Source organism: Amblyraja radiata, chromosome 30 (genome assembly GCF_010909765.2).
Source record: "Amblyraja radiata isolate CabotCenter1 chromosome 30, sAmbRad1.1.pri, whole genome shotgun sequence".
Lineage (NCBI taxonomy): Eukaryota > Metazoa > Chordata > Chondrichthyes > Rajiformes > Rajidae > Amblyraja > Amblyraja radiata.
In genome coordinates this window covers 13,357,564-13,418,511 of record NC_045985.1, presented here as the reverse complement: position 1 = coordinate 13,418,511, position 60,948 = coordinate 13,357,564, and the positions used below count along the sequence as shown (strand labels likewise).

The window sequence follows — 60,948 nt, the reverse complement described above, 5'->3', positions numbered from 1 at the left end:
TATCATTAAAAAAAATCTCCAGACTTACATCGATCTGTATTCCTCAGTCAATATAATTGTGTTGTGACCAAGTATTAATGACGCCGCGTTCCTTTGAATAAAATTCACGGGAGAATTTCTTAAAACTTACTGTCATTAAGGGCTCCGTATCGCGAGCCTAGGCTTCTTCCTGCTGTGCAGGTATAGGCATTCACCCATGTTATTTTAAGAAGGAACTGCAAATGCTGGAACAAACGAAGGTAGAAACAAAAATGTGGAGAAATCCAGCGGGCGAGGCAGCATCTCACCCGCTGAGTTTCTCCAGCATTTTTGTACACCCACATTATTTAGTAATTTGTATGCGTGTTGTTTTCTCTCTCTCCTTCAAGGTTAGTTCTTCTGTTTGCCTTTATTTGCTTCTGTTTTATTTAGTGTTATTTATCACGTTGTGGTTGTAGCTTTTGAACGATTTAAACGTATCGGATTTTTAAAATTCATATAAATTCATAGCGTTGCCCGAGCGCCAAATCCCTTCAGCTGTACCTGCAACTGAAGCTTCGGGTGGATTAGTAGAACTTGAAGAGGCATTGACACTTTGCTTTTATGTAGAAGGGTAATAGAGAAGGGGTCCGGACCGCGAGCTCGCTGACTAAATGATTCAGATATCCTGACTGAAAATCACACCCTTCCGATCAATTATTTTAGGATAAGCCTTTCTAGAGAACATGCTACTCTTTGCTTTGCACATTTTCAACATATAGAATTTTGAATTTGGTACAAGGAGTCTACAATGTTCCAGATATCTATTTTTTTTACACACTGTAACTTTCTACATTTCTACTTTTGGGTATGTATGTGGCTTCTTCTTTCGTGTGGCGTGCGCAGCCTAAAGTTGTTGGACAACTTGTTCTGTCACAACACAATTATATTGACAGGAATACAGATCGATGTAAGTCTGGAGATTTTTTTAATGATAAATTTAGTTTCAGAAGCGTTGGAATGATTCAGGGCTATTTTCCCAGCGTGGCAACAAAATTTCATTCAGACCGCAAGGTCTGAATGACAATAAAGGCTACTTGATACTTGATACTTCTATTTGATCTTCCGTTTGTGCACGTCGAGTTGATTGCATTAGTCGAAACAGGGTGAAGGTTGCAATCTTCCACCCCGGTATGTATGTGGCAATTGTAGCTCATGGAATTTTACCCCACACTACTAGTTATATTTGTAACATAATGTTTAAATACGTAAAATTTTCGATCTTTCCCAACCCCTTAAAAATGCCTGAAGGAGGGACCCGACCCTCAACGTCGCCTAGCCATTCCCTCCATAGATAGACACAAGATGCTGGAGTAACTCAGCGGGTGAGGCAGCATCTCTGGAGAGAAGGAATAGGTGACGTTTTGTGTCGAGAACCTTCTTCGGACCCTCCATACATCCAACTGGACCTGCTGAGTTCTCCAGCACATTATGTTTTGCTCTTAAAATAAATCGGTGGTCCACTGAAGAAACAACATGATAGACCACTCTGGAAGTGCAAGTTTTGCTGTACACTTCATACTGTAGAACACATCATAATACACCTTGAGTTAATTAATGGGGTTAGATTATTTTTTAAATCTGTTGTTTAGAATTAATCGATACCCACCCTATGTACCTTATATCAGATTTAAATTGCAATTCCGATTATTTTTTTGTTTCTACCTATTTTTCAGTTTTTGTGCCCGATTATTTGGCGGCCAATCAACCGCTGTCTCGAAGGGGGTTGCGTCCAATCTCCGACCAGCTTCCCTTAAAATTCCCGTTCAATCAACAAATCGGTCTCCTCCCGTCCAATCAGCTGCTGTCTTCAAGGGCATTGTGTCCAATCACGTAATGCGCTGGTCACTCCATGGCCAATCAGACACAGCCATAGCGGGGGCGTTGTGACCAATCACCAACCAGGTTCCCTGAACATTCCCGTCCAATCAACAAATCGGTCTCCCTCCCATCCAATCAGCCGCTGTCTCCAAGGCCATTGTGTCCAATCACGTAATGCACTGGTCACTCGATGGCCAATCAGACACAGTCTCCGAGGGGCGTTGTAACCAATCACCAGCTTCCTTCACCGAAGCAGACGATGGGCAGAGCCACAGAGAGAGAGAGATGCAAGAAAGCAGCTGTGTCATATAATACACAATAAACAAGTTATGCACTCGTGTACTCTTACATGGGTATGACCGCACATTAAAAATATCCCCCTCCCCCCCCCTTCAGCCTGACGGACCTTAGCGTACCCTCTAGTTCCTAAAACCCATTTCCATCACTGGAGGAGACCCTTCTTCATTATAGTATTTGCTGTATAAGTAATATTATTGTGCAGCCTAACATAATGAACAATTCACGATAGGAGGCACGGATGTATTTAGTTTAAGGGAATGAAATTTACCCGAAGCTGATTACAAATGACATCCACTTTCTGGTCAGGGCTGTGATTGACGGGGCTGAGCTCCGCCTCCCCTCAGCCGGGCCCCGCCCCTTTCATTGATGGTTCCGCCGCCGTTTCGCGCCCCAAACACCATTGACCGCGGGTTCAGCAGCAGCCGCGGCGGGTCCACAGCTCCGGGCTCCCCCTGATCCTAAAGCCCGCTCTCACGTTGTGTTTATATCGTATTTCCAACATTTCCTCTTCACGCAATAGATTCGTTTTTCTAATGAATTGATCTGTGCAAGAATTGTCCAAACAAATTCCAGATTCCGGTGGGGAACCCGTTAGGGATCAGCTCTGCCTACCTCTCTGTAGACTATGGGGAATGTTCCTTGTTTCAGTCGTAGCCACAACCCTCCCCCGCCGCTTCCTCGGGTACTTTATGGCGGTTGTTTGAGGCATTTAAATACATCTGGACAGGTGCATGGGCGGGAAAGATTAATGGGGTGCATGGGCCAAACGCGGCAAATAGGACTAACTTAGATGGGGCATCTTGGTCGGCATGGAACAGCTGTGCTGAAAGTTCTGTTTCCGTGCTGTGTGACTCTATGTCTATCGCTGCTGCTCTCTCGTTCACCACTTTAATGGTTTAGAAACATAGAAAATGGGTGCAGGAGGAGGCCATTCGGCCCTTCGAGCCAGCACCGCCATTCATTGCGATCATGGCTGATCGTCCCCAACCAATAACCCGTGCCTGCCTTCTCCCCATATCCCTTGATTCCACTAGCCCCTAGAGCTCTATCTAGCTCTCTCTTAAATCCATCCAGTGACTTGGCCTCCACTGCCCTCGATGGCAGGGAATTCCACAAATTCACAATTCTGGGTGAAAACGTTTTTTCTCACCCCAGTCTTAAATGGCCTCCCCTTTATTCTCAGACTGTGGCCCCTGGTTCTGGACTCGCCCAACATTGGGAACATTTTTCCTGCATCTAGCTTGTCCAGTTCTTTATCTTTTTTTATCGTTTTATCTCCCTCACTTTCAAATAGTCACCACTTTCCTCTGTTTAGTTTCGCACTGCCCTCCCTCCATTTCTCGGCGGCCTCTGTCTCCAGTTCTGGCAAGGGCGAGCGACCAATTTCCATTCCAAGCCGCGGACACCTTCGGCCACTTTGTCTACTCACTTCAGTTTCAAGCATTAGAAATGGAGTGTTTCTTCCAAGCCCAAGTTCATGCCACAAAGGACCCTTCTTGCATTCATACAATATCCCCACAGGAGACTCCAAAGTACTTTACTGACAAAATAATTTGGAAATGCAGCCACTATTTTGCAATGTAGGAAATATTGCAATTACAAATTGCACGCAGGAATATTCAAAAATGGAGTTTAAAAACAAGCTGCACAGCCAAGCATTTTTAGGATGATTTCCATCTTAAAAGCACCAAGGGTACTTACTTTATTAATTTTTTTAATTTATTTATTGAACATGTTAAAAAATACACTGGTGAGGCAGCATCTCACCCGCTGAGTTTCTCCAGCATTTTGTACACCCACATTATTTAGTATGCGGCCCAAACCAAATGCATGGCTAAAAATGTCGAGGCTTTAAAATGTGGGATAAAAGAAGAAATTGCCCCAAATGCTCAGCTGTCAGACAGCATCTGCAAGGTGAAACAGACCTTCCATTTCAGATCTAATACTGATGATGAATGGTGTTGAACCTGAGTTATTAACTCTGCTTCTGTTCTCAAACAGAAGCTAACCGACCTGCTGAGCATTTCTTTATTTCAGATTTCAGCATCTGTGTATTTTTTAGTTTTTCCCAGTTGAATGAGAGATTGGAATGTGTATCTGACCATAAACTACCAGCAAAAACAGAAAATGTTGTCGACATTCAGCAAGTAGGCAGTATAGAGTATCTAGAACGGGAAGGGTTAATATTTCTGAGCTACTGTGGAGCAGTCAGTGCTGTTTTCAGACTCGTGGGTTTCCTCCGGTTTTCCTCCCACATCACAAAGACTTGCGGGTGTGTGAATTGCCCCTCTGTAAATTCCCTGCCAAAGCGGGATATCGAGGCCAAGCTTAATTGGTGCGATGATGTTGGAAGAGGGTGTAAGAGTGCTCCCTTGTGAATGCAATTGGATACAAGATGGGTATGGAAGTGGCAGCTGTGATACGGGATGACATAGGATGATCAGCAATGACTTGAATAGTGCGGATGAAATCAGGGTATAGGAATGCGGCCAGAAAGCAATGGACTGGGAGAAACATAGACCTGCATAGAATGTCTGACTAGTTTTTATAGATATGTGAAAGAAAGAGATTAGTTAATATCCCTTGCAGTCTACGGGTGAGTTGATCAGAACAAGGATATGGCGGAAATTGAACCGCTAAGGAAGACCTTAGCAGGGGACCGCCAAAGGAGTTGAGGAATTGAGTGATCCTTAGCCTGGTGTTGCATGGATTAAAGGCTGATAAATCCCCTCCAGATAGGCTGCATGCTTAACGAAGTCTCCTAGTGGATGCATTAGTAATAATCTTTCAAAACTCTTTAGATTCTGGAGTAGTTCCGATTGGTAGCAAACGTCCACACATTACAGACCAGTTAGTTTAACATGGTGCGGGTGCTGTAGGTTAATTGCCACCTCTGGAAAGTGCCAAGTGTGTGGAGATGAACGGCATAAGAGGGATTCATTAGTTCCAAGTTAGAATTGGCTGGCAAACAGGAAGCAGTAGGAGTGGTCCTTTTCACTGGCAGGCAGTGTAGTGGTGTACCGCAAGGCTCAGTGCTGGGCAGCTATTTACTCATTGCTCCGATTATGCGATCTAAAAGCTGTGAGGAGGATGCTAGGAGACTGCAAGGTGACTTGGATAGGCTGGGTGAGTGGGCAAATGTTTGGCAGATGCAGTATAATGTGGATAAATGTGAGGTTATCCATTTTGGTGGCAAAAACGGGAAAGCAGACTATTATCTAAATGGTGGCCGACTAGGAAAAGGGGAGATGCAGCGAGACCTGGGTGTCATGGTACACCAGTCATTGAAAGTGGGCATGCAGGTGCAGCAGGCAGTGAAGAAAGCGAATGGTATGTTAGCTTTCATAGCAAAAGGATTTGAGTATAGGAGCAGGGAGGTTCTACTGCAGTTGTACAGGGTCTTGGTGAGACCACACCTGGAGTATTGCGTACAGTTTTGGTCTCCAAATCTGAGGAAGGACATTATTGCCAAAGAGGGAGTGCAGAGAAGGTTCACCAGACTGATTCCTGGGATGTCAGGACTGTCTTATGAAGAAAGACTGGATAGACTTGGTTTATACTCTCTAGAATTTAGGAGATTGAGAGGCGATCTTATAGAAACTTACAAAATTCTTAGGGGTTGGACAGGCTAGATGCAGGAAGATTGCTCCCGATGTTGGGGAAGTCCAGGACAAGGGGTCACAGCTTAAGGATAAGGGGGAAATCCTTTAAAACCGAGATGAGAAGAACCTTTTTCACACAGAGAGTGGTGAATCTCTGGAACTCCCTGCCACAGAGGGTAGTCGAGGCCAGTTCATTGGCTATATTTAAGAGGGAGTTAGATGTGGCCCTTGTGGCTAAGGGGATCAGAGGGTATGGAGAGAAGGCATGTACGGGATACTGAGTTGGATGATCAGCCATGATCATATTGAATGGCGGTGCAGGCTCGAAGGGCCGAATGGCCTACTCCTGCACCTAATTTCTATGTTTCTATGTTTCTATGATACATTTTAGGTAATTTTACATTTGACCTTCGATTTTCCACCATCTGAAGTTCCTTCTTAAACACATGATACATCTTACTTGGATGACCTGAAATTAAAGCGTATAATTACTTTGTTACCTAATTGTAGATAATTACAAAATTGACCTTTGTGACGGAAATAGTAATAAACACCCAGACTGCCTTGAAAATTCAAAGATGTGATATTCTCAAGATCAGAACTTTAACATTGTGGGCCCCCTCGGTCATGACTGACCATGGGTGATGCATCCTAGTTGTTGGCTTCTTGTTACAAACCTCGGCTGGAGCAGCGTCGCTTGTGGCTGAAGAGACCAATGTGGGAGTGGCAGTCTCTGTCGCAATGGTCACATTTGCGTGTGGTCTCTGGTTGTTTGAAGTTGCTGCGCTCCTTCTGCGTGCCCCACTTGTCTGCTGCTGCGTTCAACAGTTTCTCTTCCCCCATTTTGAGATGTTGGTTCAGGGTACCTCTCCACCTCATGCGGACAGCTGCAAGGCTCTCCCAGGACACCACATCGATGTCGAACACCTTCATATCTCTCTTGCAGACATCCTTGTAACGTAGCTGGGGAAGGCCAATGGTTCTCCTCCCAGATGCAGCTTTCCATAGAGGATGTCTTTATGGAGAGCCCACATCAGACTGCAATGCCTCCACCGTATGTGCCTCGACCACCACTCCAGCAGCGCGTTCCAGGCACCCACCACCCTGTGTAATAAAACATGCCCCGCACATTTTCTTGAAAGATCCTCCTACAGTGCTAATTCAATGTCGTCTCGTCTTTGACTTTTCCACGCTGGGAAAATAGCCCTGATTCATTCCAACGCTTCTGAAACTAAATTTATCATTAAAAAAAATCTCCAGACTTACATCGATCTGTATTCCTCAGTCAATATAATTGTGTTGTGACCAAGTATTAATGACGCCGCGTTCCTTTGAATAAAATTCACGGGAGAATTTCTTAAAACTTACTGTCATTAAGGGCTCCGTATCGCGAGCATAGGCTTCTTCCTGCTGTGCAGGTATAGGCATTCACCCATGTTATTTTAAGAAGGAACTGCAAATGCTGGAACAAACGAAGGTAGAAACAAAATTGTGGAGAAACCCAGCGGGCGAGGCAGCATCTCATCCGCTGAGTTTCTCCAGCATTTTTGTACACCCACATTATTTAGTAATTTGTATGCGTGTTGTTTTCTCTCTCTCCTTCAAGGTTAGTTCTTCTGTTTGCCTTTATTTGCTTCTGTTTTATTTAGCGTTATTTATCACGTTGTGGTTGTAGCTTTGAACGATTTAAACGTATCGGATTTTAAAAATTCATATAAATTCATAGCGTTGCCCGAGCGCCAAATCCCTTCAGCTGTACCTGCAACTGAAGCTTCGGGTGGATTAATAGAACTTGAAGAGGCATTGACACTTTGCTTTATGTAGAAGGGTAATAGAGAAGGGGTCCGGACCGCGAGCTCGCTGACTGAATGATTCAAACATCCTGACTGAAAATCACACCCTTCCGATCAATTATTTTAGGATAAGCCTTTCTAGAGAACATGCTCCTCTTTGCTTTGCACATTTTCAACATATAGAATTTTGAATTTGGTACAAGGAGTCTACAATGTTCCAGATATCTATTTTTTTTACACACTGTAACTTTCTACATTTCTACTTTTGGGTATGTATGTGGCTTCTTCTTTCGTGTGGCGTGCACAGCCTAAAGTTGTTGGACAACTTGTTCTGTCACAACACAATTATATTGACTGAGGAATACAGATCGATGTAAGTCTGGAGATTTTTTTAATGATAAATTAGTTTAGTTTAGTTTCAGAAACGTTGGAATGATTCAGGGCTATTTTCCCAGCGTGGCAACAAAATTTCATTCAGACCGCAAGGTATCAAGTATCAAGTAGCCTTTATTGTCATTCAGACCGCAAGGTCTGAATGACAATAAAGGCTACTTGATACTTGATACTTCTATTTGATCTTCCGTTTGTGCACGTCGAGTTGATTGCATTAGTCGAAACAGGGTGAAGGTTGCAATCTTCCACCCCGGTATGTATGTGGCAATTGTAGCTCATGGAATTTTACCCCACACTACTAGTTATATTTGTAACATAATGTTTAAATACGTAAAATTTTCGATCTTTCCCAACCCCTTTAAAAATGCCTGAAGGAGGGACCCGACCCTCAACGTCGCCTAGCCATTCCCTCCATAGATAGACACAAGATGCTGGAGTAACTCAGCGGGTGAGGCAGCATCTCTGGAGAGAAGGAATAGGTGACGTTTGTGTCGAGAACCTTCTCGGACCTCCATAGATCCAGCTGGACCTGCTGAGTTCTCCAGCACATTATGTTTTGCTCTTAAAATAAATCGGTGGTCCACTGAAGAAACAACATGATAGACCACTCTGGAAGTGCAAGTTTTGCTGTACACTTCATACTGTAGAACACATCATAATACACCTTGAGTTAATTAATGGGGTTAGATTATTTTTTAATCTGTTGTTTAGAATTAATCGATACCCACCCTATGTACCTTATATCAGATTTAAATTGCAATTCCGATTTTTTTTTTTTTCTACCTATTTGTCAGTTTTTGTGCCCGATTATTTGGCGGCCAATCAACCGCTGTCTCGAAGGGGGTTGCGTCCAATCTCCGACCAGCTTCCCTTAAAATTCCCGTTCAATCAACAAATCGGTCTCCTCCCGTCCAATCAGCTGCTGTCTTCAAGGGCATTGTGTCCAATCACGTAATGCGCTGGTCACTCCATGGCCAATCAGACACAGTCTCAGCGGGGGCGTTGTGACCAATCACCAACCTGGTTCCCTGAACATTCCCGTCCAATCAACAAATCGGTCTCCCTCCCATCCAATCAGCTGCTGTCTCCAAGGCCATTGTGTCCAATCACGTAATGCACTGGTCACTCGATGGCCAATCAGACACAGTCTCCGAGGGGCGTTGTAACCAATCACCAGCTTCCTTCACCGAAGCAGACGATGGGCAGAGCCACAGAGAGAGAGAGAGAGAGAGATAGCAAGAAAGCAGCTGTGTCATATAATACACAATAAACAAGTTATGCACTCGTGTACTCTTACATGGGTATGACCGCACATTAAAAATATCCCCCTCCCCCCCCTTCAGCCTGACGGACCTTAGCGTACCCTCTAGTTCCTAAAACCCATTTCCATCACTGGAGGAGACCCTTCTTCATTATAGTATTTGCTGTATAAGTAATATTATTGTACAGCCTAACATAATGAACAATTCACGATAGGAAGCACTGATGTATTTAGTTTAAGGGAATGAAATTTACCCGAAGCTGATTACAAATGACATCCACTTTCTGGTCAGGGCTGTGATTGACGGGGCTGAGCTCCGCCTCCCCTCAGCCGGGCCCCGCCCCTTTCATTGATGGTTTCGCGCCCCAAACCCCATTGACCGCGGGTTCAGCAGCAGCCGCGGCGGGTCCACAGCTCCGGGCTCCCCCGGATCCTAAAGCCCGCTCTCACGTTGTGTTTATATCGTATTTCCAACATTTCCTCTTCACGCAATAGATTCGTTTTCTAATGAATTGATCTGTGCAAGAATTGGTCCAAAACAAATTCCACATTCCGGGTGGGAACCCGTTAGGGATCAGGCTCTGCCTACCTCTCTGTAGACTACGGGGAACGTTCCTTGTTTCAGTCGTAGCCACAACCCTCCCCCGCCGCTTCCTCGGGTACTATATGGCGGTTGTTTGAGGCATTTAAAATACATCTGGACAGGTGCATGGGCGGGAAAGATTAGATGGGGTGCATGGGCCATACGCGGCAAATAGGACTAACTTAGATGGGGCATCTTGGTCGGCATGGAACAGCTGTGCTGAAAGTTCTGTTTCCGTGCTGTGTGACTCTATGTCTGTATCGCTGCTGCTCTCGTTCACCACTTTAATGTTTTAGAAACATAGAAAATGGGTGCAGGAGGAGGCCATTCGGCCCTTCGAGCCAGCACCGCCATTCATTGCGATCATGGCCGATCGTCCCCAACCAATAACCAGTGTCTGCCTTCTCCCCATATCCCTTGATTCCACTAGCCCCTAGAGCTCTATCTAGCTCTCTCTTAAATCCATCCAGTGACTTGGCCTCCACTGCCCTCGATGGCAGGGAATTCCACAAATTCACAACTCTGGGTGAAAACGTTTTTTCTCACCCCAGTCTTAAATGGCCTCCCCTTTATTCTCAGACAGTGGCCCCTGGTTCTGGACTCGCCCAACATTGGGAACATTTTTCCTGCATCTAGCTTGTCCAGTTCTTTATCTTTTTTATCGTTTTATCTCCCTCACTTTCCAAATAGTCACCACTTTCCTCTGTTTAGTTTCGCACTGCCCTCCTCCATTTCTCGGCGGCTCTGTCTCCATTTCTGGGCAAGGGCGAGCGACCAATTTCCATTCCAAGGCCGCGGACACCTTCGGCCACTTGTCTACTCACTTCAGTTTCAGCATTGGAAATGGAGTGTTTCTTCCAAGCCCAAGTTCGTGCCACAAAGAACCTTCTTGCATTCATACAATATCCCCACAGGAGACTCCAAAGTGCTTTACTGACAAAATAATTTGGAAATGCAGCCACTATTTTGCAATGTAGGAAATATTGCAATTACAAATTGCACGCAGGAATATTCAAAAATAAAGTTTAAAAACAAGCTGCACAGCCAAGCATTTTTAGGATGATTTCCATCTTAAAAGCACCAAGGTACTTACTTTATTAATTTTTTTAAATTAATTTATTGAACATGTTAAAAAATACAAACACAAATAAACTTGTAAGCAATAAAAAAATAAAATAAAACACAAAGGAAAACAAACAAATAAGTAACTCAAATGATACAAATACTTAATTCAGATGAAAACGAATTTTTCCGTGAGATTCTTGTGCATGTTACATGTTGTGCACATTATCCAAATTCAGTGAAGTGACATTGAACATCGCCATTGAATTAATCTATTAAATTGAATATAGTTAATGATACCTCGTGCATTTCATTTGAAATGTCCAAAGACATTTTTACGACCCTGACCATTCTGCCCCTCTCCCACCCACCGCCCCTACAATCAGTCTGAAGCTCGGTCCAGACCCGAAACATCACTTGTCCATGTTCTTCAGAGGTGCACTTGACCCGCTGAGTTAATCCAGCGGAGGTAGACAAATAATGCTGGAGAAACTCAGCGGGTGATGCAGCATCTACAGAACGAAGGAAATATGCAACATTTCGGACCGAAACCTGCATTTTGATAATCCAGCATTTTGTGCATTTTTGTTGTGAAGCAGCATTTGCAGTTCATTGTTTCTGCATCTTCACACTGAACACTTGCAGCCGGATTACATTCATTCCCCGAGGCGGCATCGTGAGCAGTGAACACTCGCGCTACTGCAGGAGTTCAGCAGTTTCAGTCAATCTTTGGTTTCAGCGAAAGGGGACGTGTTTTCTTTTGAACCAGGAAGAGGAGGAGTTAAAATGGCTTCGAACGACCAGGTGGAGAGTTGGACCGCGGAGATAATTTGTCCCATCTGCCTGGATTTCTTCACCGATCCGGTCTCCCTGGATTGTGGGCACAACTTCTGCCGCTCCTGCATCACACAGAGTTGGGACAGGGAGGGGAGAAACTCGTGCCCGGAATGTAGAGAGGAATTTACAGACCGCACCTCAGGGTGAATCGGGCCTTGGCGAGACTGTCTGAGAAAGCTCGAACACTGGGCCCGAATCGAACAGAGAAGGCGAGTAAGCTTCAGTGCGAGGATCATCAGGAAGAACTGAAGCTGTTTTGCGAAACTGACGAGAAGCTGATCTGTGTGGTTTGTGCAGCTGGGCGGAATCACAAGTCCCACAGCTTCACGCTGATAGCAGAAGCTGCTGAATTCTACAAGGTAAAAGCAAATCGATGATTGTTTAGGGATGTCACAAAAATTTGAGATGTTAAAAATCAAGCCTGTGAATTTATCCCATCAGATAAAGCATAAAAAAAACCTTTAATTTGACACCTAATTCACTTTCATATCTCCTGTATTAAAAAAGTTATGGTCAATTTCAAGTGAGTTTATTGTCATGTGTCCATGATAGTACAATGAAATTCTTGCCTTGCTTAGCACACAGAACATGGTAGGCATTCACTACAAAACTGCTCGGAAATTAGCATCTTTTCCATTAACTTAACACAAAAGCAAAATTCTTAAGGGGTTGGAAAAATTCTTAAGGGGTTGGACAGGCTAGATGCAGGAAGATTGTTCCCGATGTTGGGGAAGTCCCGAACAAGGGGTCACAGTTTAAGGATAAGGGGGAAGTCTTTTAGGACCGAGATGAGAAAAACATTTTTCACACAGAGAGTGGTGAATCTGTGGAATTCTCTGCCACAGAAGGTAGTTGAGGCCAGTTCATTGGCTATATTTAAGAGGGAGTTAGTTGGTGGCTAAAGGGACCAGGGGGTATGGAGAGAAGGCAGGTACAGGATACTGAGTTGGATGATTAGCCATGATCATATTGAATGGCGGTGCAGGCTCGAAGGGCCGAATGGCCTACTCCTGCACCTAATTTCTATGTTTCTATGGGCAAGGGTCATTTAACACAGACATGTGTTCAAAATCCTCAAACATCCAATTAAGATAATCAAAAGCATTATTTTTTGCACAATCATGTCTTAAGAACATCTAATTATCCGAATTTTGTGCAATTGTCTATCCATTATCAATATTTTCATACTAAAAACACAGTACATACAAATCGGTGAGGCAGCCGCCATGTTCAGCATATTTAGTATGAAAATAGTGTTCATGGGTAGACAATTACACAAAATACATATAATGATCATGTGGCTCACACTCACAGCCAGCAGGCAGGACACAGCCGTTATCAGGGCCAAATTAACTTATTTTGCATCAACAGATTAAAATGAAATTACACCAAAAACTAGATAAGATGTTAAATAAACGTCCTACATTTTGTTTTGTCCTGAACCTGCGATCTGTGATTTTGAAGGCGTTGAAGTTATGCCTGACTTTCAAGCCCAGCAATTCAATAGACCAGCAACGTCGTGTTGGAAAAAAACACGAATGGAATGACAGATCGAGATTTCCTTTACGTCATAAGCGTGTCGTATGAGGAAATCCCTCCCTGACCACTAATGAAAAACATGCAGTTTACTCACATCCCCCCCCCACAACCTCTTGAGTTGCGCGCACAGCAGTCGGAAGATCTAGAGCCCCACTGATCGCGGGGATTGTAACAACGCTACATTGTTTAATTCTTTTTTTATTGTCTAACACTTTTCTGATTTTCAAACACAATCCTAGGGTCAGGTGAAAGCTTCCGTCCAGACTATCACAAAAAAAGAATCCGAGGTCCAGCAAATGGTGCAGCAACAGAAACAGAATATTTCTGGAGTTCTGGTGAGGCTTTCCAGTTTTGATTTCCTGATCTTTTGTAGATTTGATCCCTGTGATGTGTGTAATAATAGGGCAGCCTTCACGCCTTCTTCCTGTGACCGCGTCGGATTCCTTCCACGTCTCCAATACACGCTGGTTCAATGGTCAATCGCCGACTGTAAATTAACCCTGGGAAAGTGGGTGGTGGGCGGATGAATTGGAATTAAAGGGCACGTGAAAAGGAACAGGCAGCAGGGAATTGTATTGGGGGTAGAGGATTGATGGGTTATAACATTATAAGATTACCATCACAATATTTCAGAAGCATTTCGACAAAGAATTGAATTGCCAAAGCAAATAAAAAATGCCCGGGACAAATGTCAGCGTCAAAGTTGTGAGGAAACACAATCAGTGACATTATATATTGATGTGACCTTTCATTTCACAGGAACAGTCGCACAACCTTCAGTCCGAGATCTCATCCCAGTTTGCTGAACAGCACCAGATTCTCACTGAGAATGAGCAGTGCGCACTGGCAGATATCCGTGAGGAAGAGAAGAAGATACTTAATACAATGGAGAAAAATCTTGGATCAATTCAAGAGAATTTAAAATCGATTCAGGAGGATCTCAATAAGATGCAGCAACATATGGATCAAAAAGACAGTGCGGTGTTTCTGAAGGTGAGGGGTTACACTACAGTTTGGTAAAGTAAAAGTGCACAGTCACAAAATGCTGGGTGACATTTCCGAAATAAATGCTGCATTTACCAGTAATTGAGAACTGGGTAAATGTTCCCTCTGTTCCAGCTGTGTTGTTCCTAAACTAATTGGCCTCCCGTATAATCTATGGGATCTCAGGAATATCTGGCCGGAATGTAGAGAGGTGTTTGTATTCTGTAGCGTTTGGAACAACGACGGGTGATCCTATATCTGATCCCAAGGACCACGAATGGACAGAGGGCAGTAAATCTCTGGGATTCTCCAACCAAGAGACTCTGAGAGGTTTAAAATGTTAGACAAATTTAAACCAGAGGAAGATACATTTTTGAAATTTCTGGGAATTGAAATCAAAGGGAATTGGGCAAAGAGGAGGAGTTCAGTCCTGGGCTAGATCAGCCATGACCACATTGTGGGGATTAACATTGTAATCTAGAACGTGGCGCACACATCAGATTGATCATCTATATCCGGTTCCCATCAGCAGTGGGTGGTCACCTTGGGGGAATTTGCTCTGTTTGTTTTGTCCTTCATAGACAGGCCTTTCGGCCCATCCTATCCGGTCAGATTTCTGCACCACTCATCATCCCTCCCATCTACTCTCCTCCCCCCATTTAAATCCACTGATAATATTAAATTCAGTCTCATCATTCCTGACATCTTCTCCAGATGAAATCCCACGACCTGCCCAATCTTTTCATTAAGTTCCATCCTCTCAGTTATGGCGTCATTCCTTGTGCTTTCCCCCATCGTTCTACATCTCTGCGACAATATCCGCTTTCTGTCTGCATGACAGTGGCCATAAGAGTTGGGAAATGGGAATTCCCGCTGTCGGGATGAGGACGGTCCATCTCAATCAATTGAGATTTGTGTTTTATTTCTTTCAGGAGGAAGTTGGTCGCAAGCGAAGGTAGGACATTGTCTTGATGGAAACATTGTAAGTTTTTGTAGAACAACTCAAAACATTTCTAATGCTCAGTTTATAACCAGCTGTTCAATATTTCCAGGATTCATGATGAACCCAAACCACTGTCGGTGGTGGATGAAGCCATGCAGATTGAAAAGTTTCTTTGGCCTGTTTCATTCAACACGACAGTCAAAGATGTATCTGATGACTTCAAGCAAGGTAAAGCTTATACCTTTTCCATTATTCTTGTTTCTGATATCTTTAAGCCATGCACCAGACACCTTATCATTTCCAAGCCTCGCAAAGCCCGGTTTTACCTTCTCCCCAAAATCCATAAACACAACTGTCCAGTCCCACTGAAATGATTTTCACTGTTCTATCCTATCCCCCTCCCCTAGTGCAATCACTCCCGACCTATGTCCAAGATACCTCACATGCCTTTCAGAGCCCCCACCCCCTCATCTTTACCATGTCACTCTACACCTCCATCCCCCACATTGAAGAGCTTAAAGCCCTCCATTTATTCCTCAACCGCAGAATCATCCAATTTCCCTCTACTAACACTACAGAGCTGGTTCTCACTCTTAATAACCTCTCCTTTGAACCCTCCCACTTCCTCCAAGTCCAAGGCCCTATCCCCGAACTCTATCTCCATTACATTGATGACTGCATCAGTGCTACCTCCTGCACCCATGCAGAACTCATGGACTTCATCAACTTCACCACCAATTTCCATCCTGCAATCAAATTTATTTGGACCATGATCAACACCTGCCTCCCCTTTCTTGATCTCACAGTCTCCATCACAGGAAATAAACTATCGATAGACATCTATTACAAAGCCACTGACTCCCACAACTATCTCGACTACATTTCTCCCCACCCTGCTTCCTGCAAAGGCTCTATCCCCTACTCCCAATTCCTCCGTCTACACTGCATCTGCGCCCAAGATGAGGGGTTCCATACCAGGACATCCGAGATGTTCTCATTCTTTAGGGAACGGGGGTTCCCTTCTCCCATCATAGACGAGGCCCACAATCGTGTCCCCTCGGTATCCCGCAGCTCTGCCCTTGCTCCCCCTCCCCCTAGTCACAACATAGACAGAGTCCCCCTTGTCCTTACCTTTCACCCGATCAGCCACCACATACAACACATAATCCTCCAAAATTTCCGCTACCTCCAACGGGATCCCACCACTAGCCACATTTTCCCATCTCCACCCCTTTCTACCTTCCGCAGAGACCATTCCTTCTGCAACTTGGTTAACTCATCACTTCCCACCTAAACAACCTCTTCCCCAGGTACCTTCCCCTGCAACCGCAGAAGATGCAACATCGGTCCCTATACCGCCTCCCTCGACTCTGTCCAGGAACCCCAACAGTCCCTTCAGGTTAGGCAGAGGTTCACTTGTACCTCCTCCAACCTCATCTACTGTATCCATTGTTCAAGATGTGGACTCGTATACATCGATGAAACCAAACGCAGACTGGGCGATCGTTTCGTTGAACACCTTTGCTCAGTCTGACTTAGAAACATAGAAATTAGGTGCAGGAGTAGGCCATTCGGCCCTTCGAGCCTGCATCGCCATTCAATATGATCATGGCTGATCATCCAACTCAGTATCCCGTACCTGCCTTCTCTCCATACCCTCTGATCCCCTTAGCCACAAGGGCCACATCTAACTCCCTCTTAAATATAGCCAATGAACTGGCCTCGACTACCCTCTGTGGCAGAGAGTTCCAGAGATTCACCACTCTCTGTGTGAAAAAAGTTCTTCTCATCTCGGTTTTAAAGGATTTCCCCCTTATCCTTAAGCTGTGACCCCTTGTCCTGGACTTCCCCAACATCGGGAGCAATCTTCCTGCATCTAGCCTGTCCAACCCCTTAAGAATTTTATAAGTTTCTATAAGATCCCCTCTCAATCTCCTAAATTCTAGAGAGTATAAACCAAGTCTATCCAGTCTTTCTTCATAAGACAGTCCTGACATCCCAGGAATCAGTCTGGTGAACCTTCTCTGCACTCCCTCTATGGCAATAATGTCCTTCCTCAGATTTGGAGACCAAAACTGTCCGCAATACTCCAGGTGTGGTCTCACCAAGACCCTGTACAACTGCAGTAGAGCCTCCCTGCTCCTATACTCAAATCCTTTTGCTATGAAAGCTAACATACCATTCGCTTTCTTCACTGCCTGCTGCACCTGCATGCCTACTTTCAATGACTGGTGTACCATGACACCCAGGTCTCGCTGCATCTCCCCTTTTCCTAATCGGCCACCATTTAGATAATAGTCTGCTTTCCTGTTATTGCCACCAAAATGGATAACCTCAATGACTTAACCTACCTGACCTCTAGGTTGCTGAACACTTTAATTCTCCTTCCCATTCCCACACAGACCTTTCTGTCCTAGGTCTCCTCCATTGTCAGAGTGAGGTTAAACGCAAATTGGAGGAACAGCATTTCATATTTCGCTTGGGCAACTTACAGTCCAGTGGTACGAAATGTTCATTTCTCTAACTTCAGGTAGCCCGACATCTCCTCTCTCTGTATCCAGGCATGATATTCTTCCGATTTAAATCGTAATTCCAATTTATTTTTTTGGTTTTCCTATTTTTCAATTTTTGTGCCTGATTATTTGTCAACCAATCAACCGCTGTCTCTAAGGGGGTTGCATCCAATCACCGACCCTTATTTCCCTTAAAATTCCCGATCAATCAACAAATCGGTTTCCTGCCGTCCAATCAGCCGCTGTCTCCAAGGACGTTGTGTCCAATCAGATACTGCGCCGGTTACTCGGCGGCCAATCAGACACAGTCTCCGAGGGGCGTTGCGGCCAATCATTGACCAGCTTCCCTTACTGAAGCAGAAGTTGGCTGCAGCCAAAATCGCGTTTTCTCTGCTGTTTGCACACAGTGCTAGGCAAAGAGACATTTCTGGTAACCTTTTTTGTAAAGATTTTTTTAGCTGTATGAAGTCATTTATTTCATGAAATATTTATCTTTTGGGGGTTATTTTACTGGTTATGTGTTAGAAACATTCTAAGCCTCTGTTATGTAAACTACCAGCAGAAAGCTTGGGAATCACTTTCAATTTATTGAAAATACAGGAGCTCTCTAAACCCCCATTGGGGGACCTAACCAGCTTCCCGGACCCCCGGATAACACTTCCTACTTTTTTTCTGGAGGTGAATATCATGCCTGTCTACCCCTCACCCGCCCAAGTCACACTAGTTTCTCGTTTTCACCTAACAAAGAGTTAACAGTGGCCTGTTTCCTCTCTCATCGTTATTTTTTGCATAACTTCTATTCATTGTTCCTCCAGATTTTGAGCCTATCTTCGGTTTAAACCAGCATCTGTAGTTCATTGCTATACATTTTTAAGCAATATCTAGATGCAAAGATTACTTCTATTGTGGACGGAAGGGAAATTGGAGATTTGATCTAACACTAAACTCATCAGCTGGGAAGCATCATAGAGTCAGAGGTTTAGATTCTCCTGCCATGGGTAAAATACTGTGGCTATTCACCTTATCTTTGCACCTTATATAGATCTTATATACATCTATAAAAGCATTCTGATGGGCTCTAAAGAAATATGTCCTTGCCTGTCCAACGTCTCCTTATAACCCAGCCCTTCAGACCTGATGAAATTATCATATATCCTTTTGCACCCTCTCTAACTTGCTAACAACCTTATAGTGTCAAGGAGCAAGCCTGTGGAGCGGATCCTAATCCTGCTCCTGTTTTCTTGTGTTCCTATGCTCCTGTGTACCGACACGGAAGAAAATGCAGCCAAGATTGTCAATACTAATTCCTAGGAGAGTGAGTTTGTTGTGCGGGGTGAGATTGAGTAGACTAGGCCCGTGTACTCGAGTGTTTGAGTGTATTAGAGGAGATCACAGTGAAACACAAAGTCCTTACAGGGCTCAGTGTGCTGGATGCAGGGAGGATGTTTCCCCGTCTGAGGGGTGTGGAGAATGTGGGCTGCACCATGTTGGACAGAGATAAGGAGACATTACTGCACGCAGAGACTGGGGAACCTTTGGAATTCCCTGCAGCGGTGGCTGTGGAGACTCAGTCATTCAATGCTCTTGGAGCTGAGAGCCATGGTTGTATATTACAGAATCAGGCCCTTTGGCCCATCACGTCCATGTCCACCTTTTCCCCAGCTATGCTAATTGACTTGCCCACATTACATCGGTATTCTTCTACACCTCACCTATTTAAGTGTCTCAAATATAGTGATTATATCTCACTCCGCCACCTCTTCTGTAGCATGTTCCAGATATCACCCACTCTCAGTGTAAAAAAACCTAAATCTCAAATATACTTTAAAATTCCTTGCTCTCGATATAAATCTGCACTCTCTTGATTTGATATCCCTGCATGCGAATACGATTTTGATAATCTACCCGATATCCTGCTGCAGACTTTGACAACCTTCCCCGCTATCCACAATTTTTGAGTCCTCCACAGACTTACTAATCACACCTCATGCATTCACATCCAAGCCATGAACATATAACATAAACAGCAAAGGTTGCAGCACCGATCTCTGCTGCACTCCACCAGTCACAGACCTCCAAGCAGAAAACTCATCCTTCTACCGCTACCTTCTACCTCCATCCACCAAGCCAATTGTGGATCCATTTCACCAGCTCGCCTTGGATCCCACCTGCCTTCACTTTCTGGACCAGCCTTACATGCGCAACATTGTCAAGTCCCTCAGTGAAGTTCATATATTAGTTCACAATGAGATCAGTGTGTTCTTGGTTGTACACACCAATGACTTTAGACTCTCTCCAGCCCAAGTCTCCCCCCAACCCCCGAGGACTCTCTGATTCTCTGCTTCTCCCCCCAGTCTCCATCACCCTGGATATAGAAACAGCGCATGCACGGCTCGAGGTGTCCGAGGATCGGAAGAGGGTGAGACTGACCCGGTCCCGGAGGAATCTCACTGACAACAAGAAGAGGTTTTCAAGCAGTCCATGTGTGCTGGGATTGGAGGGATTTACATCGGGGAGACATTACTGGGAGGTGGAGGTGGCGGGGAGTCGGGGCTGGAGTCTGGGAGTCGCCGCAGAGTCTGTGGACAGGAAGGAGCAGGCCACACTGACCCCGGAGACTGGAGTCTGGAGGATCAAGCTGGCGGCTGACGACTTTGAAGTATTCACCTCCCCTCCATCCCGTTTCCCCGCCCATCCTCTCCCCGGGAGGGTGGGAGTTTATCTCAATTACGAGTCCGGGACCATTTCATTTTACAACACAGAAACCAAGTCCCATCTCCACACCTTCACTGAGAATAAATTCACGGAGAAACTCTATCCTTTCTTCGGGCCTTGGGATGGAAATTGGCTGAGAATCTGCTTTGATTCCGCTCCCGCTCCGGGTGTGTAAAAGGGTCGGGTCCTGGGACCGGCGTCAGGAACGGGGCTCGGGCTGTGGGGCATAAACCCGGTGGACAACAGGCCGGCGCTGAACGGCTCCCCATTCAATCCCCAAATTCCACGTCGTGAAACCCCAGTGAGCGTGGAAATAAAACCAGGGGGAATGTAAACATGGGAATAGTGAAATAAACAGCAACTGATATCAGAGCTGTCTGTCGATCTGTTCATTTTAACGCGTTAACTGAGTCATGGCAGCAAAGCCACGTGGTGCGACCACAGACCAGCTGTAGCTTTGAGAATTAACTTTTGACAATTGCAGAAACGGTAGGAATTTGATATAATGAGTGAATTTTGTGATCTGTTACCACACCTGTGGCTCAAACCAAATGCATGGATAAAAATGTGGATAAAAGCAGAAGTTGCCCCACATCCCACATCCAAAAGACATGCGGGTTTGTTGGTTAATTGGCCTCTGTAAATTGCCCTTTATGTGTAGGGAGAGTTGTGACATTTAGCACAGTGCTGTCTGTCTATAATGTGCATTGGAACAGTGGGCTGTGGCTCAGACTGAAGGAGAACCAGCTGGGAATAGACTTCACGACCTCGTAGATTCACTGTTGCACCGTACATCACAGCCCCACCCGGCTGGGACCTGCCCCGAAAAGCGTGGGTCGCCCTGACCCGTCTCCGTACAGGGGTCGGCCGGTTCAACGCCAACATGCGTCGCTGGGGGCTGCGTTCATCAGCAGCCTGCATGTGTGGAGCAGACCAGCAAACTGCGCAGCTGCTTATTGGGCTGTCCTTCCCCCCCCCCCCCCCCCCCCGGTGGAGGGGTAGATCTCACAGCCATCGACAACAGCACATTGAACTGGCTGCAGCGCCTGGAGGCCGTTACATAACCTCTGCTGCCTCCAACGCAAGAAGAAGAAGAACCACACCTAGACTATTGCAGTGTTCTTTATGTATTCTGTACCAAATCATGCCTTGGAACTAGAGGAAGTGTTTCAAGAAAATATAATCATGTACAAAATGCAAAAGCTACAGACAAGTTATGAGACACAAGCATTTACCGATGCTTTCAATCCAAGAGTCCCAGACACAACAATGAAATTCTTACTTGCAGCAGCACAACAGAATATGTAAACATATTCACCCGTATTATATAAAGAAGGAACTGCAGACTGATGAAGGGTCTCGACAGTAGGGGCCACACAGTCTTAGAATAAAGGGGAGGTCATTTAAGACTGAGGTGAGAAAAAACATTCCCACCCAGAGAGTTGTGAATTTGTGGAATTCCCTGCCACAGAGGGCAGTGGAGGCCAAATCACTGGATGGATTTAAGAGAGTTAGATAGAGCTCTAGGGGCTAGTGGAGTCAAGGGATATAGGGAGAAGGCAGGCGCGGGTTATTAATAGGGGATGATCACAATGAATGGCGGTGCTGGCTCGAAGGGCCGAATGGCCTCCTCCTGCACCTATTTTCTATGTTTCTATGACCTGAAACATCACCTATTCCTTCTCTCCAGATATGCTGCGTGACCTGCTGAGTTACTCCAGCACTTTGTGTCCATCTCCTCGAAATCTTTCCTGTCCATTTAATCTGGCCTAATTAGATTATTGTCCATTTGGGAATGCTTGTGCCTCTGATGAAGAGCGTGACAGCTTCAAACTTCTTGAAGATGTCAGTGTATATCCGTAGAACACTAGGACAACACAGCACAAGGACAGGCCCTTCGGCCCACAATGATGCCAACATCAACTCTTAACTGCAGGGTTGTTACAAGGGAACAGGTTCAAGGATCTGACTAGTAGAACAGAAAAAGGCTCACTCATCTATTTAGTTGCAAATCAGTTTTATTGGCAGGAGGACAAAACAATAATTGTCTCGGTTTGCACTGTGTCCAGTTTTACAGCAGTAACCACTCTCTCTCTCTCTCTCTCTCCCCCTCTCTTCCTTGCGCTGCCTTGCCTTACTCACCAGTGCGGCAGCATGTGTTGTCCATGTCAGAGCCTCTGAGATGTGGACTCCCAGGTATTGAATGCAGCTCACCCTATCCACAGTATCCCCATTTATCTTCAGTGGTGTGTACGTCCTCGGATGTTGTGCCCTCCTAAACTCCACGATCAGCTCCTTAGTTTTTTTGACATTCAAAAGGAGGCTGTTGCCCTGACACCAGAGTGCCAGATCAGCCACCTCATCCCGGTAGGCCTTCTCATCGTTATCTGAGATCAGGCCCACCACCACAGTGTCATCAGCCAACTTGATAATAGAGTTGGAGCTGAACCTAGCCACACAGTCATGTGTGTACAGGGAGTACAGTAGGGGTCTGAGGACTCAACCCTGGGGGGGGGGGGTCCTCTGCTCAGGGTGATGGACTTCGATGTATTTCCTCCCATCTTGACTACCTGGGGCCTGGCGGTGAGAAAGTCCAGGACCCAGGCACACAGGGGGGTGTTGAGCCCCAATTCCAGCAGCTTCTCAGCAAGTCTGGTGGGGACTATCGTGTTGAAGGCTGAACTGAAGTCTATGAACAGCATCCTCACATAGCCCCCCTTCTGGCTGTCAGGGTGAGAGAGAGCGGTGTGCAGGACCTGGGAGACTGGATCTGTTCGGCCGGTATGCGAATTGTAGCGGGTGCATGGTGCGAGGGAGGAAGGCACAGATGTGTTTCTTGACCAGCCTCTCAAAGCATTTCATGACCACCGAAGCGAGGGCCTCGGCAGACAGGCTCTTCGGCCCACATAGACCGTGGAAGACTAGGAGTTCTAATCTCAGCCATTGCCAAGCTAATCTCCCCTGTTTCCTCCAGTTAGATACATAGAAAATAGGTGCAGGAGTAGGCCATTCGGCCCTTCGAGCTTGCACCGCCATTCAATATGATCATGGATGATCATCCAACTCAGTATCCCGTACCTGCCTTCTCTCCATACCCCCTGATCCCTTTAGCCACAAGGGCCACATCTAACTCCCTCTTAAATATAGCCAATGAACTGGCCTCAACTACCCTCTGTGGCAGAGAGTTCCAGAGATTCACCACTCTCTGTGTGAAAAATATTTTTCTCATCTCGGTCTTAAAGGATTTCCCCCTTATCCTTAAGCTGTGACCCCTTGTCCTGGCCTTCCCCAACATCGGGAACAATCTTCCTGCATCTAGCCTGTCCAACCCCTTAAGAATTTTGTAAGTTTCTATAAGATCCCCCTCAATCTCCGAAATTCTAGCGAGTACAAGCCGACTAGTTGATCCCGTTTCCTTCCACATCCCAGACGTGCAGGTTTGTAGGATAGGTGGCCTCTTTGAAGTAGCCCCTGGTGTGTTGAGAGTGGATGAGAAGGGATAACATCGTGTGAACTAGTGTGAGCGATGGTCGGTGAACAGACCTTGCATCTCAGATCTAATTCTGATGACGAATGGCGATCAAACTGAGTCAATAACTCTATTTCTCTCCCTGGATAAACTAACAGACCTGCTGAGTATTTATTGAATCTTATGTCTTTATTTCCGATTATCAGCAACTGTTGAAATGATCAGACTTACACATAGAGATTCGAACATATACTTTAATTAGTAATTCCACGGAGAAAACACCTTGTGCTTTTGTCTCCGTAGCATTCAGTTAATCTAAGAGAGAAGAGAGAGAGAGAGAGTCCCAAACGCAGGCTTTTGGGGCAGCGGTAGGAATGAAGATCCGGACTGGATTTCATAACGAATGTGCAGCATGCATAAACTGTGTGGTCATATTTATATAGCAGAGACACACTAATCTACAGCAACCTTGATGTCCTTTTCACAATGGCAGGCAGTGACTAGTGGGGTGCCGCAAGGCTCAGTGCTGGGACCCCAGCTATTTACGATATATATTAATGATTTGGACGAGGGAATTGAATGCAACATCTCCAAGTTTGCGGATGACACGAAGCTGGGGGGCAGTGTTAGCTGTGAGGAGGATGCTAGGAGGCTGCAAGGTGAATTGGATAGGCTGGGTGAGTGGGCAAATGCATGGCTGATGCAGTATAATGTGGATAAATGTGAGGTTATCCACTTTGGTGACAAAAACAGGAAAGTAGACTATTATCTGAATGGTGGCCGATTAGGAAAAGGGGAGATGCAACGAGACCTGGGTGTCACGGTACACCAGTCATTAAAAGTAGGCAAAGGTACACAAAATTGCTGGGGAAACTCAGCGGGTGCAGCAGCATCTATGGAGCGAAGGAAATAGGCGACGTTTCGGGCCGAAACCCTTCTTCAGACTTCAGATTAAAAGTAGGCATGCAGGTGCAGCAGGCAGTGAAGAAGGCGAATTGTATGTTAGCATTCATAGCAAAAGGATCTGAGTATAGGAGCAGGGAGGTTCTACTGCAGTTGTACAGGGTCTTGGTGAGACCACACCTGGAGTATTGCGTACAGTTATGGTCTCCTAATCTGAGGAAGGACATTCTGGCCGTAGAGGGAGTACAGAGAAGGTTCACCAGACTGATTCCTGGGATGGCAGGACCTTCATATGAAGAAAGGCTGGATAGACTCGGCTTATACTCGCTAGAATTTAGGAGATTGAGGGGGGATCTTATAGAAACTTACAAAATTCTTAAGGGGTTGGACAGGCTAGATGCAGGAAGATTGTTCCCGATGTTGGGGAAGTCCAGGACAAGGGGTCACAGTTTAAGGATAAGGGGGAAATCCTTTAAGACCGAGATGAGAAAAACATTTTTCACAAAGAGAGTGGTGAATCTGTGGAATTCTCTGCCACAGAAGGTGGTTGAGGCCACAGTTCATTGGCTATATTTAAGAGGGAGTTAGATGTGGCCCTGGTGGCCAAAGGGATCAGGGGGTGTGGAGAGAAGGCAGGCACGGGATACTGAGTTGGATGATCAGCCATGATCATATTGAATGGCGGTGCAGGCTCGAAGGGCCGAATGGCCTCTACTCCTGCACCTATTGTCTATGTATCTATGTATCACTTTGGACACCTGGTCACGTGTGTGACATGTTGGTTCACTTTCCAAAAGAATAGCAGTCATAAGAGGTGTATAAAATCATGAGAGGAATAGATCAGGTAAACACGCAGAGTCTCTTGCCCTGAGTAGGGGAAATCGAGAACCAGTGGGCATAGGTTTAAGGTGAGGGTGGAAAGATTTAATGGGAACCTGAGGGGTAACTTTTTTTTTTACACAATACGGTGGTGGGTGTATGGAACGAGCTGCCAGAGGATGTACTTTTATGTTTAGTTTCCTTTAGTTTGGAATTACAGCGCGGAAAGAGGCACAAGTGAGACCGCACCTGGAGTATTGTGTGCAGTTTTTGTCCCCTAATTTGAGGAAGGACATTCTTGCTATTGAGGGAGCCCAGCATAGGTTCACCAGGTTAATTCCCCGGAGGGCGGGACTGTCATATGTTGAAAGACTGGAGCGACTGGGCTTGTACACACTGGAGTTTAGAAGGCTGAGAGGGGATCTTATTGAAACATATCAGATTATTAAGGGATTGGACACGCTAGAGGCAGGAAACGTTCCCGATGTTGGGGGAGTCCAGAACCAGGGGCCACAGTTTAAGAACAAGGGGTAAGCCATTTAGAACGGAGATGAGGAAAAATTGTTTCACCCAGAGAGTTATGAATCTGTGGAATTCTCTGCCTCAGAAGGCAGTGAAGGCCGATTATCAGCAACTGTTGAAATGATCAGACTTACACATAGAGATTCGAACATATACTTTTATTAGTAATTCCACGGAGAAAACACCTTGTGCTTTTGTCTCCGTAGCATTCAGCTAATCTAAGAGAGGAGAGAGAGAGAGAGAGAGAGAGTCCCAAACGCAGGCTTTTGGGGCAGCGGTAGGGATGAAGATCCGGACTGGAGTTCATAAGGAATGTGCAGCATGCATAATCTGTGTGGTCATATTTATATAGCAGAGACACACTAATCTACAGCAACCTTGATGTCCTTTTCACAATGGCAGGCAGTGACTAGTGGGGTGCCGCAAGGCGCAGTGCTGGGACCCCAGCTATTTACGATATATATTAATGATTTGGACGAGGGAATTGAATGCAACATCTCCAAGTTTGCGGATGACACGAAGCTGGGGGGCAGTGTTAGCTGTGAGGAGGATGCTAGGAGGCTGCAAGGTGACTTGGATAGGCTGGGTGAGTGGGCAAATGCATGGCAGATGCAGTATAATGTGGATAAATGTGAGGTTATCCACTTTGGTGGCAAAAACAGGAAAGTAGACTATTATCTGAATGGTGGCCGATTAGGAAAAGGGGAGATGCAACGAGACCTGGGTGTCACGGTACCACCAGTCATTAAAAGTAGGCATGCAGGTGCAGCAGGCAGTGAAGAAGGCGAATGGTATGTTAGCATTCATAGCAAAAGGATCTGAGTATAGGAGCATGGAGGTTCTACTGCAGTTGTACAGGGTCTTGGTGAGACCACACCTGGAGTATTGCGTACAGTTTTGGTCTCCTAATCTGAGGAAGGACATTCTTGCCGTAGAGGGAGTACAGAGAAGATTCACCAGACTGATTCCTGGGATGTCAGGACTTTCATATGAAGAAAGAGGCTCGGATGGAAACAGAGAGGATGAGACGGAGGTTCTTCCCACAGGCCATCGGGACTGTAAACTCTAATCTCACCAGGAACTAATTTCCTGTTGTGTTGTGCCTATTTAAAATTGCTGGTTTTTTTCTAATATGTAAATACTGATTCTGTTCTATTCCGTTCTGCAATTTTTTGCATAATTCGCAGGCGTTGCCACTTTCATTTCACTGCACATCTTGTATGTGTATGTGACAAAGGTGAATTTGAATTATTTGAACTATTTGAAGAAGGGTTTCGGCCCGAAACGTTGCCTATTTCCTTCGCTCCATAGATGCTGCTGCACCCGCTGAGTTTCTCCAGCATTTTTGTGTACCTTCTTGCCATAGAGGGAGTACAGAGAAGGTTCACCAGACTGATTCCTGGGATGTCAGGACTTTCTTATGAAGAAAGACTGGATAGACTCGGCTTGTACTCGCTAGCATTTAGAAGATTGAGGGGGGATCTTATAGAAACTTACAAAATTCTTAAGGGGTTGGACAGGCTAGATGCAGGAAGATTGTTCCCGATGTTGGGGAAGTCCAGAATAAGGGGTCACAGTTTAAGGATAAGGGGAAATCTTTTAGGACCGAGATGAGGAAAACATTTTTCACACAGAGAGTGGTGAATCTCTGGAATTCTCTGCCACAGAAGGTAGTTGAGGCCAGTTCATTGGCTATATTTAAGAGGGAGTTAGATGTGGCCCTTGTGGCTAAAGGGATCAGGGGATATGGAGAGAAGGCAGGTACAGGATACTGAGTTGGATGATCAGCCATGATCATATTGAATGGCGGTGCAGGCTTGAAGGGCCGAATGGCCTACTCCTTCCCCTACAACCCACCAGGGGAGGCGCCACTCTGTCCCTACTCCTCGACCCTCACCACCATTCAGGAACACAAACAGCCCTTTAATGGGAGGCAGAGATTCACTTGCATCTCCTCCATCCACGTCTGTGGCACTCGGTTCTCTCGATGTGGCCTCCTTTACATCTAAACGCCTCTACGTCCTCAGAAGACCGAGGAAGTTTGGCATATCTCAAACTTAGAAGAATTCCGAGTCCGCTGTGCCAGAGTGAATGAATAGGTGTTGATGTTGATCGGACGAGGACAGTATAGGTCTTACTGAGGATGTGTAAATGGGAGCAGGGAATGAAATTGGAAAAAATAATCCAAGAGAGGAAAATAACGCAGAATTCACTGAACTTCTCGCAACTTTGTCGGCGCCAGAAACGTGGCGACTCTCTCTGTACTGCCTGGGTGAGGTCTGTATTTTACCGGATTACATGCAAAAACAAAGAATTTCACCGTCCCTTGGTACATGTGACAATAGAGTATAATTGAATCATTGAGTTGAATTCAAGTTTGCACATGAGACTGTTAAATAAAATAACAGTGTTTGCTATAGAACGAATATTATTGTGCAGCCTAATATAATGAACAATTCACGATAGGAAACACGGATGTATTTAGTTTAAGGGAATGAAATTTACCCGAAGCTGATTACAAATGACATCGGCTTTCTGGTCAGGGCTGTGATTGACGGGGCTGAGCTCCGCCTCCCCTCAGCCGGGCCCCGCCCCTTTCATTGATTGTTCCACAGCTCCGGGCTCCCCCGGGTCCTAAAGCCCGTCGACACGTTGTTGTCCAGCCTCACTGACCTCATCTGGCAGCTTGTTCCATTTCCCCACGACCTTCTGTGTGAAAATGTTATTCCTCAGGTTTCGATTAAATCTTGCACCTCTCACCACAAACCTGTGTCCTCTAGTTCTCGACTCCACTACTCCGGGTAAAAGACTGTGCATTCACCCTATCCATTCACCTCTTGATCCCATGCACTTCAGCCTCCGGCGCTCCAATTAATTAAGTCCTACCCTGCCCAACCTCTCCCGTTCACTCAGGGCCACAAAGCTTGCCAACGTCCTTGGAAATCTACTGCATTTTTTTCCAACTTTTTTATCTTGCCTTATATTGTCCCAAGCGCTACTCTCCGCTTTCATCTATATTCAGGACAGTTTAATGTGTAACTGATCCCTCCCTGTGGTAGAGAGCGGGAGAAGAACCCTCCATAGTTTCCGCGGGTGGATTTGTCTCTTAAGATCGATGGGGGAGGACCACAGTCTAGGGTCCTTCCGCTGCTGGACATGGGGGGCAGGGTGTGGTAGAGACGCCCTCAAAACAAGGGAAGGGATTCCACGCCAGTGGGCCACATGAGTGACAAGGGTGGGGGTAAAATGGTGATTTGTGGAAACTGTATTGTATGTATCTATAGCCTTCGAGAATGTCGGATGGAGATTTGTAAGGAACATGTATTCTATATATCTATTTCTCGAATAAAGTCTATTATGACATTAAAAAAAAAAGTTTTTCAGAGGTGCTACTTGACCCGCTGAGTTAATCCAGCACTTTGTGCCTTTTTGTTGTGAAGCAGCATCTGCAGTTCCATGTTTCTGCATCTTCACACAGAACACTTGCAGCCGGATTACATTCATTCCCCGAGACGGCAGCGTGAGCGGTGTACACACGCGGTACTGCAGGAGGGGGTCAGCAGTTCAGGGAAAGGTACTGCAGGAGGGGGTCAGCAGTTCAGGTATGTTAGCTTTCATAGCAAAAGGATTTGAGTATAGGAGCAGGGAGGTTCTACTGCAGTTGTACAGGGTCTTGGTGAGACCACACCTGGAGTATTGCGTACAGTTTTGGTCTCCAAATCTGAGGAAGGACATTATTGCCATAGAGGGAGTGCAGAGAAGGTTCACCAGACTGATTACTGGGATGTCAGGACTGTCTTATGAAGAAAGACTGGATAGACTTGGTTTATACTCTCTAGAATTTAGGAGATTGAGAGGGGATCTTATAGAAACTTACAAAATTCTTAAGGGGTTGGACAGGCTAGATGCAGGAAGATTGTTCCCGATGTTGGGGAAGTCCAGGACAAGGGGTCACAGTTTAAGGATAAGGGGGAAGTCTTTTAGGACCGAGATGAGAAGAACTTTTTTCACACAGAGAGTGGTGAATCTCTGGAACTCCCTGCCACAGAGGGTAGTCGAGGCCAGTTCATTGGCTATATTTAAGAGGGAGTTAGATGTGACCCTTGTGGCTAAGGGGATCAGAGGGTATGGAGAGAAGGCAGGTACGGGATACTGAGTTAGGTGATCAGCCATGATCATATTGAATGGCGGTGCAGGCTCGAAGGGCCGAATGGCCTACTCCTGCACCTAATTTCTATGTTTCTATGTTTCTATGAAAGGGAATCCTCTTTTGAACCAGGAAGAGGAGGAGTTAAAATGGTTTCGAACGACCAGGTCGAGAGTTGGACCGCGGAGATAATTTGTCCCATCTGCCTGGATTTCTTCACCGATCCCGTGGCACTGGAGTGCGGGCACAACTTCTGCCGCTCCTGCATCACACAGAGTTGGGACAGGGAGGGGAGAAACACCTGCCCGGAATGTAGAGAGCAGTTTACAGACCGCACCCTCAGGGTGAATCGGGCCTTGGCGAGACTGTCTGAGAAAGCTCGAACACTGAGCCTGAATCGGACAGAGAAGGAAAGTAAACTTCAGTGCGAGGAACATCAGGAAGAACTGAAGCTGTTTTGTGAAACTGACAAGAAGCTGATCTGTGTGATGTGTGCAGCCGGGCAGGAACACAAGTCTCACAGCTTCACGCTGATAGCAGAAGCTGCAGAATTCTACAAGGTAAAGCGAATCAATGTTGATCGCATCATTGTTTAATTCCTGTTTTTTTGTCTAACACTTTTATTCTCTGATTTTCAAACACAATCCCAGGATCAGGTGAAATCTTCCTTCGAATCTCTCACAAAAAAGGAATCAGAGATCCAGCAAATGGAGCAGCAACAAAAACAGAAGATTTCTGGAGTTCTGGTGAGGCTTTCGATTTCGATTTCCTGATCTTATGTAGATTTGATCCCTGTGATGCGTGTAATAATAGGGCAGCCTTCACGAGAACATGAATAGGCAGCAGGGAATTGCATTGGGGGTAGAGGTTTGATGGGTTATAAGATTACCGTCACGATGTTTCAGAAGCATTTGGAATTAAATTGAATTGCCAAAGCAAATAAAAAATGCACAGGACAAATGTCACGGTCAAAGTGGCGAGGAAACACAATCAGTGACATTATATATTAGAACCATAGACATAGAAACATAGAAAATAGGTGCAGGAGTAGGCCATTCGGCCCTTTGAGCCTGCACCGTCATTCAATATGATCATGGCTGATCATCCAACTCAGTATCCTGCCTTCTCTCCATACCCCCTGATCCCTTTAGCCACAAGGGCCACGTCTTAAGTATAGCCAATGAACTGGCCTCAACTACCTTCTGTGGCAGAGAATTCCACTGATTCACCACTCTCTGTGTGAAAAATATTTTCCTCTTCTCGGTCCTAAATGATTTCCCCCTTATCCTTAAACTGTGACCCCTTGTTCTGGACTTCCCCAACATCGGGAACAATCTTCCTGCATCTAGCCTGTCCAACCCCTTAAGAATTTTGTAAGTGTCTATAAGATCCCCCCTCAATCTTCTAAATTCTAGCGAGTACAAACCGAGTCTATCCAGTCTTTCTTCATATGAAAGTCCTGACATCCCAGGAATCAGTCTGGTGAACCTTCTCTGTACTCCCTCTATGGCAAGAATGTATTTTCTCAGAATAGGAGACCAAAACTGTACACAATACTCCAGGTGTGGTCTCACCAAGACCCTGTACAACTGCAGTAGAACCTCCCTGCTCCTATACTCAAATCCTTTTGCTATGAATGCTAACATACCATATTGATCTTCACCTTTCATTTCCCAGGAACAATCACACAACCTTCAGTCGAAAATCACATCCCAGTTTGCTGAACTGCACAAGGTTCTCACTGAGAAAGAGCAGCGCACACTGGCAGATATCCGAGAGCAAGAGAAGAAGATTCTAAATACTTTGGAGAAAAATCTTGGAGAGATTCAAGAGAATTTAAAATCTATTCAGCAGGATCTATTAAAGTTGCAGCAACAGATGGATCAAAAAGACAGTGTGGCGTTTCTGAAGGTGAGGGGTTACACTACAGTTTGGTGGTGAAAGTGCATTCACAAAATGGTTGGGTGACATTTCCGAAATAAATGCTGCATTTACCAGTAATCGAGAACTAGGCAAATGTTCCCTCTGTTCCAGCTGTTGTTTTTCCCAAACTAATTGTCCTCCCGTATAATCTATGGGATCTCAGGAATACCTGACCGGAATGTAGAGAGGTGTTTGTATTCTGTAGCGTTTAGAACAACGACGGGTGATCCTATATCTGATCCCAAGGACCACGAATGGACAGAGGGCAGTAAATCTCTGGGATTCTCCAACCTAGAGACTCTGAGAGGTTTAAAATGTTGGACGTATTTAAACCAGGGGAAGATACATTTTGAACATTCGGGGAATTGAAATTGAAAGGAATGGGGCAAAGAGGAGGAGTTCAGTCCTGGGCTAGATCAGCCATGACCACATAGTGGGGATTAACATTGAAATCTAGAACGTGGCGCACACATCAGATCGATGTGCAAAACTGAGAGACATAGGAAGTCCTGTTTACCAGCTGTTATAAGGTTATATAATGCGCATAAATAACTGCACTTTTCTTTTTTAATTAATTGTTTTTTAACTTGTATTTTAACTTGTATTTTAACTTGTTAAGTATGGAAGCCATTTGAGGAAATGTGTGGTGTTATGTCTGTCTTGAAGCTGTTGTGGCACTGTAATTTCCTGTAAAGGATTATTAAAGGTATAATCTAATCTAATCATCTATATCCGGTTCCCATCAGCAGTGGGTGGTCACCTTGGGGGAATTTGCTCTGTTTGTTTTGTCCATCTTGTTTCACCATAGAATGGCATCCCATTCTACATCAGACAGGCCATTTAGAATGGAATAGTTTATTTATTGTCATTGTAACATGAACCATGTACAACAAAATTTTAAAATGTCAGCCAGTCAGTGCACCATTCAAACATTTCTAAAAGCTAACAATACACACAAGGTAAAATATTAAAAAAAGATAAACAACTAAAATAAATATCATGAACATAGCACGCATAAACACCCAGCCCTACATCCTTCTGTCGATTTCACAGTGTACCACAGTCCCTTAGTATGTATCGCCCCTGCGTTCCTTGGCGGCTCCATTTAGTGCCTTTATAGCAGTGGGGTAAAAACTGTTTTTAAGTCTGTTTGTCCTTGTCCTTGTAGATCTGTACCATCTGCCTGACGGCAACAGTTCAAACAGGGAGTGTCCGGGGTGGGAAATGTCCTTTATAATACTCTGGGATTTTTTGATGCAGCGGGAACTGTGTAGGTCCTCCAAGGTAAGGAGAGGGCAGCCGTCAATCCTCTGGGCGTTGTCAATGGCCCTCTGGAGCGCTTTCCTCTGAGCCGCTGTGCAGCTGGTGTACCATACGCATACACAGTATGTTAGGATGCTCTCAATGGAGCACCGATAAAAGGACAGCAGCAGTCTCTGAGTGATGTTATTCTTCCTGAGCACCCTCAGGAAGTGCAGTCTCTGCTGGACCTTTTTCAGCAGCGCAGAGGTGTTCACGCTCCACGTCAGGTCCTCCTCAATATGGATTCCCAGGAAGCGGAAATCCGCCACCCTCTCCACACAGTCCCCTCTGATAATTAATGGTACCATGTCCGTTTTATTCTTCCTGAAGTCTATTATTATTTCCTTTGTCTTTAAGGTGTTGAGGAGCAGGTTATTTTCTCCATACCACACTGTCAGCTGCTCCGCCTCATCCCGGTAGGCGTACTCGTCCCCCCCGGAGATGAGTCCCACCACCGTAGTGTCATCTGCAAATTTGACAATGGTGTTGCTGTGGTGGGCGGGGGTGCAGTCATGTGTGTAGATGGTGTAGAGCAGGGGGCTCAGCACGCAGCCCTGTGGAGAGCCGGTACTTTTGGCCCATCCTATCCAGTCAAGTTTTCTGCTCCACTCATCATCCCTCCCATCTACTCTCCACACCCGGTAACAATAACCCAAATTCCAGGAGCCCTAATTTGTTTATCCCGCTTGCACTTAAATTTATCTCTGCTGTTGGCTTCAGTCCCTCCAATGCAAGTGAGGTCCATGTTCTCATGACTACATTCCTTTCGGTATTTATTGAAGACCACGTTACATTTCAGCTTTGATTATTGGTCTCCCTTTCGATTTGAGATATGATTTCATGCCCACCCATTTAAATCCACCGATAATATTAAGTCTGTCTCATAATCCCTGACATCCTCTCCAGATGAAATCCCACGATCTGCCCAGTCTTTTCATTAAGTTCCATCCTCTCAGTTATGGCGTCATTCTCATGAACATTCCTTGTGCTTTCCCCCATCGTTCTACATCTCTGTGACAATATCCGCTTTCTGTCTGCATGACAGTGGTGATAAGAGTTGGGAAATGGGAATTATCAGAGGGTCGTAGAAATTTGGTGAAATTCCCGCTGTCGGGATGAGGACGGTCCATCTCAGTCAATTGAGATTTGTGTTTTATTTCTTTCAGGAGGAAGTTGGTCGCAAGCGAAGGTAGGACATTGTCTTGTGGAAAACATTGTGAGTTTTTGTGGAATAACTCAAAATATTTCTAATGCTCAGTTTATAACCAACTGTTAAATATTTCCAGGGTTTGTGATGAAGCCAAACCACTGTCAGTGGTGGATAAAGTCTTACCGATTGAAAAGTTTCATTGCCCTGTTTCGTTCAACACGGCATTCAAAGAAATACCTGATGACTTCAAGCAAGGTAAAGCTAATACCTTTTCCATTATTCTTGTTTCTGACATCTTTAAGCCGTACACCTGACACCTTATCATTTCCCAGCCTCACACAGCCCAGTTTTACTTTCTCCCCAAAATCCATAAACACAACTGTCTTGTCCCACTAAAATGAATTCCACGTACCTCTATTCCATCCTATCCCACCTGTGTCCAATCCCTTCCGACCTTTGTCCAAGATTCCTCGCATGCCTTTGTCCCTTTAATGACTTCTGCTTTCAGAGCCCTCACCTCCTCATCTTTACCATGGACGTTCAGCCACTCTACACCTCCATCCCCCACCAGGAAGAGCTAAAAGCCCTCCGTTTATTCCTCGACTGCAGAACCATCCAATTTCCCTCTACTAACACTACTCCGCCCAGCGGAGCTGGTTCTCACTCTTAATAACATCTCCTTCGAATCCTCCCACTTCCTCCAAGTCCAAGGCCCTATCCCTGAACTCTATCTCTATTACGTTGATGACTGCATCGGTGCTACCTCCTGCACCCATGCAGAACTCATGGACTTCATCAACTTCACCACCAATTTCCATCCTGCAATCAAATTTACTTGGACTATCAGCGACACATCCCTCCCCTTTCTTGATCTCACAGTCTCTATCACAGTTAATAGACTATCGATAGACGTCTATTACAAACCCACTGACTCCCACAAATATCTCGACTACACTTCTCCCACCCTGCTTCTTGCAAAGATTCCATCCCCAATTCCTCCGTCTACGCTGCATCTGCATCCAAGATGAGGGGTTCCATACCAGGACATCAGAGATGTCCTCATTCTTTAGGGAACGAGGGTTCCCCTCTCCCATCATAGATGACGCCCACACTCGTGTCACCTCGGTACCCTGCAGCTCTGCCCTTGCTCCCCCTCCCCCTAGTCGCAACATAGGCAGAGTCCCCCGTGTCCTTACCTTTCACCCGATCAGCCACCGCATACAACACACAATCCTCCAATAGACAATAGGTGCAGGAGTAGGCCATTCGGCCTCTCGAGCCAGCACTGCCATTCAATGTGATTATGGCTGTGTATCCACAATCAGTACCCCGTTCCTGCCTTCTCCCCATATCCCTTGACTCTGCTATCTTTATATAACTCTCTCTTGAAAGCATCCAGAGAACCAGCCTCCACCGCCCTCTGAGGCAGATAATTCCACAGACTCACAACTCTGTGTGAAAAAGTGTTTCCTCATCTCCGTTTTAAATGGCTTTCCCCTTATTCTTAAACTGTGGCCCCTGGTTCTGGACTCCCCCAACATCGGGAACATGTTTCCTGCCTCTAGCGTGTCCAAACCCTTAATAATCTTATATGTTTCAATAAGATTCCCTCTCATCCTTCTAAATTCCAGAGTGTAAAAGCCCATTCGCTCCATTCTCTTGGCATATGACAGTCCCGCCATCCCGGGAATTAACCTTGTGAACCTACGCTCCGCTCCCTCAATAGCAAGAATGTCGTTTCTCAAATTGGGAAACCAAAACTGCGCACAATACTCCAGGTGTGGTCTCACTAGGGCCCAGTACAACTGCAGAAGGACCTCTTTGCTCCTATACTCAACTCCTCTTGTTAAGAAGGCCAACATGCCATTTGCTTTCTTCACTGCCTGCTGTACCTGCATGCTTAATTTAATTTAAATTTCCAAGATAGGACAATGAAATTCTTGCTTTGATTCAGCACAACGGAATATAGTAGGCACGACTACAGAATATATTATATCAGTGAGTCCATATACCATTATATAAATATATACACACATCAATAAATAAGCAAATAAAGTGCAAATAAACAGATAATGGTCTATTAGTGTTCAGAGATTTGTTTCAGTTGAGTTTAAAAGCCTGATGGCTGTGGGGAAAAAGCTATTCTGCTATTCTGTGGGGAAAAAGCTATTTCTGAACCTGGACGTTGCAGTCTTCAGGCACCTGTACCTTTTTATCTGAAGGTAGCGGTTCGATCAATGAGAGCAACACCAGTTTTCAGGGCACGTTGTAAGCCAGCCTCTATATCGGGAGTGAGGGCAAGGACTTGATTTGCGCAGCTTCTACCAGGTCTAAAGCCAGCTTGCTCTCTGAGCAAGACAGATTCTGCCAATGGAGAAATCCTGGCAAGCAGGTGGAACTCAAACAGCAAGTAGGATATACTCAGGAGGGAGATGGATCCGTAACTAGTTGGATCATCAGCAGATTTCCCAGGCTTGAGGATGGGGATGACTTTAGACTCTCCAGCCCGAGTCTCCCCCCCAACCCCTGGGAACTCTCTGATTCTTTGCTTCTCCCCCCAGTCTCCGTCACCCTGGATGTGGAAACAGCGCATCCGCGGCTCGAGGTGTCTGAGGATCGGAAGAGGGTGAGATGGAACTGGACCCGGTGGCGTCTCCCTGACACCGGGAAGAGGTTTACAGTCAGTCATTGTGTGCTGGGATCGGAGGGATTCACATCGGGGAGACATTACTGGGAGGTGGAGGTGGCGGGGAGTCGGGGCTGGAGTCTGGGAGTCGCCGCAGAGTCTGTGGAGAGGAAGAGAGGGGTCATACTGACCCTGGAGGCTAGAGTCTGGAGGATTGAGCGTTGTGATGATGGGTTGAATGCACTCACCTCCCCTCCATCTCGTCTCCCCGCCCGTCCCATCCCCGGGAGGGTGGGAGTTTATCTCAGTTACGAGTCCGGGACAGTTTCATTTTACGACGCGGACACCAAATCCCATCTCTACACCTTCACTGGGAATAAATTCACGGAGAAACTTTATCCTCTATTCTGGCCTTGTAATGTAAACCAGTGGCTGAGAATCTGCTCCGGTTCCGCTCCGGGTGTGTAAATGGGTCGATTCCCGGGACCGGCGTCAGGAGCGGGGCTCAGGGGCAGAAACCCGGTGGACAACAGGTCGACGCTGAACGGCTCCCATTTAATCTCCGAATTTCGCGTCGTGAAACCCCAGTGAGCGCGGAAATAAAACCAGGGGGAATGTAAACGTGGGAAGAGTGAAATAAACAGCAACTGAAATCAGAGCTGTCTGTCGATCCGTTCATTTCAACGCGTTAACTGCGTCACGTCTTGGTTCCGCCACTAGACCAGCTGTGACTTTAAGAATCAACTTTGACAATTGCAGAAACAGCGGGAATATGATTTAATAAGTGACTTTTGTGATCTGTTACCACACCTGCGGCCCAAACCAAATGCATGACAAAATATGGAATAAAAGTAGAAATTGCTCCAAATACTCAGCAGGTCAGGCAGCATCTGCAAGATGAAACAGACCTTCCATTTCAGATCTAATACTGATGACGAATTGTGTTTCCATTTGGATTTTCAGCATCTGTTTTTTAAAAAATATTTTCTAGTTGGATGGGTGATTGGAATGTGAGTCTGACCATAAACTGCCAACATAAGACAGAAAACGTTATGGACATTCAGCAGGTTGGGCAGTGTACAGTGTCTAGAAAGGGTTAATATTTCTGAGGTACTGTGGAGCTGCGGGTAGAGCCGCTGTCTCACAGGGCCAGAGACCAGGGTTCGATCCTGACCTTGGGTGCTGTCTGTTCAGAGTTTGCATGTTCTCCCCGTGACCATGTGGGTTTCTCCATTATCCAAAAGACATGTGGGTTTGTTGGCTGATTGGCCTCTGTAGATTGCCCTTTGTGTGTAGGGAGAGTTGCTACATTTAGCACAGTGCCATCTGCTTATAATGTGCATTGAAACAGTGGGCTGTGGCTCAGACTGAACCACGCCAAGACTATTACAATGTTCTTTATGTATTCTGTGCCAAATCATGCCATGGGACTTGTGGAGGTGTTTCTAGAAAATATAATCACGTACAAAATGCTAAAGCTACAGAACAGTTCTGAGACACAAGCATTTACAGATGCTATCAGTCCAAGAGTCAAGAGTGCTTTATTTCCACATGTCCCAGACACAACAATGAAATTCATACTTGCAGCAGCACAACAGAATATGTCAACATATTCACCCATATTATATAAAGAAGGAACTGCAGACTGATGAAGGGTCTCGACCCAAAACATCACCTATTCCTTCTCTCCAGAGATGCTGCCTGACCCGCTGAGTTACTCCAGCAATTTGTGTCTATCCCTCGAAACCTTTCCTGTCTGTGGATCTGCCCGAATATCTTTTGATTATTGTCCATTTGTGAATGCTTGTGCCTCTGATGAAGAGTGTGACAACTTCAAACTTCTTGAAGATGTCAGTGTATATCTACAGAACACTAGAACAGCACAGCACAAGGACAGGCCCTTCGGCCCACAATGATGCCAAACATGATGCCAACATCAACTCTTAGCAACAGGGTGCTGGGAGAATGAGATGCTGGCGTTCAGGAGATTTGTTAAACTCAGTGGCATCTGCTCTATTGGATGGACTTAGTTTCGTATCGTTTGGCTCAGTTCAGAGATGCAGCTCGGAAACAGGCCCTTCGGCCCACCCAGTCCGTGCCGACCAATACCATTACCATCAACACTATCATACACACTGGGGACGTTTTAAAATTATTACCGCCACCAATTAACCTACAAATCTGCATGTCTTTGCAATGTGGGAGGAAACCAGATCACCCGGAGGAAACCCATGCGGTCACACATGGAACGTACAAACTCTGTACAGACAGCAACCATAGTCAGGATTGAACCCTGACGCTGTATATCTAAAATTTAAAAGACTCAGACAGGTACCCGAATAGAAAATGTTTAGAGGGTTATGGGCCAAATTTGGGGCAGGTGGGAGTAGTGTAGACGGGGCATGATGGGCTGTCGGGCCTGTTTCCACACCAAATTACTTAATTGTTCCATCAGGCTTGATTTGGGTCAAGGAATATTTGAATAGGCAGCATCCTCGAAGAACATTGATAGATGACATTTCAGATGTTATCGGGAGAAGGCAGGAGAATGGGGTTAGGAGTTAGAGATAAATCAGCTATGATTGAATGGCAGAGTAGAAGATGTGCCGGATGTCCTAATTCAGTTCCTATCACATGACCCGCTGAGTTACTCCAGCACTTTGTGCCTTTTGAACATAATATTCTCGAGTGCAGCCATGAACAATGAATTGGTCAAAGTGAGTGCTGTAGTCTTTGCAGTTGGGACACTGACCCTCACCACCATTCAGGAACACAAACAGCCCTTTCATGGGAGGCAGAGATCCACCTGCATCTCCTCTATGGCACTCGGTTCTGTCGATGTGGCCTCCTTTACATCTAAACGCCTCTGCTTCCTCAGAAGTCCGAGGAAGTTTGGCATGTCTGAAACTTAGAATAATTCCGAGTCCGCTGTACCAGAGTGAATGAATTGGTGTTGATGTTGATCGGACGAGGCCAGTATAGGTCTTACTGAGGATGTGGAAATGGGAGCTGAGAATGAAATTGGAAAAAATAATTCAAGAGAGGAAAATAACGCAGAATTCACTGAACTTCTCGCAACTTTGTCGGCGCCAGAAACGTGGCGACTCTCTCTGTACTGCCTGGGTGAGGTCTGTATTTTACCGGATTACATGCAAAAACATGCAAAAACAAGGAATTTCACCGTCCCTTGGTACATGTGACAATAGAGTATAATTGAATCATTGAGCAGCCTAATATAATGAACAATTCACGATAGGAAGCACGGATGTATTTAGTTTAAGGGAATGAAATTTATCCGAAGCTGATTACAAATGACAACCCGCCCCTTTCATTGATGGTTCCGCCGCCGTTTCGCGCCCGAAACCCCATTGCCCGCGGGTTCAGCAGCAGCCGCAGCGGCTCCACAGCTCCGGGCTCCCCCGGGTCCTAAAGCCCGCTGACACGTTGTTGTCCAACCTCACTTACCTCATCTGGCAGCTTGTTCCATTTCCCCACGACCTTCTGTGTGAAAATATTGTCTGAATGGTGGTATTATCTGAATGGTAGCCGATTAGGAAAAGGGGAGATGCAACGAGACCTGGGTGCCATGGTACACCAGTCATTGAAAGTAGGCATGCAGGTGCAGCAGGCAGTGAAGAAAGCGAATGGTATGTTAGCATTCATAGCAAAAGGATTTGAGTATAGGAGCAGGGAGGTTCTACTGCGGTTGTACAGGTTCTTGGTGAGACCACACCTGGAGTATTGCGTACAGTTTTGGTCTCCTAATCTGAGGAAAGACATTCTTGCCATAGAGGGAGTACAGAGAAGGTTCACCGGACTGATTCCTGGGATGTCAGGACTTTCATATGAAGAAAGACTGGATAGACTCGGCTTGTACTCGCTAGAATTTAGAAGATTGAGGGGGGATCTTATAGAAACGTACACAATTCTTATGGGGTTGGACAGGCTAGATGCAGGAAGATTGTTGCCGATGTTGGGGAAGTCCAGAACAAGGGGTCACAGTTTAAGGATAAGGGGGAAATCTTTTAGGACCGAGATGAGAAAAACATTTTTCACACAGAGAGTGGCGAATCTCTGGAATTCTCTGCCACAGAAGGTAGTTGAGGCCAGTTCATTGGCTGTATTTAAGAGGGAGTTAGATGTGGCCCTTTTGGCTAAAGGGATCAGGGGGTATGGAGAGAAGGCAGGTACAGGATACTGAGTTGGATGATCAGCCATGATCATATTGAATGGCGGTGCAGGCTCGAAGGGCCGAATGGCCTACTCCTGCACCTATTTTCTATGTTTCTATTGTTCCTCAGGTTCCGATTAAATCTTGCACCTCTCACCACAAACCTGTGTCCTCGAGTTCTCGATTCCACTACTCCGGGTAAAAGACTATCCATTCACCTCTTGTTCCCATACACTTCAGCCTCCGGCGCTCCAATTAATAAATCCTTCCCTGCCCAACCTCTCCCTTTCGCGCAGGGTCATAAATCTTGCCAACGTCCTTGGTACTCCACTTTGTATTTTTTCCAACTGTTAACCTTGTTTACATTGTCCCAAGCGCTTCTCTCCGCTTTCGTCTATATTCAGGACATTTTAACTGACCCCTCCCTGTGGTAGAGAGCGGGAGAACCCTCCATAGTTTCCGCGGGTGGATTTGTCTCCTTCCTTTAAAAATGGTCGTAACGATGGTGACCCTCGGGTCCTGTGGCCGGCGCTCCTCATCCCAGAGGAAGGCAGATATTGATGGCGAAATTCACCAGCGCCTTCAGTGCACCTGGACAACCTTTGGCCGTCTGTGGAGAAGAGTGTTTGAAGATCAGGAAACAATTCGCAAGTCCTCGATCATTTTGTCACACACTTTCTGTCTTTCATCTCTGGACTTTGTCCAACCGTCTGCCGATCAACTCCCCCCTCTCCCCCTCAACTGTGTCAACCTATTACCAGCCAGGCTTTGTCCAGCCCCCTTCCTTCCATCGTTCTTCCCTCCCACCCACCGCCCCTACAATCAGCCTGAAGAAGGGTCCAGACCCGAAACATCACCTGTCCATGTTGTCCAGAGGTGCTACTTGACCCGCTGAGTTAATCCAGCACTTTGTGCCTTTTTGTTGTAAAGCAGCATCTGCAGTTCCATGTTTCTGCATCTTCACACTGAACACTTGCAGCCGAATTACATTCATTCCCCGAGACGGCAACGTGAGCGGTGGACACACGCGGTACTGCAGGAGGGGGGTCAGCAATTCAGGGAAAGGGAATCCTCTTTTGAACCAGGAATGGCTTCAAACGACCAGGTCGAGAGTTGGACCGCGGAGATAATTTGTCCCATCTGCCTGGATTTCTTCACCGATCCTGTGTCACTGGAGTGCGGGCACAACTTCTGCCGCTCCTGCATCACACAGAGTTGGGACAGGGAGGGGAGAAACTCCTGTCCGGAATGTAGAGAGGAGTTTACAGACCGCACCCTCAGGGTGAATCGGGCCTTGGCGAGACTGTCTGAGAAAGCTCGAACACTGAGCCTGAATCGGACAGAGAAGGCAAGAAAACTTCAGTGCGAGGAACATCAGGAAGAACTGAAGCTGTTTTGTGAAATTGACAAGAAGCTGATCTGTGTGATTTGTGCAGCCGGGCAGGAACACAAAGCTCACAACTTCACGCTGATAGCAGAAGCTGCTGAATTCTACAAGGTAAAGCAAATAGATGTTGATCGCATCATTGTTTAATTCAATTTTTATTGTCTAACACTTTTATTCTCTGATTTTCAAACATAATCCCAGGATCAGGTTAATGCTGCCATGCAGTCTCTCACAAAAAAGGAATCAGAGATCCAGCAAATGAAGCAGCAACAGAAACAGAAGATTTCTGGAGTTCTGGTGAGGCTTTCCAGTTTTGATTTCCTGATCTTTTGTAGATTTGATCCCTGTGGTGCGTGTGATAATAGTGCAGCCTTAACGCCTTTTTCCTGTGACCGTGTCGGATTTTCTCCTCGTTCCCAATAAAGTCCAAAGTCAAAGTCAATTTTATTCGTCACATGCACCCAAAGGTGCAGTGAAATGAATTTGCCAGCAGCGATACACTTAAAAAGAGCACACAATACACAATAAAATGTACACAAACATACACCACAGCATTCTTCACTGTGGTGGATGGCAACAAAGTTCAGCCAGTCCTCCTCCTTCATAAACCCTCCGTAGTCGCCGGTGGTCTCTGTGGAGGTGGCGACCAAAAACATTTCCCCCTTTCCCCTCCCCACCACCTTAAACACAAGACGTACCGAGAGACACCCAAACCAACACTAGACACATCAAAAAAACGTAGAAATAACTAACACGCTGCTGGCAGGGCAGGTGACTCGCAGCGCCCCCACCGACCAATACACGCTGGTTCAATGGCCATACTGCGACTGTAAATTATCCCTGGGAATGGGGATGAATTGGAATTAAAGGGCACGTGAAAATGAATAGGCAGCAGGGAATTGCATTGGGGGTAGAGGATTGATGGGTTATAAGATTACCGTCACGATATTTCAGAAGCATTTGGACAAAGAATTGAATTGCCAAAGCGAATAAAAAATGCACAGGACAATTGTCAGGGTCAAAGTCGTGAGGAAACACAATCAGTGACATTATATATTGATCTTCACCTTTCATTTCCCAGAAACAGTCACACAACCTTCATTCCAAGATCACATCCCAGTTTGCTGAACTGCACCAGATTCTCACTGAGAAAGAGCAGCGCGTACTGGCAGATATCCGGGAGGAAGAGAAGAAGATTCTAAATACCATGGAGAAAAATTTTGGAAAGATTGAAGAGAATTTAAAATCTATTCAGGAGGAACTCTTAAAGTTGCAGCAACAGATGGATCAAAAAGACAGTGTGGTGTTTCTGAAGGTGAGGGGTTACACTACAGTTTGGTGAAGTGAAAGTGTACAGTCACAAAATGATGGGTGACATTTCCGAAATAAATGCTGCATTTACCAGTAATTGAGAACTGGGTAAATGTTCCCTCTGTTCCAGCTGTTGTTCCCAAACTAATTGGACTCCCGTATAATCTATGGGATCTTAGGAATGCCTGGCCGGAATGTAGAGAGGTGTTTGTGTTCTGTAGCGTTTGGAACAACGACGGGTGATCCTATATCTGACAGTGAATCTCTAAGATTCTCCAACCAAGAGCAAAGGGGAGGAGTTCAGTCCTGGGCTAGATCAGCCATGACCACATTGTGGGGATTAACATTGAAATCTAGAACGTGGCGCACACATCAGATTGATCATCTATATCCGGTTCCCATCAGCAGTGGGTGGTCACCTTGGGGGAATTCGCTCTGTTTGTTTTGTCCACCTTGTTTCACCATAGGCCACATCCCATTCTACATCATAGACAGGCCATTCGGCCCATCCTATCCAGTCAAGATTTCTGCTCCACTCATCATCCCTTCCATCTACTCTCCACACCCGGTAACAATACCCCAAATTCTAGGAGCCCTAATGTGTTTATCCCGCTTGCATTGAAATTTATCTCTGCTGTTGGCTTCAGTCCCTCCAATGCAAGTGAGGTCCATGTTCTCATGACTGCATTCCTTTTGTTATTTATTGAAGACCAGTTATATTTCAGCTTTGATTAATAGTCTCCCTTTCGATTTGAGATATTATTTCATCCCCACCCATTTAAATCTGCCGATAAACTTAAATTCCCTCTCATCATTCCTGACATCCTCTCCAGATGAAATCCCACGACCTGCCCAGTCTTTTCATTAAGTTCCATCCTCTCAGTTATGACGTCATTCTCATGAACGTTCCTTGTGCTTTCCCCCATCATTCTACATCTCTGCTGCAATATCCGCTTTCTCTCTGCATGACAGTGGCGATAAGAGTTGGGAAATGGGAATTATCAGAGGGTTGTAGAAATTTGGTGAAATTCCCGCTGTCGGGATGAGGACGGTCCATCTCAATCAATTGAGATTTGTGTTTTATTTCTTTCAGGAGGAAGTTGGTCGCAAGCGAAGGTAGGACATTGTCTTGATGGAAACAGTGTAAGTTTTTGTGGAACAACTCAAAACATTTCCAATGCTCAGTTTATAACCAGCTGTTAAATACTTCCAGGGTTCGTGATGAAGCCAAGCTGTCGGTGGTAGATGAAGCCTTGCCGATTGAAAAGTTTAATTGCCCTCTTTCGTTCAACATGACATTCAAAGAAATATCTGATGACTTCAAACAAGGTAAAGCTTGTACCTTTCCCATTATTCTTATTTAAGCCGTACACGTGACACCTTATCATTTCCCACCCTGCCCGATTCTCCCCCCGACCCCCGGGGACTCTCTGATTCTCTGCTTCTCCCCTCAGTCTCCATCACCCTGGATGTGGAAACAGCGCATCCGGAGCTCGAGGTGTCTGAGGATCGGAAGAGGGTGAGATGGACCCGGACCCGGAGGAGTCTCCGTGACACCATGAAGAGGTTTACAGACTGGTCGTGTGTGCTGGGATCAGAGGGATTCACATCGGGGAGACATTACTGGGAGGTGGAGGTGGCGGGGAGTTGGCGCTGGAGGCTGGGAGTCGCCGCTGAGTCTGTGGAGAGGAAGAGTCTGGCCACACTGACCCCGGAGACTGGAGTCTGGAGCATCGAGCGGTGGGATGACGGGTTTGATGCATTCACCTCCCCTCCATCCCGTCTCCCCGCCCGTCCCATCCCCAGGAGGCTGGCAGTTTATCTCAGTTACGAGTCCGGGACAGTTACATTTTACGACGCGGACACCAAGTCCCATCTCCACGCCTTCACTGGGAATAAATTCACGGAGAAACTTTATCCTTTCTTCTGGCCTTGTGATGGAAACTGGCTGAGAATCTGCTCCGGTTCCGCTCCGGGTGTGTAAAAGGGTCGGGTCCCGGGACCGGCGTCAGGAGCGGGGCTCAGGGGCTGTGGGGCAGAAACCCAGTGGACAGCAGGTCATCGCTGAACGGCTCCCATTTAATCCCCAAATTACACGCCGTAAATCCCCAGTGAGCGCGGAAATAAAACCAGGAGGAATGTAAATGTGGGAAAAGTGAAATAAACAGCAACTGAAATCAGAGCTGTCTGTCGATCCGTTCATTTCAACGCGTTAACTGCGTCACTTCTTGGTTCCGCCACTAGATGGCAGCAAGGCCACGTGGTGCGACCACAGACCAGCTGTAACTTTGAGAATTAACTTTGACAATTGCAGAAACAGCGGGAATCTGATTTAATAAATGACTTTTGTGACCCGTTACCACACCTGCGGCCCAAACCAAATGCATGGCTTAAAATGTGGAATAAAAGCAGATATTGCCCCAAATACTCAGCAGGTCAGGCAGCATCTGCAAGGTGAAACAGACCTTACATTTCAGATCTAACACTGATGACGAATGGTGTTTCCATTTAGATTTTCAGCATCTGTGTTTTAAAAATATATATTTTCCAGTTGAATGGGTGATTGGAATGTGAGTCTGACCATAAACTGCCAACAAAAAAACAGAAAACGTTGTGGGCATTCAGCAGGTTGGGCAGTATACAGTGTCTGGAAAGGGTTAATATTTCTGAGGTACTGTGGAGCTGCGGGTAGTGCCGCTGTCTCACAGGGCCAGAGACCAGGGTTCAATCCTGACCTTGGGTGCTGTCTGTTCGGAGTTTGCACGTTCTCCTTGTAACCACTTGGGTTTCCTCCAGGTGCACCGTGTGCATTCACCCTATCCATTCACCTCTCGATCCCATGCACTTCAGCCTCCTATGCTTGTTGTGGTTACTGATACTCAAAATCAACTCAGGCGACGCAGAGAATTCTTCAAGAAGTTCAAACAAATCGAGGCTGGAACATTCAAAGAGTAAATCACTTGAGAGTTCTCTCCAAACCAAGAGCTGCCCCATTTTATGGCACTCTGTGTGTCCCAACCCCGGTGCATTTCCATACTCAATCACTTGCAAACATTCCCTTATCGATAACCAATCACTTGCAAAGATTCCCTACTTTTCTCCTCCTTCCCAGTTATTTCCCATTCCGTAATCCACCCTTATTTAAACCAAAGATCCGATAGCGAGCTGCATGATCTTTAGTTTAAACCGCATGTCTTTCCCTTTCTTGGGCCCCTTATTTCTCTTAGCTAGGGCTTGATACAGAGTTACCAAGGTCATATAACTGTCACCAATGATTTACGCTAATGGCTACAAGAGGATATTGGGTCTCGATTGTCTCTTATAAAAACAATCAAGACAGGATACAAGAGACAAAGGCCTTCCCGTAGAGTACAGACAAGCAGAGTTTCCAATGTTAAAAAATACACCAAAGTATAAAAGTTAAATGCCTCAATATTAACACCAAGAATATCAAATATAAAGATACCACAATTCTATACCCTCCAATTAATAAAGTCCTACCCTGCCCAACCTCTCCCTTTCGCACAGGATCATAAATGTTGCCAACGTCCTTGGAACTCCACTCTGTATTTTTTCCAACTGTTAACCTTGTTTACACTGTCCCAAGCGCTTCTGTCCGCTTTCGTCTATATTCAGGACATTTTAATGTGTAACTGACTCCTCCCTGTGGTAGAGAGCGAGGAGAACCCTCCATGGTCTCCTTCCTTTAAAAATGGTCGTAACGATGGTGACCCTCGGGTCCTGTGGCCGGCGCTCCTCTTCCCAGAGGAAGGCAGACATTGATGGTGAAATTCACCAGCGCCTTCAGTGCACCTGCACAACCTTTGGTCGTCTGAGGAGAAGAGTGTTTGAAGTGTATTTCGTACAGTTTTGTTCTCCTAATCTGAGGAAAGACATTCTTGCCATAGAGGGAGTACAGAGAAGGTTCGCCAGACTGATTCCTGGGATGGCAGGACTTTCATATGAAGAAAGACTGGATAGACTCGGCTTGTACTCGCTGGAATTTAGAAGATTGAGGGGGGATCTTATAGAAACTTACAAAATCCTTAAGGGGTTCGACAGGCTAGATGCAGGAAGATTGTTCCCGATGTTGGGGAAGTCCAGAACAAGGGGTCACAGTTTAAGGATAAGGGGGGAGGAAGTCTTTTAGGACCGAGATGAGAATTTTTTTTTAAACAGAGAGTGGTGAATCTGTGGAAATCTCTGCCACATAAAGTAGTTGAGGCCGGTTCATTGGCTATATTTAAGAGGGAGTTAGATGTGGCCTTTGTGGCTAAAGGGATCAGGGGGTATGGAGAGAAGGCAGGTACATGATACTGAGTTGGATGATCAGGCATGATCATATAGAATAGCAGTGCAGGCTCGAAGGGCCGAATGGCCTACTCCTGCACCTATTTTCTATGTTTCTAAGATCAGGACACAATTCGCAAGTCCTCGATCATTTTGTCACACACTTTCTGTCTTTCATCTCTGCTCTTTGTCCAACCGTCTGCCTTTCAACTCCCCCCTCTCCCCCTTCACCGGTGTCAACCTATTACCAGCCAGGCTTTGTCCTGCCCCCTTCCTTCCATCGTTCTTCCATCTCCCACCCACCGCCCCTACAATCAGTCTGAAGAAGGATCCAGTCCCGAAGCATCACCTGTCCATGTTCTCCAGAGGCGCTACTTGACCCGCTGAGTTAATCCAGCACTTTGTGCCTTTTTGTTGTGAAGCAGCATCTGCAGTTCCATGTTTCTGCATCTTCACACAGAACACTTGCAGCCGGATTACATTCATTCCCCGAGACGGCTGCGTGAGCGGTGGACACACGCGGTACTACGGGCGGGGGGAGAAGGGGGAGAGTGGGGGTCAGTCGTTCAGGGAATGGGATTGGGATTTTATGAGCCTGGTAGAGGAGGAGTCAGGAAGGATGTCTTCGAACGACCAGGTCGAGAGTTGGACCGCGGAGATAATTTGTCCCATCTGCCTGGATTTCTTCACCGATCCGGTGGCACTGGAGTGCGGGCACAACTTCTGCCGATCCTGCATCACACAGAGTTGGGACAGGGAGGGGAGAAGCCCCTGCCCGGAATGTAGAGAGCAGTTTACAGACCGCACCCTCAGGGTGAATCGGGCCTTGGCGAGACTGTCTGAGAAAGCTCGAACACTGAGCCTGAAACCGGACAGAGAAAGAAAGTAAACTTCAGTGCGAGGAACATCAGGAAGAACTGAAGCTGTTTTGTGAAACTGACAAGAAGCTGATCTGTGTGATTTGTGCAGCCGGGCGGGAACACAGAGATCACCGCTTCACGCTGATAGCAGGAGCTGCTGAATTCTACAAGGTAAAGCGAATCGATGTTGATCGCATCATTGTTTAATTCCTTTTTAATTGTCTAACACTTTTATTCTCTGATTTTCAAACACAATCCCAGGTTCAGGTTAAAGATTCCTTCCAGTCTCTCACAAAAAAGGAATCAGACATCCAGCAAATGGAGCAGCAACAGAAACAGAAGATTTCTGGAGTTCTGGTGAGGTTTTCCATTAGACAATAGATGCAGGAGTAGGCCATTCGGCCCTGCGAGCCAGCACCGCCATTCAATGTGATCATGGCTGATCATCCCCAATCAGTACCCTGTTCCTGCCTTCTCCCCATATCCCCTGACTCCGCTATCTTTAAGAGCCCTATCTAGCTCTCTCTTGAAAATATCCAGAGAACGGGCCTCCACCGCCCTCTGAGGCAGAGAATTCCACAGACTCTCAACTCTCTGTGAGGAAAAGTGTTTCATCATCTCCGTTCTAAATGGCTTACCCCTTTTTCTTAAACTGTGGCCACTGGTTCTGGACTCCCCCAATATGTTTCCTGCCTCAAGCGTGTCCAAACCCTTAATAATATTATATGTTTCAATAAGATCCCCTCTCAGCCTTCTAAACTCCAGAGTATACAAGCCCAGTCGCTCCATTCTCTCAGCAAATGACAGTCCCGCCATTCTGGGAATTAACCTTGTAAACCTACGCTGCACTCCCTCAATAGCAAGAATGTCCTTCCTCAAATTAGGGGACCAAAACTGCACACAATACTCCAGGTGTGGTCTCACTAGGGCTCTGTACAACTGCAGAAGGACCTCTTTGCTCCTATACTCAACTCCTCTTGTTATAAAGGCCAACATGCTATTTGCTTTCTTCACTGCTGTACCTGCATGCTTACTTTCATTGACTGATGAACAAGGACCCCCAGATCCCATTGTACTTCCCCTTTTCCCAAATTGACGCCATTTAGATAGTAATCTCTTTTTGCTACCAAAGTGGATAACCTCACTTTTATCCACAGTAAACTGCATCTGCCATGCATCTGCCCACTCACCCAACCTGTCCAACTCACCCTGCATTCCCATAGCATCATCCTCACAGTTCACACTGCCACCCAGCTTTGTGTCACCCAATTTAGATTTCCTGATCTTTTGTAGATTTGATCCCTGTGATGCGTGTAATAATAGGGCAGCCTTCACGCCTTTTCCCTGAGACCACGTCGGATTCCTTCCACGTCCCCAATACACGCTGGTTCAATGGCCAATCGGCGACTGGAAATTATCCCTGAGAAAGTGGGTGGTGGGCGGATTAATTGGAATTGAAGGGCACGTGAAAAGGAATTGGCAGCAGGGAATTGCATTGGGGGTAGAGGATTGATGGGTTATAAGATTACCGTCACAATATTTCAGAAACATTTCGACAAAGAATTGAATTGCCAAAGCAAATAAAAAATGCCCGGGACAAATGCAGTAGAACCTCCCTGCTCCTATACTCAAATCCTTTTGCTATGAATGCTAACATACCATATTGATCTTCACCTTTCATTTCCCAGGAACAATCACACAACCTTCAGTCCAAGATCACATCCCAGTTTGCTGGACTGCACCAGATTCTCACTGAGAAAGAGCAGCGCACACTGGCAGATATCCGGGAGGAAGAGAAGAAGATTCTAAATACAATGGAGACAAATCTTGAAGAGATTGAAGAGAATTTAAAATACATTCATCAGGATCTTTTTACATTGCAGCAACATATAGATCAAAAAGACAGTGTGGTGTTTCTGAAGGTGAGGGGTTACACTACAGTTTGGTGAAGTGAAAGTGCAGTCACAAAATGGTGGGTGACATTTCAGAAATAAATGCTGCATTTACCAGTAATTGAGAACTGGTATATAGAATTATATCAGAATTAAGGGACACAAGTTTAGGGGTAACATGAGGGGGGACTTCTTTACTCAGAGAGTGGTAGCTGTGTGGAATGAGCTTCCAGTGGAAGTGGTGGAGGCAGGTTCGATTTTATCATTTAAAAATAAATTGGATAGGTATATGGATGGGAAAGGAATGGAGGGTTATGGTCTGAGTGCAGGTAGATGGGACTAGGGGAAAATAATTGTTCGGCACGGACTTGTAGGGCCGAGATGGCCTGTTTCCGTGCTGTAATTGTTATATGGTTATATGGTTAACTGAGTAAATGTTCCCTCTGTTCCAGCTGTTGTTGTTCAGAAACTAATTGGCCTCCCGCTGAATCTATGGGATCTCAGGACTGTCTGGCCGGAATGTAGAGATTTGTTTGTATTATGTGGAGTTTAGAACAATGACAGGTGATCCTATATCTGATCCCAAGGACCACGAATGGACAGAGGGCAGTGAATATCTGGGAGTCTCCAACCAAGAGACTCTGAGAGGTTTAACATGTCAGACGTATTTATACCAGAGGAAGACGCATTTTTGAAAATTTGTGAATTGTAATCGAAGGGAATGGGGCAAAGAGGAGGAGTTTAGTCCTGGGCTAGATCAGCCATGACCACATTGTGGGGATTAACATTGAAATCTAGAACGTGGCGCACACATCAGATTGATCATCTATATCCGGTTGCCATCAGCAGTGGGTGGTCATCTTGGGGGAATTCGCTCTGTTTGTTTTGTCCACCTTGTTTCACCATAGAATGACATCCCATTCTACATCATAGACAGGCCATTTGGCCCATCCTATCCAGTCAAGTTTTCTGCTCCACTCATCATCCCTCCCATCTACTCTCCACACCCGGTAACAAAACCCTAAATTCCGGGAGCCCTAATGTGTTTATCCCGCTTGCATTTAAATTTATCTTTGCTGTTGGTTTCAGTCCCTCCAATGCAAGTGAGGTCCATGACTACATTCCTTTCGGTATTTATTGAAGACCACGTTACATTTCAGTTTCGATTCTTGGTCTCCCCTTTCGATATGAGATATTATTTCATCCCCACCCATTTAAATCCACTGTCAAACTTAAATTCCCTCTCATCATTCCTGACATCCTCTACAGATGAAATCCCACGACCTGCCCAGTCTTTTCATTAAGTTCCATCCTCTCAGTTATGGCGTCATTCTCATGAACATTCCTTGTGCTTTCCCCCATCGTTCTACATCTCTGCGACAATATCCGCTTTCTGTCTGCATGACGGTGGTGATAAGAGTTGGGAAATGGGAATTATCAGAGGGTTGTAGAAATTTGGTGAAATTCCCGCTGTCGGGATGAGGATGGTCCATATCAGTTAATTGAGATTTGTGTTTTATTTCTTTCAGGAGGAAGCTGGTGGCAAGCGAAGGTAGGACATTGTCTTGATGGAAACATTGTAAGTTTTTGTGGAACAACACAAAACATTTTTAATGCTCAGTTTATAACCAGCTGTTAAATATTTCCAGGTTTCGTGATGAAGCCAAACCACGTGTTGAATTCGGTGGTAGATGATGCCTTGCCGATTGAAAAGTTTAATTGCCCTGTATCGTTCAGCACGACATTCAAAGAAATATCCGATGACTTCAAGCAAGGTAAAGCTTACACCTTTTCCATTATTCCTGTATCTTGTATCTTGTATTATTTTTGTTTCTGACATCTTTAAACCGTACACCTGACACCTTATAATTTCCCAGCCTCGCACAGCCCGGTTTTACCTTCTCCCCAAAATCCATATACACAACTGTCCTGTCCCACTGAAATGATTTCCACTATTCCATCCTATCCTCCCTGATCCAATCCCTCCCGACCGATGTCCAAGATACCTCACGTGCCTTTAATGACTTCCGCTTTCTGAGCCCCCACCCCTTCATCTTTACCATGGACGTTCAGTCACTCTACACCTCCATCCCCCACAAGGTTTCAGTTGTCTGCCCGCCTGTGCCTGAGGCTGAGCGGCTTCTCCCCCGGCCCCGGGGCCACGCTGCCCGAGTCTCCCCCCGATCCATATAACCATATAACAATTACAGCACAGAAACAGGCCACCTCGGCCCTTCTAGTCCGTGCCAAACACTTATTCTCCCCTAGTCCCATCTACCTGCACTCAGACCATAACCCTCCATTCCTTTCCCATCCATATACCTATCCAATTTATTTTTAAATGATAAAATCGAACCTGCCTCCACCACTTCCACTGGAAGCTCATTCCACACAGCTACCACTCTCTGAGTAAAGAAGTTCCCCCTCATGTTACCCCGAAACTTCTGTCCCTTAATTCTCAGGTCATGTCCTCTTATTTGAAACTTCCCTACTCTCAATGGGAAAAGCTTATCCACGTCAACTCTGTCTATCCCTCTCATCATTTTAAAGACCTCTATCAAGTCCCCCCTTAACCTTCTGTGCTCCAAAGAATAAAGACCTAACTTATTCAACCTTTCTCTGTAACTTAGTTGCTGAAACCCAGGCAACATTCTAGTGAATCTCCTCTGTACTCTCTCTATTTTATTGACATCCTTCCTATAATTAGGCGACCAAAATTGTACACCATACTCCAGAATTGGCCTCACCAATGCCTTGTACAATTTTAACATTACATCCCAACTTCTATACCCCCGGGTACTCTCTGATTCTCGGCTTCTCCCCCGGTCCCGGTGAAAAAGTTATTTTTATAACAACTAAACAGGTTGGCTTCTTAACAAACAGACAACACACAAGCGTTTGGTCGACCAGTTCAAAACTTTACTTATTATCGGCCGATGGAAGGGAGGGAGAACTCCAGTCAAGTGACCAATGTAGACACTTCACTGTCCTCAGTCCACTTCTCTGAACAACAGAATTACTTTGCATTATATAGTGTTTTTTTGTCACCTTAGCACATTCCACAGACATAGAAACATAGAAAATAGCTGCAGGATCAGGCCATTCGGCCCTTCGAGCCTGCACCGCCATTCAATATGATCATGGCTGATCATCCAACTCAGTATCCTGTACCTGCCTTCTCTCCATACCCCCTGATCCCTTTAGCCACAAGAGCCACATCTAACTCCCTCTTAAATATAGCCAATGAACTGGCCTCAACTACCTTCTGTGGCAGAGAATTCCACAGATTTACCACTCTCTGTGTGAAAAATGTTTTCCTCATCTCGGTCCTAAAAGATTTCCCTCTTATCCTTAAACTGTGACCCCTTGTTCTGGACTTCCCCAACATCGGGAACAATCTTCCTGCATCTAGCCTGTCTAACCCCTTAAGAATTTTGTAAGTTTCAATAAGATCCCCCTTCAATCTACTAAATTCTATCGAGTACAAGCCGAGTCTATCCAGTCTTTCTTCATGTGAAAGTCCTGACATCCCAGGCATTAGTCATGGTCAGAGGTACAGGAAACGGTTTCTACAGAATGCATCACATCAAAGGCCTTTTGTCACATGGTACAAGATATATTAAAAACATTGGCCATTTGGTTTACGACATTTTATTTTTCTACTTCTCTGGTTCCTCTCTTGTCACCTCGTCCCTCATAAACATAGGACACTTGGTTTACGACATCTTACTTTTCACATACATCAAAGAGCAAAGAGATCTAGCTACGTCTCTGGTTCCTCTTTGTCACCTCCTCCCTCATAAACATAGGACACTTGGTGCCAGGCATCTTACATCAAAGAGATCAATCTAGCTCCTTCTCTGCTTCCTCTCTCGTCACTTGGGAGACAATGTTATAGTATTTATTATCTCACACACCACAACCTGAGGCAAGCCTAATTTGAGACTAAATATAAGCTGTAAGCTAGCCCAGAATCCAATTTAATATCTTCTTATATTTTTAACTAAAATTCGGCTTTTATCACCGGGGCCGGGCTGCCCGAGTCTCCCCCCGACCCCCGGGGACTCTCTGATTCTCTGCTTCTCCCCCCAGTCACCATCACCCTGGATGTGGAAACAGCGTATCCGGAGCTCGAGGTGTCTGAGGATCGGAAGAGGGTGAGATGGACCGGGACCCGGAGGAGTCTCCCTGACACCAGGAAGAGGTTTACAGCCCGGGCATGTGTGCTGGGATCGGAGGGATTCACATTGGGGACACATTACTGGGAGGTGGAGGTGGCGGGGAGTCGGGTCTGGAGTCTGGGAGTCGCCGCAGAGTCTGTGGAGAGGAAGGGAGATGTCACACTGACCCCGGAGACTGGAGTCTGGAGCATCAGGCGTTGGGGGGGTGACAGGTTTGATGCATTCACCTCCCCTCCATCCCTTCTCCACACCCGTCCCATCCCCGGGAGGGTGGAAGTTCATCTCAGCTACGAGTCCGGGACAGTTTCATTTTACGACGCGGACACCAAGCCCCATCTCCACACCTTCACTGGGAATAAATTCATGGAGAAACTTTATCCTTTCTTCGGGCCTTGGGATGGAAACAACTGGCTGAGAATCTGCTCCGGTCCCGCTCCGGGTGTGTAAAAGGGTCGGGTCCCGGGTCCGGCGTCAGGAGCGGGGCTCAGGGGCTGTGGGGCAGAAACCCGGTGGACAACAGGTCGGCGCTGAACGGATGACATTTAATCCACAAATTACACGCCGTGAAACCCCAGTGAGCGCGGAAATAAAACCAGGGGGAATGTAAATGTGGGAAGAGTGAAATAAGCAGCAACTGAAATCAGAGCTGTCTGTCGATCCGTTCATTTCAACGCGTTAACTGCGTCACTTCTTGGTTCCGCCACTAAATGGCAGCAAAGCCACGTGGTGCGACCACAGTCCAGTTGTAACTTTGAGAATTAACTTTGACAATTGCAGAAACAGCAGGAATCTGATTTAATAAGTGACTTTTGTGACCTGTTACAACACCTGCGGCCCAAACCAAATGCATGGCTTAAAATGTGGAATAAAAGCAGAAATTACCCCAAATACTCAGCAGGTCAGGCAGCATCTGCAAGGTGAAACAGACCTTACATTTCAGATCGAATACTGATGATGAATGGTGTTTCCATTTGGATTGTCAGCATCTGTGTTTTTTTCAGTTTTTCCAGTTGCATTTTCCAGTTCCAGTTGTAATGTGCATTGGAACAGTGGGCTGTGGCTCAGACTGAACCACGCCAAGACTATGATGTATTCTGTGCCAAATCATGTTTAGTTCAGAGCTACAACATGGAAACAGGCTATGATGTATTCTGTGCCAAATCATGCCATGGAACTTGTGGAGTTTCTAGAAAATATAACCACATACAAAATGAGAAAGCTACAGAAGAGTTATGAGACACAAGCATTTACAGATGCTTTCAATCCAAGAGTCAGCAGGAGTGTTTTAGTTTCACTTGCACGACTTGAACTTTGGCTTATTGGCGCCTGCATTTATACAGATAAGAAATCATGTGTTGAAATAACCGCCAGTAAGTCCTGGCCAGCAGCGCCGCTCCCAAATTCAAACTATAACCAATGGCATGGGATTGCATCCCAACACCTCCCCCCCCCCCCCCCCCCCCCCCCCCCCCCCCCCCCCCCCTTGGAACAAAGAGCCTCAGCCGCAGACTGGCAAGTAAAGCAATAAACACAGCGCTACAGACTTGGCACGTAAGAGTAATACACACAGCGCTGCCAGTTTGGCGCGCAAAGGTATATACACGCTGTCAGCTTAACGTGTGGGAATTTAAGCAAAGAGTTGCCGGCTGCAGCGCTATGGGGTTTAAATATAGCGCTATGGCCACTGCACTATGGGTCACAGATTGTTTGGGAAAATTCAAATATAACAAGGGTGACCATCCTGTGGGGTTCTGGGAGAATGAGGTGCTGACGTTCAGCTCATTTTCCCAGGTGGACCAAAGGGCCTGTTTCCATGTTGTATCTCTGAACTAAACTAAACTACACGAAACCAAGGTTTAACAACTCACCTGCTGACTGCAATAATAGAGAGACTCTTGATTAGTCAGGGTGTCAGAGATTATCGGGAGAAGGCAGGAGAATGGGGTTAGGAGGGAGAGATAGATCAGCCATGATTGAATGGCGGAGTAGACGATTGGCCCTGTGACTTAATTATGTTCCTATCACTTATGACCCGCTGAGTTACTCCAGCACTTTGTGTCTTTTTCAACATAATATTCTCGAGTGCAGCCTCACCAATGAGTTGGACAAAGTGAGTACTGTAGTCTTTGCAGATGGGACACTGAGACATGTGAAGCTCCCACTGTCAGTCCAAGCTTAGGTTGGGTTACAGTGCAGTGAAGAAAGCGAAAGGTATGTTAGCATTCATCGCAAAAGGATTTGAGTATAGGAGCAGGGAGGTTCTACTGCAGTTGTACAGGGTCTTGGTGAGACCACACCTGGAGTATTGCGTACAGTTTTGGTCTCCTAATCTGAGGAAATACATTCTTGCCATAGAGGGAGTACAGAGAAGGTTCACCAGACTGATTCCTGGGATGTCAGGACTTTCATATGTAGAAAGACTGGATAGACTCGGCTTGTACTCGCTAGAATTTAGAAGATTGAGGGGGGATCATATAGAAACTTACAAAATTCTTAAGGGGTTGGACAGGCTAGATGCAGGAAGATTATTTCCGATGTTGGGGAAGCCCAGAACAAGTGGTCACACAGTTTAAGGATAAGGGGGAAGTCTTTTAGGACCGAGATGAGAAAAACATTTTTCACACAGAGAGTGGTGAATCTGTGGAATTCTCTGCCACAGAAGGTAGTTGAGGCCACAGTTCATTGGCTATATTTAAGAGGGAGTTAGATGTGGCCCTTGTGGCTAAAGGGATCAGGGGGTATGGAGAGAAGGCAGGGATGGGATAATGAGTTGGATGATCAGCCATGATCATATTGAATGGCGGTGCAGGCTCGAAGGGCCGAATGGCCTCTACTCCTGCACCTATTGTCTATGTTTCTATGTTGCCAAGTCAAGGGTTCCCAGGAGAGTTTTTAATTAATGAACACGTTTAATTACAATACAATACAATACAATTTATTTGTTATTATTTGAACCTCATTGAGGTTCAAACGAAATGTTGTTTCTGCAGTCATACACACAAGAAAAAGAACCAAGACACAACACAATTTACACAAACATCCCGCACAGTGAATGTTTACTCCTCCTCACTGTGATGGAAGGTAAAGTCTTAAACACTGCTGTCTGTCTGTCCCTTTTCACTGAACAGAATGATTTAGAAATAAACACAACAGTTTTGTTGAATGTCACTGTGGATAACTTCCTGGATCTTCACTTCTGTAACTTGTGTCACCCCCATGACCCCCCCCCTTGTCACGTGCGGGGGGGGGGGGGGCAGGACAATGGGAGCGCCGTGAGTTACGTCATTCGGATGTCACGTGTCTGGGGCGGGTGACTGGGGGTCTGGTGTCACGTATGGGGGGGCGGGTGAATGGAGGTCTAGTGTGACGTGTCGGGGGCGGGTGACGAGGTCTGGTGTCACGTGTCGGGGGCGGGGTGACATTTCGGGGGCGGTGGAATGGGGGGTCACGTGTCGGGTGCGGGTGACTAGCTCTGGGGTCACGTGTGGGGGGCGGGGTGAATGGAGGTCTAGTGTGACGTGTCGGGGGCGGGGTGACTGGGGGTCTGGTGTGACGTATCGGGGGCAGGTGAATGGGGGGTCACGTGTCGGGTGCGGGTGACGAGTCTGGTGTGACGTGTCGGGGGCGGGGTGAATGGGGGGTCCGCTGTCACGTGTGGGGGGCGGTCGGGCGGGATCGCGGCGCTGGCTTGGTGTCACGTGTCGGGGGCGGGGTGAATGGAGGTCTAGTGTGACGTGTCGGGGGCGGGGTGAATGGGGGGTCTGCTGTCACGTGTGGGGGGGGGCGGGTGAATGGAGCTGTGACGTGTCATGGGGAGGAGTGAATTGAGGTCCGCTGTCACGTATGGGGGGCGGGCGGGCGGGCGGGTTCGCGGCGCTGGCTGGTGACGCGTTGTCAGGCGCGCAGGCGGGCGCCGGAGAAGGAAGCGCAGAGAGGGGGTGAGTAACCATGGCGACCCGGGTAGGGGGGGGGGGGCAACGGCGGGGTCCGTCTCCATGGAGACGCGGCCTAGTCCCAACCTGGAGAGGGAAGAGGGAGGAAAGGGGGAAGGGACGGGAGGGTGGGGGGAGTTTGGGGAGGAGAAGGGAAAGGGGAAACAGAGGAGGGGAGAAGGGAAAGGGGACGGAGGGGATGAGGAAGGGAATTAAAGCATGGAATAATCTCCACCCTACTATAGTTAAAGCATGGAATAATCACCTTACTATAGTTAAACATAGACAATAGGTGCAAGAGTAGAGGCCATTCGGCCCTTCGAGCCTGCACCGCCATTCAATATGATCATGGCTGATCATCCAACTCAGTATCCTGTACCTGCCTCTCTCCATACCCCCTGATCCCTTTAGCCACAAGGGCCACATCTAACTCCCTCTTAAATATAGCCAATGAACTGGCCTCAACTACCTTCTGTGGCAGAGAATTCCACAGATTCACCACTCTCTGTGTGAAAAATGTTTTCCTCATCTCGGTTAAAAGATTTCCCTCTTATCCTTAAACTATGACCCCTAGTTCTGGACTTCCCCAACATCGGGAACAATTTTCCTGCATCTAGCCTGTCCAACCCCTTAAGAATTTTGTAAATTTCTATAAGATCCCCCCTCAATTTTCTAAATTCTAGTGAGTACAAGCCGAGTCTATCCAGTCTTTCTTCATATGAAAGTCCTGACATCCCAGGAATCAGTCTGGTGAACCTTCTCTGTACTCCCTCTATGGCACGAATGTCTTTCCTCAGATTAGGAGACCAAAACTGTACGCAATACTCCAGGTGTGGTCTCACCAAGACCCTGTACAACTGCAGTAGAACCTCCCTGCTCCTATACTCAAATCCTTTTGCTATGAATGCTAACATACCATTCGCCTTCTTTACTGCCTGCTGCACCTGCATGCCTACTTTTAATGACTGGTGTACCATGACACCCAGGTCTCGTTGCATCTCCCCTTTTCCTAATCGGCCACCATTCAGTTAAAAGTCTACTTTCCTGTTTTTGCCACCAAAGTGGATAACCTCACATTTATCCACATTATACTGCATCTGCCATGCATTTGCCCACTCACCCAGCCTATCCAAGTCACCTTGCAGCCTCCGAGCATCCTCCTCACAGCTAACACTGCCCCCCAGCTTCGTGTGGAAAGCATGGAATAATCTCCACACTACTCAACAATGTACCTCGGTGACTGCCAATCACCCCCCCCCCCCCCTTCCCCGGGCACTCCTCCCACAGGAAAAACACTATGACTGTATGCATGTAAATAGATTTATTTATTGAAATCATATTCTATGTCGCTCTTCCAGGGAGATGCTAACTGCATTTCGTTGTCTCTGTACTGTACACTGACAATGACAATTAAAGTTGAATCTGAATCTGAATCTTACCCAACCAGATGCAACTAAATTTAAAGTAGCTCTTTCTTCCCAATAACCCTTTCTGGCTTAAGTCCTCCCTCCACCACCTCCACAGTTTAAATTCCATTTGGAATATTTTGGAGGACCAAGAAACCAAGAACCAAGAACCAAAGGGGATGGCTGAGGGGTGGGAAGGGAGGAGGGTGGGGAAGCGGTGAGTGGAGGAGGGGTGGGGGGGAAGAGAGGTGAGAAAGGAGGGGAGGGAGAAGAGGAGAGGTTTAGGGGAGGGG

At 46.2% G+C, this 60,948-nt stretch overlaps 3 protein-coding genes across 3 annotated transcripts; all 3 read left to right on the top strand.

Moving 5' to 3' along the window:
* The first annotated feature begins 11,473 nt into the window (after positions 1-11,473).
* On the top strand, positions 11,474-20,736 carry LOC116990133 (E3 ubiquitin-protein ligase TRIM39-like). Its single transcript, XM_033047686.1, has 6 exons — positions 11,474-12,029; positions 13,449-13,544; positions 13,969-14,202; positions 15,126-15,148; positions 15,246-15,364; positions 20,004-20,736. Exons 2-6 carry the CDS (start codon positions 13,506-13,508, stop codon positions 20,537-20,539), a joined length of 951 nt encoding a protein of 316 aa, XP_032903577.1. The 5' UTR covers positions 11,474-12,029; positions 13,449-13,505; the 3' UTR covers positions 20,540-20,736.
* An 8,761-nt stretch (positions 20,737-29,497) lies between these two features.
* LOC116989963 (zinc-binding protein A33-like) lies at positions 29,498-46,209 on the top strand. Its single transcript, XM_033047517.1, has 8 exons — positions 29,498-29,651; positions 30,337-30,784; positions 42,985-43,080; positions 43,865-44,098; positions 45,188-45,210; positions 45,308-45,423; positions 45,549-45,963; positions 46,134-46,209. The coding sequence occupies exons 2-8, from the start codon at positions 30,374-30,376 to the stop codon at positions 46,207-46,209; spliced, it is 1,371 nt and encodes a 456-aa protein (XP_032903408.1). The 5' UTR covers positions 29,498-29,651; positions 30,337-30,373.
* A 2,748-nt stretch (positions 46,210-48,957) lies between these two features.
* On the top strand, positions 48,958-52,802 carry LOC116989962 (zinc-binding protein A33-like). Its single transcript, XM_033047516.1, has 5 exons — positions 48,958-48,982; positions 49,261-49,415; positions 49,506-49,601; positions 50,933-51,166; positions 52,666-52,802. Exons 1-5 carry the CDS (start codon positions 48,958-48,960, stop codon positions 52,690-52,692), a joined length of 537 nt encoding a protein of 178 aa, XP_032903407.1. The 3' UTR covers positions 52,693-52,802.
* The last annotated feature ends 8,146 nt before the right edge of the window (positions 52,803-60,948 follow it).

Excerpts from the sequence above, each read along its gene's own strand:
- LOC116989962 (XM_033047516.1), top strand. The coding sequence starts at position 48,958 with ATGGGATTGGGATTTTATGAGCCTG. Across the intron at positions 49,416-49,505 it reads GAGCTGCTGAATTCTACAAG|GTTCAGGTTAAAGATTCCTT; the intron begins GTAAAGCGAATC and ends ACACAATCCCAG. Across the intron at positions 49,602-50,932 it reads AGAAGATTTCTGGAGTTCTG|GAACAATCACACAACCTTCA; the intron begins GTGAGGTTTTCC and ends TTCATTTCCCAG.
- LOC116989963 (XM_033047517.1), top strand. The coding sequence starts at position 30,374 with ATGGTTTCGAACGACCAGGTCGAGAGTTGGACCGCGGAGATAATTTGT. Across the intron at positions 43,081-43,864 it reads AGAAGATTTCTGGAGTTCTG|AAACAGTCACACAACCTTCA; the intron begins GTGAGGCTTTCC and ends TTCATTTCCCAG. Across the intron at positions 45,424-45,548 it reads ATCTGATGACTTCAAACAAG|TCTCCATCACCCTGGATGTG; the intron begins GTAAAGCTTGTA and ends TTCTCCCCTCAG.
- LOC116990133 (XM_033047686.1), top strand. The coding sequence starts at position 13,506 with ATGGTGCAGCAACAGAAACAGAATATTTCTGGAGTTCTG. Across the intron at positions 15,149-15,245 it reads GAAGTTGGTCGCAAGCGAAG|GATTCATGATGAACCCAAAC; the intron begins GTAGGACATTGT and ends CAATATTTCCAG. Across the intron at positions 15,365-20,003 it reads ATCTGATGACTTCAAGCAAG|TCTCCATCACCCTGGATATA; the intron begins GTAAAGCTTATA and ends TTCTCCCCCCAG.